Genomic DNA, 68,345 nt, shown 5'->3' with positions numbered 1-68,345 from the left:
TCTCTCTCTCTCTTAGTGAGTCTAGCCAGGGATTTGTCAATTTTATTAACCTTTTCAAAGAACCAGTTTTTTGTTGCATTTATTTTTTCTATAGTTTTTTTTGTTGTTGTTTTCAATTTCATTTATTTCTGCTCTGATTTTGATGATTTCTTTCCTTCTGCTGACTTTAGGTTTCATTTGTTCTTCCTTTTTTAGTTTTTTAAGATGAAGCATTCAGTTGTTTATTTGGGCTTGTTCTTGTTTTTGAAAGTAGGCCTGTAATGATATGAACTTTCCTCTTATGACTGCTTTTGCTGTGTCTCAAAAGTTTTGATATGTTGTACTATCATTATCATTTGTTTCTATGTATCTCTTGATCTCTTTTTTTATTTCTTCTATGACCCAGTTATTCTTCAGTAGCATGTTGTTTAATCTCTATGTATTTGTGGTTCTTCCTGCTTTCTTTTTGCTGTTGATCTTTAGTTTCAAAGCATTATGATCAGAGAATATGGTTGGTATGATTTCAACCCTCTTATATTTGTTGAGGCTATCTCCATGTCCCAGTATGTGGTCAATCCTTGAGAATGTTCCATGTGCACTAGAGAAGAATGTATAAGCAGCTGTTTTGGGATGAAAGGCTCTGTAAATGTCAATTATGTCCAGTTGGTCTAATGTGTCATTTAAGGATGTTATTTCCTTATTGATTTTCCATTTGGATGATCTGTCCATATCTGACTGTGGGGTATTTAGGTCCCCTACTATGATAATGTTTTGGTATGTTTCTCCCTTTAGTTCTGTTTGTAATTGCTTTACATATTTCGGAGCTCCTTGATTGGGAGCATAAATATTAATAAGTGTAATGTCTTCTTGGTGCATCATTCCCCTTATCATTATGAAGTGTCCCTCAGTATCTTTCTTTACCTTTGTTAGTTTGAAGTCTATTTCATCCGATATTAGTACCACTACTCCTGCTTTTCTCTGAATCCTATTTGCTTGAAACATCATTTTCCACCCTTTCACTTTGAGTCTATATTTGTCTTTGGAACTGAGATGTGTCTCCTGAAGGCAGCATCTGGTTGGGTTTTGTTTTTTGATTCAATTTGCAACTTCATGCCTTTTTGTTGGTGAGTTCAGTCCATTTACATTTATCATGATTATTGAAATATGAGGTCTTCTTATAGCCATTTTATCTTTTGCTTTCTAGTAGCTTGGTGTTTCCATTGCTCCTTGTCCTTGTGTTTATGTTTTCTTTATTTTGGTTGGCTTTTGTGGATTTGCCTCTGGTCCTTCTTATTTTATGTTATATACTTCGGTTCTAAATGTTTGGCCTGTGGTTACTATTACGAATATGAAAAGGATGTTGTATATATAGTTTTCCCATTTCTTCTGCCTGTGCCTTATCTCCATTCTCCTTTGTGAATTTGGATCTTTGAATCCTCCTTTTTTCAGTCATCGTTGTCTCATTTCATCCCTATATATGCTGAACGTTCATTACTATCTTGCTATAGCAAATCTCTTATTTTAAGCTTGTAATGCCCTGTTCATAGTAAGGGTCGCACTCCTCTGCTTTTATCAGCCTGCTAGTCACCTTACAACTAAATATGCATTTTTTTTTGTCATTTTGTTTTAGGTGAGCTGACACCTTTCAATATTTTCTGTAGTGCAGGCCTTTTAGTGGAGAATTCCCTCAATTTTTGTATGTCTGAAAAGGTCTTAATTTCTCCTTCATATCTAAAGGAGAGCTAGCTGGGTACATTATTCTGGGCTGATAGTTCTTTTCATTTAATAATTTGAATATTTAATTCCACTCCTTTCTGGCTTGTAAGGTTTGTGCTGAGAAATCTGATGATAATCTAATGGGTTTCCCTTTATATGTTACAGCCTTCTTTTCTCTGGCTGCCCTGAGAATTCTGTATTTGCCATTGATTTTTGATAATTTTAATACGATGTGTCTTGGTGAAGGCCTTTTTGGGTTGAGATAATTGGGTGTTCTGTTGACTTCTTGAATTCCAAGCTCCAGCTCATTCCTTAGATTTGGAAAATTCTCATCAACAGTTTGTCTGAAAATATTTTCTAATCCCTGCTCCTTTTCCTCCCCTTCAAGAATTCCCATTATTCTTATGTTTCCTCTCCTCATGGTATCAGCTAGTTCTTGCATTTCTCTTTCATTATTTTTTTATTCTTCAGCTTCTCTCTTCTTCCTTCTGATTTATTTCTAGATTTCTGTCTTTGATATCACTGATCCTTTCCTTCACTTGGTCATCTCTATTTCCCAAGCTTGTTATTTCATTTGTCAACTCTTGCAGTGTGTTCTTCATCTTCAGGTTTATTCAGTTCTTTTTGAGGGTTTCAATCCCCTTGCTAAAGAACTCATTCTGTCATCTAGTTGTTTTTCATTTCTTGAAATTGTTGATATGATTTGTTTTGGATCTCACTGAGTTGTTTCAGAAGTACCATCCTGAATTCTCTGTCATTCAAGTTGTATATTTCTATGTCTGTAAGCTTATCTTTTGGAGATTTTTCTCTTCTTTCTGAGTTGTCTTGTCACCTTGGTTGTTCATGGTGTTTAATGGACTATTTCTCCACCTGGGCATTAATGGAAGTGTGTTCTGTTTTTGTTGTTGTTGTTATTGTTGTTGCTTTCTATAAGGAAGATTTATTATATAATAGTCCCTAGCCTATTCCAAATAAGGTATTTTTCTTTTGGTTTCCAGGAGGTGGCATCTAAGTCTCTTGGATCTCTGCTTTATATAAAGTTTTAATAATGTCTTTTTTTCCTTATAGATGTTTAATCATGCTCGCTACCCTCAGTATCAGTTCCTGTCAGTGTTAGTGACAGTTTTGGTAGCGTTTACTCAGATTCCCCTGGGGCTCCGTGGCATTCCTTCTTAGTGGGTATGGGGGTAGTGGCCCTCTGGGTCGGGGGTTGGAGGCTGCAGCTCAGCCTTAGTTTTGCAACCGTGGCTGGTAAAAATCAACTGTTGTTTCTCTGCCATTCCCACTTTTCTGCTGTTTCTGTTTCTCTGCCTTCTGCCCTGATGATTGGGCACTGCCACCAACCAAGTGGAGCTCACAGCACTCTCAGGCAGGGCTGTTCATGGAACTTACTGCTCCTTCTCCCCTCCCACCCCCTACAGGGAGTTCTGGGGCTGCGAGAAGCAGCTTCTTTATTTCTCCCAGTCCCGCCTGACACTACGGGTTCTGACCTGGGGTATCTCATGTGCAGATCTCATGCTCAGATGTGTTGGTGTGCAGTTTAGGTGTTTTTCGTTGAGTTTTAGGTGTTCAGCTTATTGTTGTTTCAAGGGGAGAAATCTGGGAATGTCTCTCCCACCACCATGTTTAATCCAATCTCCTCATCAACTATTTTTAAAACTGGCTTTAGCTTCTTTTTTTTTCAGCCTGGATCTTCAGAATTGATCATTTGATATTTTCTTTTAATCACTAGCATTCTCACATTTCTCATACTACTGTTTTGTTAATAAACTCACCCAGTATAATTTGTATCCTGGATCAATTCCACTACTTGTCTTACACAGGAGCTACAGATTATGGTTAGACTGGAAAGTCCATGACAGACATAGCTATCCTTATATCGCCAATAATTAGCATAAAATTGGACACATTATGGATGTTCAGCAAATATCTGTTGAGTGATTAAGACAATTTTACAACTGTAAACAAAAACCCACATAAAAACATGGCCTCCATGTCAGCCAGTGCCTCACATATGTACCATACTTTTTTATTTGCTTTATTTATATATTTATTCTCTTGTTTCTCTTAGTAATTTTAGACTTTCAGCTTTACTTTGTCTTACATACCAATCACTCATTCCTAAGAATCTTATTCATTCATTATTTTATTTATTAATTTGACATACCAGGGGCCAGGAACTATGTTTGGTATTAGACATTTAATTGTGAACCATAGCTGACATGGATCAAACCTTCATGGGGCCTATAGTTCAATGGAGAGATAAATTTCAATCAAATAATCAGGTGGAAATTGCAATTATAAGTGCACTGAAAGAAAGAGACACAATGCTATAAAACCAATAATCAAGCAAGTTGACTTAGGTAGGAACATTCCAAAAGGCTTCCTTAAAAATGTCACTTGAATTGTACTCCAACAGGAATGTTGGAATTAACCAGAAGGAACCAGGGGAGTAACAGACAGAATTCTGCCTAAATGGCACTTTCAAATTCTTCATGACTTTCTTCTATGTCTTATGCCCACAGAGATTAAAATACACAGCCAGAGGATTTCAGTTCTCTGTCCTCTCCAGCATCTCAATTTCTCATTTTTCTGGTCTATCCATTAGTTTTTCATGACCTTGTTGACAGGAGTCTCTCCTGAGAGATGAAATTCTTCTATAAGCCTTACCTGGTCCCCTCTGACTTCACCATGACTTTTTTTCTAAATGTCTAGATTAACTAAATGCATTTGACTTTATACCTCTATAGGCCTCAGTTTTCCTACTTAGCATAAACGGTTTAGACTAAGGGAATCCTGTGGTTATTCTCAGTCTCAGCAACCTCTGAAAGGAGCTCCCTTCACTAGCTAGAAGGTAGCATTATGCACACAACAGCTTGCAGAGAAGGTGAGTGTCAGTGTCTCAATGCAGGGCTGCTGTTAAAGATCCTTGCCCTGTGTCTGTGGGTCTGCTCTGCGTCTACGTTTCCAAAGCTCCTGGCAACACTTCTTTCTTTTCAAGAAGTACAAGAGAATCAAATGTCAACAGACATTTGGACAGTGGGACATGAAGGAAGACCCCTGGGTAAAACTTACTAAACTGAGGGACAGACTGGAGCCAAGGAGAAGGAGTTAAGCAAGAGAAGAGTAAAGAACCCCTCTCTCTGGGGCCAAGGAAAGCACATTTGGGGCTGGCTTGTCTCTCAGTTTCCAGAGTTTTTGCCATCAATTCCCCCACCCCATTAAAATACCACAGTACATATTAAGACAAACAGTGATGTTACCAGGTATCATTAGTCTGAAGCAAAAGCAAAGCAAACCTTGCTGTTAATTGATTCCAGGAATCAAACATTGCATAATACTATCTTAAGGGTTTAGAGCTGAGGTCACAAGCAACTGGAAAAATACTTTTTCTTTTTTTGGCACAATAAGTTTTCACCAGAGGAAATGCTTCTAATTCCAGAGTATTCAAAGCCCTTCTCTCCCAGGTCCTTTTTTATATCATCACCTCCCTCCGCTCCCTCATGGGCATCATGTCCTAGTCTCCGCTGGTGCCCACTTTCCTTCTCCATACTGATTCATGCTCTTTACCTTTGCTCCTGTTCTATTTCTGATTCTCTCCCTCTTCCTACTGCTCAGTGTCCTATACCTTATACCTCTCTCCCTAATCTGACCCATGCTTATTACAACTTCTTAGTCCTCATCTCTGTGAATCATCCCTTCCTCACTTTCATTCCAGTTTTCATTTTGTTCATTATGTAAGGATAAGGCCCAACATTTTATGTAGTGGTTCACAATTTACTCATCTGTTTCCCCCACCAGACTTTGAACTTGCCAAGGGCAGGAATCACACCATGTCTTTTTCCCCAGCATACAGTGCCGGACCCAGAACATAGAGGTCATTGATGAATACTTGCTGAATTGGATCATTCTAATTCAACTCTTCAGCCTGGGAAATGGTTCATGAGCAGCTTCTCCCTTAGTATATAGACAGAATTTTGGAAAGATCAGCCAACAGACTGTTCATCTACATCTGGCAGTAGGTTTTATCTATCTATCTATCTATCTATCTATCTATCTATCTATCTATCTATCTATTTACTTATTTATTCATTCATTCACTTATTTATTTATTATTTATTTATTTATTTTATGTCCTGCCCCAACTGTGGATACAGAGCCTGCAACTCTCAGCCCAACCCTAGCTCAAGATGCAACTCAATTCTTTGCAAAAGTCTTCTCTGAAGTTCCCAGGCTCCTTCTTGCAACCTATCTTCTTAAAGAGCATTTCAATACTGTTTCACATTGAATGACACAAAATGTAACTTTGAAGATGGAGCAGCCAACACAGGAAGTAAAGAGGATCTTGCCTCCAGAAAAACCAGAAGCAATTGTTCTCCCAAAGTCTAGAAAAACCCTGGCTAAAGCAAAAAGCCTAAATTCAGTTCCTGTTCAGGCACCAAGAGATTAGGGGGGAGGCGGGATATGGAGGGAGATAGGGGATAAATCAGTTTATGTTAAAATCTAGAGAGGTTGTGTAGAGGGGGCTTGTAGGCAAGTTGTTGGACTCACCTGGACTCCTGGTTCATCATTTGCAAATAAACAGCCTTGCAATCTGAAATTCTAAGATTTTAATCCAGACAATTGTATTTGCAAATGTGAAACTGAAATAACTTTTATCTTGATCCACTTATCATAAGATGACTTTTTAAAAATGGACCAGATGGCAAATCAAAACAAATTCATTCGTGTGCCAGTAGCCTGTGGTAGCAAAGGCAGGTAGGGGAGGGGTCTCTCTTCCAGGTGTGAAAACCAAATTGTGTCTAGGGCAAGGGTTTTCAGTTCTGTTAAAATCCTTAGGGCTTAGGCCTATTTATTTGTATTTGTTTATATTTTAAAAATGGAAAATTTCTGTTCATTTGAGGGTTTAACTCATGCATCTTGGATTTCTGCTGGGCTCACACACAAAAAAACAGTGGAATAACTTTATTAAAAAGAGCACCTAAGCTCACAGAATCAATTATCTTATAAGCATGTATACCTGGGCTTAAACCTGAAGGTAGGCAGAGTAGAAAGAAAAGTGTAGTTATAACCCATCTAAGTAAAATTTTTAAGACACATTTTTGAAACATTTTTTTAATGCATGTAATAAATATACTGGCTGTGATGTGTTCTTTTCTCGTGTTTTTTTCTGAAAACAAAAGGGTTAGAGATCTTGTTCTCTACTCCAACCTCAAATGTTATGTAAACTTTCAATATAAACATTTACCAAGCACTTTCCCTGAATGAGGTCTTCTGCCAGACTCTGGAAATGTAGAAATACTTTGAAAATTTATAAAATTAAGAGAACTAAGCAAGGTTTGAGAGGAAGGTTGAGACTGTTACCCTGGAAGTTCATGGGGTGGGAGGGTGGGGTTGTGCAAGGCTTCCAAAAAGAACTCACGACGGCTTTCAAAGGACAAGGGCTAAGGAGTAGCAGTTTGCCACACAGAGAATGAGAACGGCATCTGGGAGAGAAAACAGACCAAATAAGACACAGAAATGTGAAATCGCAAGTATCTTCAGAGAAGTTTGAACAGGTGGAGGCCAATGGATGACAAGATGAGTGAGAAGAGAGACAAACACACCACTGAAAAATCATATTTGGAAGTAATGAAAATTCCAGTCTAAGGCATAAAGAACTGGTCCTCTGGGCACTGGAAAGACAAACCAGGTTTTTAAACAGATGATGTGTTCAGACTTGACTATAGAGAAAGGTCTCTCTACAGCAGTGCAAACGATGAATGGGAAGGTAAGGTATTAGTCACAGAAGACTAGGTAAGAAACAGTTGCAATCGTGTATGTTGGAGACAGTGAATGGACTAGGGAGAACGAGATGAATTAAAGAAACATTTAGCAGTCAAGAAGCCTGACCTTAGAAGGATGGAGGAATTGGGTAGACTTGACAATATCGAATAAGGTTTCATTTGGATGATGGTATTTATGACAATGATGATATCATGATGATGGCCAACACTCATAACATTTATTGTGTGCCAAGCACAATTTTAAGCACTTCATACTTGTGAACTCATTCAAGCTTCCCTAACTCTATAAGTAGATACTGTGTTTATCTCATTATACAAATGAGAAAATTGAGGCACAGAGAGATTAAGTAACTTGCCCAAGATTGCCTAGTAAGTGGTGGTCCCAGGATTCAAAGCCATATAGTCTGGCTCCAGAAACTGCGTCTTAGCCTTGCCCTAGACATTGGATAAAAGATGTATATTACAAGAGGAGACACGAGCTGAAAAGAAGAATATGAGTTCAGCTTTGGACAGTGGAGTCAAGGTGACTTTTCACCCAAGAAGACATGTTCAAGGGCTACTGGGAATATTTCAGAGCCTCTATGTTTTCAATTCCCCCACTGAAGCACAACAATGCAGCCATGCCAGTCCAATTCCCACCCAGGCTCAGCCAGTTATTAGCTGGATCAAATCACTTCATCTTCTTAGACTAGTCTCCTCATTTATGAAATGACCATAATAATACTACTTTGTGACACTGTGTGGATTAAATAAGACAACTCATCTATAACTCCAGTTGCAGGCCTTTCTACATTGATGTGGCTTGACAACTATCTAAATTCTGTCCTGAAGATGTAGTATTTCACAGGAGGCAATCTACTAATGTGACTTCTTTGTGGTTAAGAGATGCATGGTCTGAACTATCTCTTCAAAGTCAGGAGAAAAATAGAAAATGGTTTAGGAATAACTCAAATCCTGTACTTCCTGTTACACAGAAGTCCTGCTCTGTGACTGACCAATTTCCTGAGGCCCACAGGTTGCCTCCTGTCTGCCTGGCATCACCACTGGGCTCTAGGAACATTAAGATAACCCTAAGGAGGGAGAGGTCATTTCCACCAAGGGAGGGGGAAGGACAGAAACTATCCCAGGAGGAGGTGCCTCAGAAACAGCTATTACCAAATATGTGTCGAGCAACTCACAGTTAATGCCCTCCTTGCCGATGTGGGCCATGAAGAAGGGAAGACCAAGCCGACTTCTGTTAGCACAATGGGTACTTTTAAAATGAAGATAGCAGAACAGTGCAAAGAAATGCTATGTCTTGAAACACTACAGACGTTGTTTTCAGAAATATTTTCAGTTCTTACAGCCTAGGGGTCACACATAAAAAAATTTAGAGGATTGAAATTGAATGGAGGAAATGGCATTCAAAAATCTAGATGGAATGTCAAGCTCAAAGGGCTGGACACTTAATTAAAAATAGCAACATTTTTGGTTGTTAAAATGGAAGTTAAAGGAAAGTTGCGCAGAGTGGTCCACCATCTTGGCAAGAGTCATTCTAAATAACAGCAGAGAAGCTGGAACTTGGCCCCTGTTCTCTGACTCAGGCTCTAAATAAACTCTACCTAAACCAGCAATACACACCTTGCCTGTGGTCTCTGGAACACAATGTGAGTATTTCAGGGAGAAATCAGACCAGGGTGCCCCGCTTATGCCTCATCCTGGCTGGGAGACAGCTCTAGAAGAAGGTATGATTTTCCTCCTTGGCTGAGAATTGCCTTTCTAAGGTGATGAGGAACACCTACTTCTTTCTGCTCTAATCCTCTGGGAGGCACTTTGGAGAGATCTTTATTTTCACTCCTAGAAAGCGACATTATATGTCCTTTTGAATACACATGGGAGAATTAAATTATTATTTTAATTAAGTCGATTATTAATAATTACATGGTTAGAGCAATTATAATAGACAACTGTATTATTTTGCCAAAGCTATTTTAGCTTTGTTATTATAATACATATTTGTTTTCTTTAAATGATGCTTCTTTTCATAAGATTTTGTTATTCTTATCCTGGTAATATTTGAATTATCTGTTAAGGCCTAGGTACACCCTCACCATTTCTGGGAAATCTCCACAAGGTTGTTATCCAGGACTGGTTGCCATCTCCTCTCTGCTTCATAGCTCTTTGTTTACACCACTGCATAGGATGGATATCTGTAATGACTATTGGTTTATATGACTTTTCTTATAGGAAACTATGCCATGAGCCCACTGGGCATGAGCAGACTACCTTTAATCATTATAGCTTCAGGGTTGCCATAGTAATGGGCCCTGATGATGTCCTTATTGCACTAGAACTGACCACATAGTGATGTCCTGTAACTGGGTGTACTGCTGATGTTATAATAATAACCACCATGCTCAAACCTTGTCCTCAATCTCAGAAGCTGGTTATAAAAAAACACAAATTTAATAAAATTTGAAGCACTGACATCATCAAATGCTGGTGAGGTCTTCCATTTGTAGGAAAATTTTCAAAATTCCAGCTTAAGCAAATGAGTGCAGAGTTCAGTGATCAAGAAATAGTTAAGATTAACAGTCTTGCAAGACATACCAAGTGCAACTTTTGGAATGTGCTCCTGCTTCTAAAAGAGAAAATCTAAGCATGCATGGGTGGTCCTCTCAACATGTAATAGCTTCAACTTTAAGCTATCCAGCAACATTGGGAGTCTTCTTTTAAAAGAGCTGTAAAACAAATGCCTAGCCCATACACTTCATGAGACACTTGGACAAGAACTAATTGTCAGCTATAAAAGTGCCCTGTTATTCCAGTGCATTGTGAGGGTCAACTGTTCCCCTAAGAACCACTCCAATCCTTAGCTAATGGCTTCCTTTCAAACAGGTGGTGAGGAGAGAATTCTTTAGGAAGCTCCATCTTTCTAATTCTCAAGAAGACTATTGTTCAGGAAGTCATTGCTTACCTCTGAAAAGTTTACTGTGAAATGCAATTATGTTCAGCTTATGTGGCAGTAAATTTGATTTTGGCAAGACAAGAGGTGTTTCCATGGAGTTTCACTACTAGTATTAGTGCTATTACTAATACAACACCTAAAATAATAACAAAAATTACCATTATTGGAGTGCATACTGTGTGTTAGGTCCTATGTGTTTTACCACTAGAAAGAGAAAGATATCCTTATCATCTGTGGTTCAGAGATAGGAAAATTGAAATTTAGAAAACTTAAACACCTTAGCAGGAGTCAGACAGCTAGCAAGAATTGGGGCTAATGTTTGGATCAAAGCTATTTACTGTAAATGTTACATTCCTGCCTGTTATCCTTCCAGATGTGATGGTCTCAGACACAGCCTGAGGGGTCCAGTACTGCAAAGGTGTGAATTTTAAGCATCAGGCACTAAAACATCACATTCTTCCTTATAATCCTTGCCCATGCTATCTGCCACTAGCTAAATATATGATACTGTTGGTCATAAAAGAAACCAGACAAGAAAGTACTCATCAACCACACTGCTGGAAAAACAATCTTTCTGACAGTATGGGAGAATGTCATTTCTGTAAACAAAGACTTAAATCATTTGAAAGATAAAACAGTAATTTATTACATTTTTATGGCTTTACAGTTTATTAAACACATTCAGATTTGTAGGTAATATGGTTATGTGAACCCTGATATTAAAATCCACCATTTCCAGATTTTCATAGAAAGGATTAGCAGAATATAAAAAACAGACAATGGAATAGAGTACCAACTATGCAGAGAAATTTCTGCTAGAAATAGAGCAGATGTGTCTGGCTTGAGAAAGACAATGGACCGACTCCAATTTCCCTCCTCTAAAAGAAGACATTAGGAAGAACTCGTAATACTTTTATCTCAGAGGAGCAAGGGTTGGCTTGAATGAAGAGAGACAAAAATTCTATTCTGTGAAGATTCCTTCCAGAACAAATGGCACATCTAAATAGAAATCCAGAAAGCAAAGCCACCTTCTTTCCAACAACAGGTTTGGAAGATACGAACTCAATATATACTTCATGGTTACTTGTGACTCTTTATCAAGACTTAGACTTAGTAGAATAGCCAGAAATTATATCATAAGCACAAAGAGAAGAGATCTCAATATATGATGCATGGTGCTGGAGAGTAAAGAGACGTGGATATCTCACATCTTTCCCTGAAGACTATGGGAGGCAGATGAGTTTCAGGGATGCATCAGGTGTAGTATTGCCAAAATCAGTGGAAGGGAGCTATAAAAATTTAGATAAGTTTGAGAAAGCCCTAGAATAATAGAATATTGAGCCACCTCCCTGGGTATAACATAATTAAAAACTTTATTTGGCTGGACTCATGGCCAATATGGTGTCAAAGAGATGGCGCAGCACCAGCAGAGGAAGATGCCTGGGTAAGTAGCCAGTGGTGATGTTGCTGGCTTCCCATAACTGTCTTGAAGCAAGATGGGTCCAGAAACATTTATAATTACTGGGGAGGGCTGTTTTGAATGAATAGAACTTGAGGACTGACAGAGTCCTGGGATTAAAGAGAGAGGGATTCCAAAGGTTGGAATATCATTAAAAAGAGGTAGCAACATGATTTGTGATCAGTAACATTGGGAGTCATTACAAGTATGAAGGCCAGGTGGCACTGGTTGCAAAACCAGGGATTTGGCAAAATAGAGACTAATGTAGAGACATCATTCAGACTCTATGTGCAGACATGAGACTCTACTCCTCCCCAGGGCCACATGGACACATTGCCACATGCTCATAAAGACCTAAACACCACATTGTGGAGAGTAGTGGGGATGGGAGGAAATAAGAAAAATCCAAAACTTGTCCTAAATACACTATCTTGAAAAAGAAGAGATTGAGATGATGCTAAGTGGCAGGTATAATCAAATTTCTCCAATATCCTTAATACTTACCAAGGTAGGGAGTTATGAGAAATATTAGATTAGATCAGTTATTTAAAATAATATAAAGTTTATTTGAAAAGAAACTGTGTGTAAATTAATTTGGGTAAATTTTAAGAGAAAAATCACTGAGACTATGAAAGATGCCTGAGATCAAAATATGCACCTCTCCTGAAGAAAAAGTTGCCTCTCCAATTAGGAGAAAAGAAATACAATTCTGAGTCATATTCTCACCAAGATCTGACGAGAAGTCAGAGTTTTGAGAGTAATGACACAGTTTTCTCTTGTGAGGCAGCCCACTGCTGTGGATGGTATGGATCCACCATTAACCATACCTTTCTTTCCAGTTATTATTTCTGGAGTGATTGTGTGATTCAAGGTGACCTGACTAGAGAGATTAGGATTTCTGTTCAGTGATTGTTGGAAGAGGTTCACCTGGATGTGAATGAGGAGACTATAACCCTGAATGGTCCTGGAAGTCATCTTGATACCATGCAAGAAGTTCACCTGGAGATGAAGACAACACAAGGAGGGCTCTACAGCCAAAGGAATTAACAGAAACACTGTCAGTGACTCTTTTCATTCCTTGACAAAATTATGAGCTCCCTTTATATTTTCAGAAACATAACCAATATATTTCATTTACTATTTAAACTACTTTAAGTCAGACCTTCTGTTACATTCAACTAATACAGAGATAGAAGAAAAATTAAGACCATTGAATATATATTTAACAGGAAACTCGTGAAGAGATCATAGAATACATGCAGGTAATGTGGTAATTTAAGAAACAAAGACAAGTTATCTGAATTAAAAAAACCTTAGTCAGAAAAAAGTTCACTAAGTAGTAGCAAAATTAATTAAAATAATTCTGTGCCTGAGAATTTACTTAGAATTTTTTTAATTTCAAGAATAAAGAATCCCAGAAGCATCTAAGAAAGAAAAAAAAGGCAGAAGGAGAAGGAAAAGGGGAGAGAAGGGAAATGGAAAAAGGACGGGGAAAAGAAGGAGGAAAGAAAGGGAGAAGGAAAAAAAATAAAATTCTAATGGAACAAAAAGTTAATCTGACTTCAAACTTCTTGCAATTCTGACAAAAGATATTTGAAAAGAGGCTAGTTTTAAAGGGAAAAAATCATGTTAAAAGAATTAGAAGAATCTATGCCTAGATAAATTATTTACTTATGCAAGAAACTTACATTTTCATTTATGAAAACCCCCCAAAAATCATGAAAATAAAGCAGGATATAGCAGCTGAGATGAATCCATGTACAGAAGTTTTCAAAGGAACTTCACGATAAACATTGGTGGAAAAGATTAAAACTTATTTAACTAGAGCTCAGTGTAAATAACTATCTCTGGAAAGTTTATTAAATAATCATTATGTAAAATAATAACACTTAAATAATAATCACGATTTGAATATTACATTCCAACATAGAAAATATTGAAAAGAAGAAGAGTTCTGAAACAAGTAACATAGATCTTTCATACAGTGTTTCAGAGCATAGAACCATAAACGGGGGCATGGGGACGTCATGGTAAATTATGACTAATAACAAAATCTTATAAAGGTATTACAGAGAAAAAATGACTAGCCAACTATTTTTTCGAATCACTATTTAATGAATGCTCTAATTGGAATAGTAGAAATAGAATCTAGCAGATAATTCAAAGAATACAACATATGACAAAATTTGCACAAGAGACCATGTTGTATGTTTACCAAAACCCCATTATCTTTCCACCTGTGCACACAGCTATTCTTCTTTTCCCAGCCCCTTTTGTATCTTAGGTGGTATCATATGACTAGTTCTCACCAATGGAATGGGAGTATAGTAAGAAGTCACTGGCTACTGGTGTCCTGTCCTCCATGTTCTCTTTCTTCTCTACCTACTACTGCCAGAAAAAAAAAAAAAAAAAAAACGCTGGGCTCCTGACTAATAAAAAACATTTATTCCATTTTAAGAAAGACAATATAGGGGAAAAATTTTTGCAATACATCACAAAAGGAAATACAAGAGGAAGAGAAGACCATATAATTTTTTGGTAGATGTGAAGAGAGCATTTGATAAAATTTAACATATTTTCTTGACCAACAACATCTATTATTGATTTAAAACTATTTTTAAAAATTTAGAGAAACTATGAATGAGCCTTTAAAGTGGTAGCAAATACTAATTTGAAAGTAATATTTGAAGCAATCGTACAACAAAATAGTATGCTTTTAGAGATATTTCAATTAAAGACAAAATTAATGACTTTAAAATCTTTACCCATTACATACGATGAGAAGCTTAAAGTTGTAATTAGTAAAAAGAAGAAGACAAATACATCATTCACATGTGTTGAAAACCTATAATAATTAACTGATATATTTGAGTTACTATAAAATTCAGCTTTGTAGCTAGATACAAAACAAATATACAAAATTCCTGAATTTTCTTTACATCATAAATGATAAATGATAAAAATTCTATAATGAAATTTCACCTTAAAATAGAAAAGGAAAAGAATGAAGAAGAAGAGAGAAGGGATTGGGCTGAATACAGAGACAAATACAGGATCAATATTAGAAAATTTTAAAACACTGAGTGATGCAGAATAAAAACAGAATATATTGAGAAACATGACATACTAAATTCTACTTAAGAAAATGCAATAGTATATAGTTTTCAAATCTCCTCAAAGAATATATATTATATTGTATTCTGCAATTTTTCTTTGAATATTTGAATTATAGCTGATTCTTTTAATGCTTTTATATTTTTTCATTTTTTTCTTTAATGAAGATATATTTTTTATCAAGAAAAGTATATTAAATAATAAAGAAGAGTTTAGCAGGATAACTAATTCTAAGTAAATATAAAAGCTTTGGGGAAAATACTATTTCTGATCTGACCTACTTAAGTCTACTGGTCTCATTTTACTCCTTCTGTTTAAACAACAGTGCTCCAACATCCTCAGAAACATCTCCCAGGAGTGAGAGCAGTTCCCTTCATGGCTCTGGCCTTTTGACTCTGCTATTGCTATGAAGCCTTTCTGGTTTTTTTTTTTTTTAATTACCTTTTTCTGGTCAAAGGGGGTTCACTGTTCTGTCCTCTAAGAGCTCTTTGAATTCTGATATGTTTTTAATTTTATGTGCATGAGCCTGTCATACCCAATATTACTGCATCAGGCCACACACTGTCTGCCATTCCAAGAAAGTATTTGCATTTCACTAGGAATAGAGAAGTAAAAAGAGGTGAATAAAGGAAAAACCATGGAACTGGAAGTCTCTGCTCCTGCCCAGATTTCAGAACAGTTCATTATTTGGTGGACAAAATAGGCTTTTACTCCTAACTCTCTAAATATCTTTCAGTGGAGAGTATCAAGATGGATTGTTCTGATTTCTGGAAAAAATCCTCCATGACATCTAAACACACCTACCTTGCCATCAACATCAGTATGTGTTGTCTTCATCCTGGCTTCAGAAGCATCTCAAAATAAGCAATGATTCTATTGTGAGTTGAAAGAAATGGCTTCAGCGTATAGATTCTCAGCTACATTTCACCATGTGAATTGCCTGGATTACTTTAATGCTCTGCTGAGACTTGGTGACCAAAAAGCAACTGGATTGTTTATTCAGAATAAACTCTATGATGACTTAGTATTATATTTTAATTAAATTTACTTGAATATATGTTTTTGGCATGCTAATATACTTGAACAGTTCTTTTAATAAAATTAAAGATTCATTTTAGGGATGGACAGGGAATATAATTTTTGGCCAATCCTCCTCATTATCCAAATGAATTGATAGTGGCTTGAAGAGGTTAAGTGACTTTCGTAGGGTCACATAATGAGTGAAAAACCCACCTCTATGACATCAAGGGTATGTTCCACTTGTGAGGCGAGGGCTTTGTAAATCATGGACAACAGGAACATCACGGTTCCTAGTAATGAGGTTACCATAGACCCCGCCCTGAAGCAGCTTGCATATCTTTGCTTGGTTTAAATGTAGCTCTTGCCCTTTTGCTCCCGCTTTCCCATGGAGATGACCTTTCCAGAATCATGTGATTTCCCTGGCATGTTACTGGTGTCTTGTATCTCTGGTCTTAGTTCTCCTTCTCTCTCTTAGTATGGTGTTTGCTTTAGTCTCTAATCTCTGTAAGCCAACCATTCAGCATGGCTTGGACCCCTTCTCTCCTGAGGCCTGGGCTGCAGATTATTGCTAAATTTTTGTGCTGAGATTAGACCTTAGGCCTCCTAATTCTTAGAGCATTGTTATCTGCTCACCCCATACTCTTATCTTCAAAAAAACTAGTTATAGACTTGAACCTCTGGAATGAGGCTATCCAAAGACTGGTGCTTTATAAATTAGAAATAATTTTTTAAAAATCTTCCCTGATTGTTAATTCTGGATTTTCTTTCCTTTGGTATCTGAAATTAGAATTGAGGTACATTACAAATAATTAGGTCAGGTTGCCTTGAATTTACAAAGAGGAAGACTGATAATTCTTAGCAAAGAAGCTTTAGGGAAAAGTGCAATACCTGTATTCCCAGCTCCAGGGTTGGTAGCTGGGTATGGAGTCATGCTCAGTTACCCTGCAATCATATAAAGAGTGGGTGGGCCCATGACAACAACATCATCATGCTAAATGTCAGGAGCCCAATCAGGGCAAGTCTCTGGATGGTGGAGTTGAGAGGTGCTCTAAGGAGCCCCTGCTACCCTACATAGGAATCGAGAGCTATTAGTAAAGACTTGGGAGGATCACGAAGCAAGGATCACTCAGCTGAGCAGAATTAGAAGGGCAGTTAGGACCATTTAGGCCATCATGACTCGTCTCCTGAGCTTGAAATATTCGCCCTCTGCTCACAGACACATTTCGGCACCTTGTTGGGACTTGGAACTTTGCATAAGTCCTCTTGGCTCTGCTCCTAACCTCCTGGGCAATACACCTAACTCAATATTCTTGTTAGTCTCAGTGCTTTGCAATTCTTGTACTGCTGCCCGAAATAACATTAGGGCCTCCAGAGCCCTTTATTAAAATGCAAACACCACAGGAAATGTTATAATTTATAAAGACTTTGGCTGGAATCTTACCTTAGAGCTAGTTAAGAGCATAAGCATGGTATAAAATGTACGGTGTGGAGAAAGAGTGCTGATGGAAATCGCAGAAGATAAACCCAGCAACTTCTTTGTGTCTTTGAAGAGAATGTTGACACCAAGGTGATCACATTTTCAGGCATGTTATAAAGTAGAGAGAGGAAGAGAATGCAGTGGACAACAGAATAGGCTGCAAAATGATGTTTGAGGCCCAAATAGAGAAACTGAATATAAGATGATGAAATTTTCCAAGGTAGAGGGAATACCTAAACTAGAGATGGGTCTTAAGTGTTATGGATGTGGACTATTCTGAGAAAAAGGAAAATAAAACAACTACTTTTTACCTGCACTTGTCATACCTAGACTGAGAATGATGTTGATAAAAACACTAACAAAATAAACTGCAAAATTCACAAAGGGGTCATGAACAAATCATGATGTTTAATTTTAAAAATAACTCAGAAAACATGAGAATAGGGAGAGATTGTGATCAGCCATTGGTTTGTTTGCTGCCCTCCCCTAGCCCTATTGCCAAATGGTGGCTAAGGGATCCCATTTCTATTTGTCAAGGAGCCACAAGATAGCCTCTTCACCTTCATCACCACATTCTAGGTAGCTACTGCCAAATCAATAGAAACAGAGATGCAGCTTATCTGCCATTCCAACTCAAATGATCTTTGAGAAAAGCAGGGAAGAGCTAGGGTCAAAGGAAAGATTCTGTTGGAGACAGATATTGCTCAATACAAAGAAACTCTTTGTAAAAAGAGATGAATTAAAATTGTCCAACAATGAAATAAGTTTAGTTTGTGAAGTAAAGAGTCTTCTAACAATTTACATTTTCAGGGGGAGGCTGTTCAATCATTTGTCAGAGGGAATCCTGTGTAATTGGGACTATGGCTCTTTCCAGACCATGAAATCTGTGGTTAAATAGAGGAAAATACAATCTACTGTAAACCCACCATTCAGAGGTTTAAGCCTCTGGACTCCAAACTGTAAGAACCTCCAGACCCATGGGGCTTGCTGAGACCTGGTGATATCCTCATCCAAAAGGATGGCACAGTTGAAAAGAGACCCCTGGTGGATCCTATACACCTTAAAGAAGAGAAAGTCAAATTATAGAAAGGGAAGATCAGTCAGTACATTCTGGATTCTTCTGAGCAGTAAGCAGAACAAAACCATTTTAACACAAAAGGCCACTTGATTAAAATCAGCTGACGTTTATTGACTGCTTTTTCATTTGTCATCATGGGGCTAGGCACTTAATCTTCAAGAGAAGCCTGAAGGCAGATAGATACTAGTGATGCCATAATTTATAGTTGAAGAAACTAAAGCAACACAGTCAGCTGTTGGACATAGGTCCAGTTGATGCTAAGCACCTTCTGGTGGTACTGAATATAATTTCTAGAAGGAACTGAATATAATATACAGTTGACTCAATAGTCTCCAGATTTGGAAGAGTGGATTTGAAAGGTTGCCACAGCCAACTCTTTCTGTCCCATGAACTTCACCATTTGTTCAATCACAGTGACCTGTAAGAATTCGTGGAGTTCACATCTCTGTTCTCAGCATGTACCACAGGTTCCAGCCCATAAGAAGATCTACAGCAAGTGTGAGAAGTCAAAAAACAAATGTGTGTCTCTGGCCTGGCGATTGTCCACACTGGTTGCGTATGAACTTCACTGGGCCTCACCTACAGAGTGGTGCCTCAGAATGGGTAATTTTTATAGCTTGACAGAGACTTCTAAAGCACAGAATCATCATAGACAAGTCTAGCTGAACCTTGGAGAGTTTACTCCTGAGTTCCAGTGCTGTTTTTCTCACCTAAGCCAGAGTGAGTTTCTAACTTTGTACTAAAAAGGGAGAGAAAGAATGTACCAATTAGACAGATGAAAGAAAGAAAGCAGTATGATTTTAGCATATATTTCAAACATTACCTATTATATCTTGTAATCCAGGAAGATCCCATGCTTTACCATTGGAGCCATTGTTCATTCACATTCCTCTTATTAACAGAGTCTCTCTGGTTTGGAACCCTGAACTGGTCAGAAAAATTTAATTTCCTGGTAGTAAGATAAAAATGTTTATTAAAAAGAAATGACATTTAGTATTCTCTTTAATAATCTCACTGGATCCTTCAGGCCTCTGAATATCAAATGCCTGTTGCAAATTGATATGCTTATCATTTTGGAGGAACAAAAGTTCTCCTGAAGGAATAGACTTTTGGCAGCTTTGACTTCATTATATTTTTCCACAAAATAAAAATTAAGATGAATATGAGTGGTGACACCTAAATCAAGTCACAGATCTAGCCTCTGAATTCCTGGGCCTATGTTCTGGTCATTTTCCTATTGCTCATTTTCTCTGTGAACTTGCCCAAACCTCAGGATGCCTTGGGACTCTGGTATCTTCTATGAAATGAGAGGCAAGTGGGAGATGCTGTGGGGCCTTCCAGTTTTGATATTACAAGATCATGAATCACTACTGATGAGGAAATCATAATAGTTTATAGACATGTTACACAGTGTGGGAAGATCTAACTAGATGTGGAGTCAGCATGACATATTTCTGGTCATGGCTAGATGATCTAGAGCAAACATTTGGGCCTATTTTATGCATCAGTTCAACCATGTACACAAGGGTATGTGAGGTGAGAAAATGACTATAAGATCTTTTGAAAGTTTAATGAGTAGAGACTGGAAGTGCTTTAAAGAAGCTGAGGTATTTACTGCTTCCAAAATGCCCATGTGGGAGTTGTTTTTTTGTTTGGGGAAGTCCTTGGTTTGGGGTAAACATAGACTCATTATTCACCTGAGTGCGGATGTTGAAACGGGTTCCTGTTCAGGCAGAGTACACCAAATGCTGCATTTCCAAAGAACTTTCACTTAAGGGAAATAAGTAAGTAAATAAATAAATAAATAAACACCTTTTTTTTCCCCCTGTGGATCTCTATCATTCCAGATTATTGCTTATCTTTCTGAGAGGAGGCAACTGTGTGTCTGTGTGTGTGTTTGAGTGATTACATGTTTATGTTCATGTAAAAGAGAAAACCTGGGAAAATGTATTGCACCATAAATGTGCAGGCCTAGGCAACTGTGTTTGTTCTACCTAAAAGTCAGACTGCAAACAAATGTACCAGCTTGCTTTTCTACACTTTAGACTGGATTGATATCAGTCTCCAGGCAAAGGTATTTAAAACTGAGTAGTTTCAAATACACTGGTTTTAGATTATTGTATATGTTCTTAGTAAAATGAGTACAAGAGTACATTCCTGCCATCAAAGACGAAAGTTTCTCTTCCAAAGCACAGATATTCCCAGTACCAGTCACTGTAGCCAATCTGTGCTCCTCTGTCAAGGGCAAGAGAGTCACTTACTTGCTGGAAGACACTTTAGACTGTGATACTGAGGGCACAGGAGGAAGGTGCTTGAGAAAGGGCAGGAGCACTACAAAAGCCATCTGGTGCAAAGGCAATCTGCCAGATGTTGATATATGGCAATGCCTTATATCAACTTCAGAGGATTATATTAACAGATAAACATACTGCTAGGTAAACCAATAAACAATTTGTTTCCTCCTAACTTTTGTATGTCCATATGAAACAAATAAACCCGAGTAGTAGCAGGCTCTTATTTGTTGGCCCTGGATGACCCAGCCTTTGGCTGATTTTTGAATCATTAGAGCAACAGTGAGAACTTACTCAAAGGATTTTATTTTAGCATGCCTTTCTTTGAACTGTCCATGGCCAAATCTCCTCATTTTCCCCATATGAAAGGAAACGCCACCCTTCAGGAGATTTCTGCACAAAGAGTGAGACCTGTAACTAATTATTCTATATTAGAAGATGGACAGGCTGCACTTGGGTTCCCAGAGGTTACTGGATTGGGGGCCCTGGGGATTATGGAATCATCTTTTGAAGCCAGTTCTCTTCCAAAGTACATTGGGAAACAGCATAACTGGAAAAATGTGATCATTTTGAAACCTAGTTGGATTATCTAAACTTTAATATAAAGATGATTTGTAAAACATCTGTGCCTCATATGGCTAAAGCCAGGGAAAATATTCAGCTAGAATTACATTTATTTCACATCTGCAACTAAAAAAATGTTCTATTATTATTCTCTCTCTTGGGAAGAATCCATCCACATGGCCACATGGTAAAATATAGTGTACCTCTTTTCTTATTACACACTTTATTTTCATTAGAGCTCCATATACCTCATTCTCATGATTTATTAATGACCTCTGTATTTCTCAAAAGCAGACAGCACTATGTTGTATTTAGTCTCTCCATTAGATAGATAAGGAAACCAAGACATGCAGACTAACATTACCTCTGTCAATACAATTCAAGTGATCTGAGGTAAAGTCTACAGTTTCTCCTACTCTCAGGATAGTTGCTACATCCTCTTCAATGTCAAACACAATTGCATTGCATGGAATCAAAAGGTAGAGAACATGAATACATACTATTTAATAAATGTCTAAGTTTTCTAGCAAGGCACTGGTAGGCAGCTATGAACATGTTCTCAAATTAGTTCATGCAAAATTAGTTTTATTGTATGTATCAACCCTTGCTGTAAGTCTACACAAAACAAGTATTTTCTTCAGAACAATCACAAAGTACAGGATTCAATTGCTTGAAGACATCCCAGTTCTATTATAATGCCAGGATAACATAGTTCTGAAATAGATCCTTCAAATTTTCACAATCAACTGCCTATAATCTACAGAACATATTGGGTAACATTTCCACAGAATTCTTTTACTTTTCTCTCATAGGCAACTCAAAAAAAGAAACTTTGTAAATAGTCAAACTAGTAATTAATATTAGGATGGCAGTTGATATTTATTGAGTATTCCCTGTGGGCTGAACACTGTGCTCAACACTCTATATAAATAACTGCATTTTTTCTCTTAACAACTATAAGAGGTTTGGGGGAGAGTAATGTTGTACTCAGGAGGTAATTTACATGAGATATTCGAGGTAGAAGAGTTAGGATTTGAATCTAAATCTAATTTACCTTAAACTTTAGACCTGTACTCCCTGATACAATAGCTACTAGCCCCATGTAGCTATTTACATTTAAATATAACTAAGAAATTCCATTCCTCAGTCATACTAGCCACATTTAAAGTGCTCAAAAGCCACACTTCAAGTGTTCAAAAGCCACACATAACTAATGACAACTGTTTTTACAGCACAGGTATAAACCTCTCGACTCTCACAGGCAGTTCTTTCAGAGAGCCCTGAACTAGAGTACTGTATACTCCCTTTCCTATAGGCTATCTACCACAAGTTAAAGAGAGTCACCAACTGTCTCCAAACTTCCTCACTTATGTGGCAAGGAGGGGATGAAGAGGAGGCCGTACAATGTAAATTCTGGAAATAAATACATTGGCAAATTTCAATCATCCCTGTCCTCTAAAGAAAAATACAACTCAACTGTTGTATCTTCTATGATAGTTTTCTAAATTCTCTCCACTTCAACCAGAGGAGAGGAGAGGAGAGATGGGAAATGGTAACTAATGTGTATTGAGTTCCATTATGGGCACACATAATCTCCTTTAATCTCTTCAATGGTAAATATGAGAGTATATTATTATGCCCAGTTTCCCATGAGGAAAATAATGCAAATTACTTATACAAATCTCCAAATATAGCCCAATCCTTAGAGAATATAAAACATTAGCATTGAAAAGTCAAGAGCGCACAAGTACAACATACTAGACCTCCCAGGAGTATGCTCAAGGTTGTTACTCAGAACTATGGGGAATAACTTCATGCTTTGTTTACCATTCAAAAAATATATTGAAACATCTATGTAGCAAATAGTATTACCATCAGGCCAGCTATTCTAATATATTAAAAAGTTAAATTATTTTTAAATTCTGTTATATTTTCTATATGGTATAGACTAGGAGACAAAAACTTAAATACCAAGAGGGATTGTGTAGAAAAGGTAAATGAATGAAATCGAAGGCTGTAAGCCATCAATTATAAGGATCAGCAGCATCTTCATTCCCTGGGATCCTGTTAGAAATGCAAATTCTCAGCAGCATCTGCATCACCTGAACCATGTTAGAAATGCAAATTCTTTATTCTTTGATTTAATGAATCAAAACTCTGGGGCAAGATCCTGCAATTTATGTTTTAACAAGACCTACAGATATTTCTGATTCAAGCCAAAGTTTGAGCATGCCTAATTTAAGCAGTGGGAGTGTTGAAGAGTGTGATGAATGGAGAATGCACACCCCATCTGAAGGTGCAGCCTCTACCCAATTCCAACAACTTATTGTCATATTGGAATGAAGAGCTAGTGTAGCCAGATCTTCCTGTGACTAAAATATCATTAATAGGGCAGAACAGGACATGGCTATATGAATTAAGATGCATATTATAACCAAGAGGTGAATGATAATGTACTATTCTATTTCTATACAATATATTTAGTAAACTAAATAGTATGCAGATTAAATGCTACTTATTATCTCATTATCTCTAATATTTTGAAACATACTGTCTCAATAGTATTACAGCAATATTTTGTCTCCTTTAAAATATTTTATTACACATAGATACTGTTTGTAAGTTACTTATTTTTAGCACATTGTTTTAGGACTCCAATAGTTAATGAAGATATAAATAATATTGTTAGGAGATATAAAAATAAGTTATATTCTAACAACACTGAATATTTAATAGAAAACACCAATATCACTAAAATTTATCACCAAAGTTCTGGGAGGTGATGTCCTGAAAGAGGATGTTGGGAATTTCTGTTTATCAGTTAAAGTAGTGCTGTTATGAAACAATAAAATAAATATAGTTCACCATGTGTTTGGCAACTGCTAGGTTAGAAATTATTTAATTTTTGAATTTTTTTAAAACTTTTAAATTCTCAATATTTTCAATTTTTTCCATAAACTGAAACTTTATTAAATTTCTTTTTAAATCTCTGTTTCAAATTGACCTAATTTTATTGGACTCCATGAAAGAGTTTATCTTTTATAAAAATTTTATAAAGTGTTTCAGGTCTACAAAAAGTATAAAAATAATGTAATAATTGTTTATGCATTAACTATTCCAATTAATAAATAAAACTTTGCAAATATTGTTGAAGTCTTTGGTATACCCATCTTCATTCTCATTCCTTCCCTTCTCCCAGAGATAACTACTTTTCTGAATATGTTATTTGTCATTTTATTATTTTAAGTTATACTACGCATGTGTGTCTATCTCCAAGATAAGATATGTTGTTAGGCATATTTTTAAACGTTTTATAAGTGGAATCATCTTGTACATATATTTCCGGCTTTTTTACTCACATTATGTTAATGAGATCTATGTTTGTTAAAAATTACAGATCTAATTCATTTGTTTTCATTGCTAGAAATGTTACATTAAAAATAGTCCATCAAAATTCAGTTATAATGTCCTTCGTCGATGGGCCTTCAAGCTGTCTTCAATTTTGTACTCTTAGAAGTGCTGATGTTTCTATTGAGTATGTGTACGGGTGCTTTTCTAGAAGAGGAATTGTTGGATCATAAGAGCTGTTAGTGGGTCTTTTCATTAGTTTAATGTTGCCATGTTATTTTTCAAGTGGTTATAACGATTTACCTTCCTACAGTAGGGTGTGAGTACTCCCATTTTAATATTTACTTGCCATTACTTGGCAGTGTTAGTCTTTAAAATATTTTTGTCAATCTTGTAGGTTTTAAATGATGTGTTTTTTTTTAAAGAATAAATTTAATCTTTATTATTTATATTCAAGTGAAACTTCCGGACACTAAACACAAATTCAATTATAACATACTTTGTAATAAAGCTAGTTCACTGCCTTTCTACATAACATGATGGAGAAAAATCTTTATCTTTAAAAACGTGAAGTTTCTAGTTAGAACAATTATTTGCACACTAACTCAAAAACTTCTACACAAAAAATAAATGTTATCTATTTTATATTGAGTAACAGAACTTATGTATATATATTTTAATTTTTTCTCTGAATATTTTCTTCTCTCTGGGTGATTTAAGAGCTTAGAAAGGCAAATATTGTAGTAAAACAGCAAAGCTACACTCATATTAGAAAAGAACAGTTTCCTCTCTCTTTACACAGCCCTTGCCTTTTAGAATGATAGCTTCTTCTGTTCATTTCCTTTTCTTACAGCACCAGGAAAGGAAATACAATGGAAAACACCCCAAAAAATCCACACCAAGCAAAAGAAAGGGAATAGAAGTGTCCAGATAATCATTTTTAAAAGATTCCACAGAACATATCTTTAGTATAAAGATACATTCCAGATTGTGTTTCATGAGAAAGCACTCAAAAATCTCACATAATTTTACTAGTGAATTCTAGAAAATATTCAAGGAAGAAATTATGCCAATTTCTATAGTCTCTTTCAGAGGATGGAAGCAGAGGGAATACTTCCTAACTCATTTTGTGAGATCACATTGCCCTAGTACTAAAATCAGGCAGACTTTACAAGAAAACTTCAGACCTATATCACTCATGAACATAGATTTAAAAATCCTTAACAAAGTATTAGTAAATCAAATCCAGCAATATATAAAATATAAACATAATGACCAAGTGGGGTTTATCCCAGACATGCAAGGCTGATTTGACATTGAAAAATCAATTTATGTGATCTACCATATCAACAAGCTAAAACAAATCACTTATTCATACAGATAGATGTAGAAAAAGCATTTGACAAAATCCAATACTCGTTTATGATGAAATCTCTCAGTAAACTCAAAATAGAGTGGAACACTCTCAATTTCTGAAAGAATATCTACAAAACAAACTATAGCTAATATCATACTTAATGGTGAAAAAGTAGATGCTTTGACACTAAGATGAAGAACAAGGCAAGGATATTTCCTCTCACCAATTCTTTTTAACACCATGATGAAGTACTAGTAATGCAATAATACATGAAAAGGAAATAAAAGACATACAGACTGGGAAGGAAGAAGCAAAATCATCTTTTTTCAGAGATACCATGATTTTCTATGTGCAAACTTCAAAAGAATCAACAACAAACTTGTAGAACTAATAAGAGATTATAGCAAGGTTGTAGGCTACAAGGTTAGTATACCAAAGTCAGTTGCTTTCCTGTATACAAACAATGAACAAATAGAATTTGAAATTAAAAACACAATGCCATTTATATAAGCAACCCTGAAAATGAAATATTTAGGTATAACTCTAACGAACAATGTACAATATCAATATAAGAAAAAAAAACTATAAATTAAAATCCCAGCAAGTTATTTTATGGATATCAACACAATAATTCTTAAGTTTATATAAAGAGGCAAAATACCCAGAATAGCCAACACAATACTGAAGAAGAAGAATAAAATTGGAATACTGACACTACCTGACTTCAAGATTTACTTACTATGAAACTACAGTAACCAAGACAGTATGGTACTGGCAAAAGAATAGACAAACATATCTATGGAACTGAATAGAAAACACAGAAATAAACTCATAAATATGCCGATTGATCTTTGACAAAGGAGCAAATGCAATAAAATGGAACAAATTTAGTCTTTTCAACAAATGGTTCTGGAACAATTAGACATCCACATGAAAAAAATAATAATCTAGACCCAAATATTGCACTCTTCACAAAAATTAACTCACAATGGATCACAAACCTAATGTAAAATAGAAACTATAAAACTCCTAAAAGATAATTTAGGAGAAAACTTAAATGACCTTAGGTATGGCAATGACTTTTTAGCTAAAATAGCAAAGATGATATTTAAAAAAATTGATAAACAGTACCTTATTAATATTAAAAACTCTGCTTTGTGAAAGACAATGCCAAAAGAATGGGAAGACAAGTCACAGACTGAAAGAAAATATTTGAAAACCCACATCTGATCAAGAATCATTATCCAAAACATATCCAGAACTCTTAAAACTCAGCAATAAGAAAACAACTTGATTTTTAAAATGGGCTAAGGATCTTAAAAAATACTTCACCAAAGAAGATATTCTGTTTATGAAAGATGTTTTTCATCACATGACACCAGAGAATTGCAAATTAAAACAACAATATGATACCATTACGCATATATTAGAATAGCCAAAATTTGAAGCGCTGACATCGTCAAATGCTGGTGAGAATGTGGAGCAACAGGAATTCGTATTCATCACTGGTAGAAATGCAGTCTTACAGCAACTTTGGAAGACAGTTTGGTAGCATCTTATAAAACTTAACATATTCTTATCATATGATCCAGTAATTGCACTCCTCACTATTTGCCCAAGAGAGTTGAAAATGTATGTTCACACAAAAAACTGCACGTATGTATAGCGACTTTGTTCACAATTGACAAAACTTGGAAGCAACCAATATGTCCTTCCAGTAGGTGAATGAATAAATAAACTATGTTGTATCCAGACAATGGAATATTATTTAGCACCAAAAATAAATGAGCTATTGAGTCATAAAAAGACATGAGGAAATTTAAATATTACTAAGTAAAAGAAACCAATCTGAAAAGGCTATATACTGTATGATCCCAATTATATGACTTTCTGGGAAAGGCAAAATCATGGAGATAGTAAAAAGATTAGTGGTTTCCAGGCTTGGGGAGGGAGAAGGAAAGAAAAGATGGAACACAGCAAATTTTTAAGACTGTGAAATTCTTTATTATACCATAATTATGAATATATATTATTATACATTTGTTCAAAGCCATAAAATGTACAACACCAAAAGTGGAGCATAATATAAACTATGAACTTTGGGTGATTATGATGTGTCAATGTAGGTTCATCAGTTTTTAACAAATATATGATTTTAGTGAGGAATGTTGATTATGGGAAAGGCTATGCATATGTGGAACAGCAAGTGTATGGGAAATTTGTGCACTTTTCTTTCATTTTTTTGTGAATCTAAAACTGCTTTAAAAGTTAATTAAATTAAATTTAAAAACTATAAAGGCAGAGTGAGGCAAAAACAATGTAAATGTGGTCAGTGGCTGTATTGTTGCAGATTCAGGGGTCCCAGGTAGGGGGTATGTGACTCAGGCAGTTGGAAAAAAATGCCAGAAGCCTTAGGCAACTGCAACATAGGTCTTTATTTAGGGTAGGAGCCTTAGGCAACTGCAACATAGCTCTTTATTTGTTATCCAGCAAGGAGACGGCACCCCCTCGCATGGCAGCAGCTGTGCCTTTTGTACACCAGTTAAACAATAGTGCATACTGCCAAGTTAGAAGCCCGTGCATGCACACCCAGCACACAGTTACATAAAGAGAGAAGTGCTGAGTTTCTTCCTCTCTGAAGTTAGCTGCTAAGGGTGTCGGGTGGGAGCCTGACTGTGGTTATCTTTCTTTCTCCACACAGTGTCAAATAATATGTATCATGTGATTTAATAAAAAGGAAGAATAAACAAATAAGGCATTGATTAAAAAAATACAATAATTTTTTAAATTTCAAAAACAAAAGCAGAGAATTTGAAGGCATTGCACCAGAAGGCATCTGGAAATCACTGGCCATGACTGGTAGGTGGCCACTAATATAGGACAAGAGAGAGCAACATTTTTCTGCGTGTTTAGAAGAGTCTTAAATGTGCCCGGATGGAGTGCTTCATGTTGTCCCACAAGTATCTGAGTCTCTGTCCATTTTTTCTCAATATTTTTCTTTTTATTTTTCACATCAGATAATTTCTAAAAATCAATCAAATTCACTGATTATTATTTTTCAAATATTATTTTGAAATCATTTAATAATTTTTGTCAGCTATTAAAATCTACATTTGCTTCTTTTATTATAATTGATATTCTTTATACAGATATCTTATTTGTAGAATTAGTGTTATTATATTTTCTTTTAATTTTTAAACACCATTTCCTTTTATCTTTTAATGTGCAACAGCTGAAAGTCTTTGTGTGCCCAAAGCAATATCTGGGACCACTTGGAGTCAATTTCTATTGACTGCTTTTTCCCTCTGCTGAGTATGGGTCCCACTTTCCTGTTTCTTTGCATGTCATAATTTTCTGTTATTAAAAATAAATGAAGCTATGAGATAATGTATTCTGGATTCTGAAACTTTTGTCTTGAGGGAGTTTTGTTTGTTTATTAACTTGCCTAGGGCTTATCTGTAGACTCTTCTTCCCTGTCAAGTGTGGCCACTGAAGGTTTCCTATGAAATGCCCCAGTGTCTGAATAGCTTAGTGATCAGCTAACAATGGAGGAAAGTTTGTGCTCAAATGTAAGTCAAAATGTAAGACTTCCACTTTATGTGATGCATCTGAGTGTGGGAAAGGGGGCACAATCAAAGTTCAGGTAGTTCTCAGGTCTAACCCTGGCTTTTACTTTCCCTTGGCCCTCATAGGTCTTCCTTGTGCATGCAGAGTCTTCCAAGGGTATGTCTTCCAAGGGTATGTGTAGAGTTTATCTAACCCTCCCAGGGCTCACTAATTTGCAAGGTATTCCCCTTAAGTTTCTGCTTGGTCTGCCACTCATTACAACCAAGACTAACAACCTTAGGCTAGCAGAGCTATGGGGCCTCAGACCCCCATGGTTTTTACCCAAAGTTTCAGCAGCTATTTATTAATAAATATATATATATATATATATATATATATATATATATATATATATATATATATATATATATTTTAGGCGAGGCAACCTTTGGTTGACCTCACAGATTGCAAGGACCTTATAAGGTTACAATCCCTTATTTTTAATTCTTTACACCTACATCACCTGGTCTTCCTAGGTGGTCTCCCATCCAAGTACTAACCAGGCCCGACCCTGCTTAGCTTCCGAGATCAGACAGGATCGGGCTTGTTCAAGGTGGCATGGCTGTAGACTAAATAAACACCTCTTAACTTGTTGTTTACCTTTAGTCCTTCTACAGAAGCCCAAAAAACCAGTTTTTGATAATTTTGCTTAGTTTTAAACTTGGTTTTCTGAGGGAGAAGTTTTGTAATCTTCTTTACCATAGCCAGAAATGCCACTTGTTTTTAATTATAATATGGGTAAATTTACTAAGTTTTCCTTTAAAGTTTGTATTTTTTTTAAAGAAATTCTTCCCTCCCAACCTTAGGTATTAAATATAATCTCCTATATTTCTTTTAGATTTACACTACTTTTCTATACTTATTTAAGTTTTAGTTCACTTGGAATTGACTATTGTGCACAACATGGTATAGATTCCAATTTTATTTTTTTCCTTGGATAATTTATTGTATGTTTGCATATTACTGAACCATAACAGCATGGGCTCTATTTTGCTAAAATCTTTAGCAGTTTTAATATGTAATAGAGTACATTTTCTACCTTCTTCTTTCCTATTTGGCTATTTTTGGCTCTATGCTCTTACATATAAAATTTAGAAGCAGTTTATCTAGTCTGTAATAAATCCTGTTGGACTTTCTTTTGTAATTATATTATATAGAGATTAATCTTGGGAAAATTTATATTTTCATAATAAATATGTTGATTTAAATTTCGATATCAATGTTATAGAATTCTGTAGTTGGTGCCTGTATATGAAGATGTCAGTAATGATGGTCATCCACTCTTAGTAATGTTCTTATGCGGGATTTTGTCTGACAAATTTATTCAAAATATGTTTTTGTACTTTTAAGATTTTTTATATTTTTATAATTAGTATGCATTAATTTCTTTAAAAAATAGGTAAATTATAATATGTTAAGGAGAAAACAACTTAAGAAGTAGACTAAATATGCATCAGTGACTCTTATGATGGAAATAAAATATACACACTTGGTCAAGTCTCATGCAATCTGGTCATGTTCCTAGGCCAATAGGGTAGTCAGTTTTGTAGTCCTGATAAATCAGAATTTTTCTTATTAAAAAGACTTAGGTTAATATACAAAATTTATAAAGAACTCATACAACTCAATCCCCCCCCCAAAAAAAATCTAATAAAAAAAAAGGCAAAGGATCTGAATAGGCATTTCTCCAAAGAGGACATACACATGACCAAAAAATGTTCAATGTCACTAATCATCAGACAAATGCAAATTAAAATCATAAGGAGATATCACTTCATACCCATCAGAATGACTATCATCAATAAATCAAAAAAGGATGTGGAGAGAATGGAATCCTCATGCACTGTAAGTGGGATAACAAATTGCAGCCAGTATGGAAAATAGTTTGGAGTTTTCTTTAAAAATTAAAAATAAAACTACCTTATGACACAGCAATTGTACTTCTGGGTATTTACCCAGGAAAAAACAAAACAGTAGTTCAAAAAGATATATGCAATCCTATGTTCACTGCACCACTATTTACAATAGCTAAGATATGGAAGCAACCTAAGTGCCTATCACAGATGACTGAATAAAGAAGTTGTGGTACATATATATAATGTAATATTACTCAACCTTAAAAAATGAAATCTTACCATTTATAAAAACATGGATAGATCTAGAGGGTATTATGCTAAGTGAAAGAAGTCAGACAGAGAAAGAAAAGTACCATATTTCACTTATATGTGGAATCTAAATACCAAAATAAACTAATAATAACAACAACAAAAATGGAAGCAGACTCATAGACACAGAGAACAAGTTGGTGATTGCCAGATGGGAGGAAGATTGGGGGGCTGGGTGAAAAAAGTGAAGGCATTAAGAAGTACAAGTTGGTAGTTACAAAATAGTAATGGGGATATAAAATACAGCATAGGGAATATAGTCAATAATATTATATGTTTAGTACCAGGTGGGTACTAGACTAATCAAGGGGCATCACTTCGTAAATTATATAATTTTTTAACCACTATACTGTACACCTGAAACTAATATAAAATAATATTTAATGTGAACTCTAATTGAAAAATTAAAATAAAAAATAAAATTTATGTGGGAGATGTTATTTTTATTTAAGACCATCAGAAAAAGAGGATAACCAAGAAAATGATGTCCCAGAAACAAAGTGAAGAATGTATTTTAAAAAGGAGAAAATAATCAACTGTGTTATATGCAGAAAACAGATCCAATAAAGTGAAAATTGAGAAATGATCATTGGATTTGACAACATGAAAATCACTGGTGACTGACAGCGAAGCTTTGGTGTATTGAAGGAGTTGGAAGCCTGATCAGAGTGGGCTCAAGAGAATATAAGAGAAGTGAAGACAATAAGTACAAAACAGCTACTGAGGTCTTTTGTTAAAATATCAACAGAGAAATGGTACAGTAGTCAGAGGGAAATGTGTGATGAAGAGAGAGAAACATTATTGTGTATTTGTATGATGAGAGAATTGATCTATTGCTGAGGGGAAAATTGGTTATATATGAGGAAGAGGAGAACAAGCCAGGAAGCAATATTCTAGAGTAAAAAGTCAAGAATGGGATCACAGGCACAGGGAAAGAGTTTGGCCTTACATAAGTAAAGAGTTCATTTGTTGTGACACAGGGAAGATTCAGAATAATGGTAGAGATACAGAAGATTGAAGACTTTGGTGGGAAGATATGAAGATTCCCTTTTGAAAGTTTCCATTTTGTCAATAGAATAAAAAACATATCATAGAGGAATGAGAGGTACAATGTTGTACCTCTATCTGAGGTCATGCTATGTTATTTCCTGCTTCATGTAACCATCTTCATAAATTTCTATCACCTTTGCCATTAAAGAAAGTTGATAGCCTCTAATAAAAAAAGTAATTGGATTTAAATGCTCATTCTCCTACTTAGTGATTTTTCCTTTATTCTTTTGAACTTTGATTTTCTAATAACATGGGACCAATAGTTTGTAACCTTAGTATTTTTGTAGTTTTAATAAAATCAAGTAAAGCCATGTCCTTTTGGTTTTACTTGTCTCTAATTCCATGCCCTTGGAAGTTGTATCTCTCACCACAATTTCTGCTAATGCCTTAAACTTAAACTTGTATACTTCTCCTGTGTTAAATTTCTACTATGTTATCTATATTTTGTCCCTACATTGACCTAGACACAAAATTTCATTATATATGAATTTCCATGCAATTGAATCATAATTAATTTTATAAAAATTAAGGATGTTCTCAGAGCGCACTGTCATCTGCAATTTTTATTAATTATATACTCGCTAAACTCTGCTTCAAACTCTAAAACTAAAACACTCAACCACATTTTTGCTAAACAAACTAAACCAAACCACACAAAACAAAAAAAGCAAAAGCAAAAAACAAATAAAATGTTAATCACTTTAGAAAGTGATTGATATTATAAAACAGTGTATATATGTTATATGTGTGCGTGTGAAATCTGGTATAATGAATGTCTAGATACTAGCTCAGTGAATGTTCACTTTCTTTTTTCCTTGTTGATTTCTTTTAGCAGTATGAGAATCAATTTTAAGAGCCGATCCCCATGTAGATGCCTCTTAGATAAGTTTCAAGAGTCTTGCCCTCCTCCACCCATTTTCTTTTCATACATCTCATTTTCATCCTGTTGGGGGCAACTAGTGGCAATATTTCAGTGTCACAGGAGTATAAACCCCTTTTTTGGTCATGCTCCATTTCCTGCTAGCCATCTTCCTCAGTATCAACTAGTACTTACAGGGACTAAAAAGTGAGAACAAGTTTCAGAGTTTACAGAATGTAACTACGTTTTTGGAGGCAGCATTTTGTGGTCTTTTTTTTTTGCCAACACATCTGTTCACTATTAGCCCCCATTCAAATGAAGTCATCATGTTTTGTTCATAATTAACCACTGCATGTGAAACAAAGTTTTTAGGATTTCATCATTCTAATGTGTTTGTTCACCATGGAGAATATCCCTCAGCATGTGTCAATGTTAACAGCCCACAGGTTCACTTAGAATCCCTTTCTGTAGGCTGACAGAGATCTAAGATCCTGCATGCATCCACAGGCTTCTCTTTTTAACTACATTTAATGGCTGAGCTCTTCAGTCATCTGACAAATAAAATCAGAAAACAATTCTTGCTCATGGCTTCAAGTTGCAAAGCAACTACTCCCTGTGAGTGTCTACTGTGTGTGTCCCCACCACTATGAAATTATTGTGTACAATCTTTACAACAGATTTGTGAGATTAGTCTTGTTAGAATCTATTTAAAAGTTGAGAAAATAAAACCTTTGAGATCTTTAAAAAATTGCTTTAAAGTTCACAGCTAATAAGTGATTGATCTAAGATTTAATCCCACTAAAACTTGCTGTCTTTCTGCTCACCATGTTACCTACTGGGATATACTGTGAACAAGTGAGCACTTTGCCTTTTATTTCTAATGGAAGACTGAGGAAAGGTTATGAAGGCTCATGCTCACCGAGCAAATCAGAGGGCATGCTGGGTTCCAAGCCCTCAGGCTTACAATGGTTACCTGTTTTCTATATTAGTTAAGGAGGTTAAGAATGTGTTTGAATTTGGGTCCAAATCTCAGCATTTACAAGCTGTTTAATTTGAAGCAAGTCATTTTTTCTGAGTATCAGAATTCTCACTTATAAAACAAGAATGAAAATGAGAATTCTACATACTACGTGACCATTGTCAGAATCCAATTCCTTCCCTGTTAAGATGACAGATACAAATTTTCAAGGATGCCAACTACATTTGAGATCAAATTAGACAATACATGTTACATATCTTGGTCAAACCATGTGAATGGTCTTATGGTTTCATCTTGTAAACCACAAGAATTCCTCCCTGACACTTAAGCACAATAAATATAATTTTCCTATAATTTTCCATGTAAAATTAAATCTGGGAGGACATTTAGTCATTTGATTAATTGGAATGTTCTCCCCTCCTTGGCATTATTTGAAGATGGACCTCTAGTTTCCAGTCTATCATTCACAGATATGCCCTCTGATATAAAGATGCCCATTTTCCAAGGCTCCCACTTATGTCCCTTTTCACTGACTACCAGTCAGGCCAAATGCAACCACCTCCTTCTTCACTACAGCTCCCAAGGCTGTGGACCTCAGCATGTAGACCTCTAAGTTTCTAGTCCTGCTATTTTGAACTCACAGTTCCTTTGTCTTTCATTGTTGGAATCCAACTTCCTTCCAGGGCTTGCCATGCCTATCTTTTATCCTTGGAGTATAAAAGCTTCCATTGTTCATCCTCTGAGCACATTCATACATGTTCTTCTGAATAAGCAACCACTGAGCAAAATGCTGACACAGACCAAGCTGAAAATCACTGGTTTGGAGCAATATGGAGCATCTGATGAGGAGGCATCCAACTCTTGGCAGCAGCTGATTGTTTTCTTGAGTGAATATGTTTCTATGTTCCCAGAACTTCCAAATGCAAATACTGCTGACATTGGCTGAGGAAAAAGATCCCAGAACCTGGAACACAAAACCTCACTAAATATCCTATGGGAAGAGGAGAAATATTAGCTTTCACTGTTTCGTGAATTAAGTCTATTGCATCCAGATTTCTGGTTAAGATGGCAGAAAAGGTAAACTTTGAGATTACCTCCTTTCATGATTACATCAAAATTACAACCAACTTATAGAACAACCTTCATGAGATCCACTTGAAGACCAGCTGGACAGAATTCCTATAACTAGCAATATAAGAAGAAGCCACATTGAGACTAGTAGGAGAGGTGGAGATGCAGACCAGTCCCACACCATTGATGTGGCCATTAATAATGGGAGGAATATCTTGGCTGCAGAGATAACCCCTGAGGAGCAAGGGGCCCAGCCCTACATTGGATTCATCAGGCTGGGGTAATAGTTCCAGGAAAAGGAATCCTCATAATATCTGTCTGTGAAAAACAGTGAGAATTTCATCCAATGAAGACAAAGGGCTTCTAGACACTAATGTGTTGCTCTTGAAGGGTCTGCACACAGACTTCCTCACTCACAAACTCACTCTAAGATCCAGGACAGAAGCAACATCTCAAAAAATGCCAGGGATGTAAAGGTAGGAACTAAATTGACTAACTTCAGGTAGAATGCTAGAGGGGCAGGGGTCAGGAAAATTGTCTCTGAGGATGAAAGTGCTGACAGGTGCCATTGTTCCCTTGTTGATCCCTCCTCCACCGAGCCTCTCTGGTGCAGACAGACACCAAATCTGTGCTTTCCATTAACATGCCTAATATTGCTCACCACACCCAGATAATTCTCTGAGGCCTTGCTCATCCAGCCTGAGGCTCTTCTTGTAGCTCCTTCATAGGAATGATCTGTGGAGACACATGCTGCAGACTCAATCAAAAGGTTATAAACCCCAAACAAGTGGTGGCTGTCTTAGACATTAACTGCATATTTTCTTAATGGTCTTCAAACCCCGTAAATGTGGTGGCCACCCTCAGCTTGTGCTACAAACTTTCCCAAATGTTCACTAACCCCACAAAGCAGCAGCAAGCCTTGGCATGTATTGCAGCTCCTGCCAAGTAGCCCAAAGTCCAATATAAGCATAACCAGTCTCTTTTTGTATTGTAACTCCCATTATGTGGTCCCAAACCTGGCATAAGTAGCAGCCAGTCTTGGCCTATAATGTAGCTTCAACAAAGTTCCCATGAGCTCAACATAGTGGTGACTGCCTTCAGTTCTCATTGTAGTGCCAAAGTATTCCAAGATGTAGACAACTTCAGTTCACAATATAGCCTCTCCAAAACTCCTCAAAGCCCAGAACGAGTGGCAACGAATCGCAGATCCCTTTGTAGCCCCTACCAATCAGCCCAAAGCCTGGCACAAGCAACTGCTGTTCTTGCCATGCACCAGAGCCTCTTCCAAGAGGGTCCAGTCCCAACACCCAACACACAGACCACACCAGAGCACCACCCAATCAGATTCACAACTGACAAATCCAAAAAGACATGTCTGGCACCGGAGACTGCTAAAGTGACTCCTGCTCTGTGGGGACAGCCACCACACAGTAGCTCCTCCACTGTAGGCATGGCCAGCTCTCACATACTCTAAGGAGCCACCACACAGTAGCTCCTCCACTGTAGACATGGCCAGCCCTCACATACTCTAAGGGCTGACATGCCAGCAGCAACTGAAGCCAAATATAAGACAGCACACAAAACTTACGGAGGGGACATTCCTGGAGTACCCAGCTCAGGTGACCAGGGAGACTGTGCCACTGATCCCCGCAGTACACATTTTATATAAGGCCACTCTGTAAAGACTGGGAGGTGTAGCAGATCTACTTAATATATAAAATAAACATGGAGTGAGGGCAGAAAAATGAAAAGACAAAGAAACAAGTCCCAAATGAAAGAACAAGAAAAAATAACTCCAGAAAAGAAACCTAAATGAAATGAAACAAGCAATCTACAAGATATAGAGTTCAACACACTGGTTATAAGGATGCTCGATAAAGTTGGAAGTAGAAAGAACTTAGTGAGAACACCATAAATAAGATAGAAAACATTATAAAGGATATAGAAAAAAAAACATAAAAAAACACACCGACCAATCAAAACTGGAGAATACAATAACTGAAATGAAGAATACGTTACAGAGAATCACTGATAGATAAGATGAAGCAAAGCAATGATCCAATGTTCTGTAAGACAAGATAGCAGACAACACTCAATTGGAACAGCAAAAAGAAAAAAAGAATTTTAAAAAATGAGGGTAGTTTAAGGGACCTCTTGGAAAATATCAAGCATATCAATATCCACATCTTATGGGTACCAGTAGAAGATGAAAGAAACCAGGGGTCATAATTTCATTTGAAGCAATAATGACTGAAAACTTTTCAATTCTAGTGAAGAAAATAGACATACAAGTTCAGAAAGCACAGAGTCCCAAACAAGATGAACCCAAAGTGGCCAACACCAAGGCACACTATAGTTAAAATGCCAAAAGTTAAAGACAAATAGATAATCTTAAAAGTAGCAAGAGAAAAGTTTAGTGCCCACCTGGCACTAAACATATTATAATATTATGGACTATATTCCTTACACCGTATTTTACATCCTCATTACTATTTTGTAACTACCAACATGTACTTCTTAATGCCTTCACCTTTTTCACCCAGCCCCCCAATCCTTCTCCCATCTGTCAGATGACTTTTCAATAGAAACTTTGCAGGATAGAATAAAATGGCATGAAATATTCAAAGTTAGGGAAGGTAAAAAAAACTACAACCCAGATTACTCTACCCAGCAAGGCTTTCGTTTATAATTAAAGGAAAGATAGACTTCACCAAACAAGCAGAAGTTAAGGAGTTTATCACCACTAAGCCAGTATTACAAGAAATGTTAAAGGAATTTCTTTAAATAGATTTTTAAAAATTGAAAATATAAATAAGAAAATTTGGGAAAGAAACTATTTCTCATTGACAAAGACAAACACTTAGTAAAAGCAATGGATTAACCAATTATAAAACTGGTACAAAGGTTAAAGACAAAAATAGGAAGATCATAAGTAATTACAAATATAAATTAAGGGCTACACACAAGCGCACACAAAAGAAGTAAAAATTAATGACAAAAAAACATAAACATGAAGGAAGTGAGTAAAAATGATAATGATTTTTGAATTTGTTCAAATTTAAGTGACCATCACTTAAAAATAGACTGCTAGAAACATAGCTTAGTATACAGGAAGCACATGGTACCTACAAATCAATAATCTAAAGAAAACATACAAGAAATAAAGAGAAAGGAATCTAAACATAAGACTACAGAAAGTCATTAACATACAAGAGAATAGAATAAGATAATATAGAACAGAGAACTACAAAACAAGTAGAAAACAATTAATAAAATAGCAATAACTACATATCTTTCAATAATTACTCTCAACATTAGTGGACTAAGTGCTCTAATCAAAATACATATAGGGTGTCTGAAAGGATAAAAAAAACAAGGCTTGTACATGTGCTGCCTATAAGAGACCAACTTTGGATCAAAAGACACGCAAACTGAAAGTAAAGAAATGGAAAAGGATATTTCATGCAAAAGGAAATTTAAAAAAGCTGGAGTAGCAATACTTATATCAGACAAAATAGATTTAAAACAAAGTATGTAACAAGAGACAAAGGGCATTTCTTAATGATAAAGGGATCAATCATATAAGAGGATAGAGCTCATAAACATCTGCACACCCAACAGAAGTAAACATATGTATAAGGCAAATATTGACAGATATAAAAAGAGAAACTGATAGTCACACAATAATAGTAAGGAACTGTAACAACCAAATGACATCAATGGCTGTATCATCCAGACAGAAAATCAACAAGAAAATAATGGCCTTAAATGACATATTAGATTAGATGAACTTAATAGATATTTTAGAACATTTCACCCAAAGCAGTAGAATATATTCTTTTCAAGGGAACATTAAACATTTCCCACAATAGACCAAAAATTAGGTCATAAAACAAGTCTCAATAAATTTAAGAAGATTGAAATGATATGAAGCATCTTCTCTGATCACAATGGTATGAAACTAGAAATCAATTACAAGAAGAAAACTGGCACACAAGCACGTGGAGGCTAAAATAATGAATGGATTAATGATGAGATCAAGGATAAATCAAAAGATTCCTTGAAACAAATGACCCCAAATCTGAGACACAGCCAAAAAAATTCTAAGAAATTCAAAGCATTACAGGCCCACAACAAGAAGCCAAAAAAAAAAAAAAAACTCAAAGAAAAAAATTGAACCTTACACCTAAAGGAACTAGGAAAATAACAAAGTAGAAGAAAATAATAAAAATCAGAGTAGAAATAGAGACTAAAAAAAAAATAGAAATGATCGATGAACCCAAAAGATTATTCTTTGAAAAGGTAAACAAAATTGATAAATCTTTAGCCACATTCATCAAGAGAAAAAGAGAGGTGTGAATAAATAAAATCAGAAATAAAAAATGAGAAATGGCAACCAGAACCAGAAATACAAAGGATTATGAGAAAAGACTATGATGATATATGCCAATATATCAACCTCAAAAAAATGGATGATTTCCTAGAAACATAGAATCTACCAATAATATATTAAAAAGAAACAGAAAATCTGAACAGACCTGTAAGTACTAATGAATTTAAATTAAAAAAAAAAAAACTCTCAATAAACAAAAGTTCTGGACCAGATAGCTTCAAAGGTGAATTTTACCAAACCTTCAGAAAATTAATAACTATCTTTCTCAAACTATTCTAAAAAATTAAAGAGGAAGAAAGGCTCCCAAATTAATTTTATGAGCCAAACTTATCCTGATACAAAAACCAGACAAAGACACTACAAAAAAAGAAAATTATAGGCCAATATCCCTGATGAACATACATGCAAAAATTCTCAACAAAATATTAGGAGGAAGCCAAATCCAGCAATGTATTAGAAAGATCATACACCATGACCAAGCGAGATTTATTCCTGGGATGTAAGTTTCTTTTAATTACCACAAATTAATTAACACAAAACACAATACAATACATAAAAGATAAAAATCATATATAATTGTATCAATAGATGCAGAAAAAGCATTTGACACAATCCAACATCCATTTATGATAAAAACTCTTAGCAAAGTGGTGACAGAGGAAATTTACCTCAACATAACAAAGGCCATGTAGGACGAACCCACAGCTAACCTACTTAGGAGTAAAAATCTAAAAGTTTTCTTTAATATCAAGAACAATTTGATGTCCACTTTCACTACTTTTATTGAACATAGTATTGGAAGTCTTAACCATAACAATCAGACAAAAGCAAGGAGTAAAAAACATCAAATTCTGAAAGGAAGAAGGAAAACTGTCATTTTATACCTATGGCTTGATGTTATGTATAAAGAACCCTAAAGATTCCACCAAAAAACTAGTAGAACTGTTAGATGAAATCCATAAAGTATCAAAATACTAAGTAAATACTCAGAAATAGGTTTCATTTTAACTAATACAAAACTATCAGAGATAAATTTAAAAAACAATCCCATTTACAATTGCATGAAAAAGAATCAAATACTTATGAATAACTTTAACCAAGGAGGTAAAGAAAGTGTATTCGGAAAGAAATTAATGAAGATACAAATAAATTAAGTATATGCCATATCATGGATAGGAAGACTTAATATCGTTAAAATGTCCATACTACACAAAGCAATCTATAGATTTAACACAAACCCTATCAAAATACCAATGACATTTTTCACAAAACTACAACAAATAATCCTAAAATTTATATGGAACCACAAAAGACCCCAAATAGCTAAAACAACCTTGGGGAAAAAAGATAAAGTTGGAGATATCACACTACCTGATATCAAACTATAATGCAAGGTTATAGTAATCAAAACAGCATGGTACTGCATAAAAACAAATGCATAAGTCAATGGAACAAAATAGAGAATCCAGAAATAAACCCTCATCGATTAATCTATGGCAAAAGATGTAAGATCCACGATGGGGTAAAGACAGTCTATTCAATAATTGATTTGGGGAAAACTGGACAAATAACATGCATGAAAGGAAACTAAAACACTTCTTATACAATATGCAAAATAAAAGATTTAAAGACTTAAATGTAAGACCCTAAGCCATAAAATTCCTAGAAGAAAACAAAAACGGTAAACTCTCTGACATTGTCCTTAGCAATATAGTTCTGGATATGTCTTTCAGGTAAAGGTAACAAAAGAAAAAAATGGGATTACATCAAACTAAAAAGTTTTTGCACAGCAAAGAAAAATCATTAACACAGTGAAAAATCAACCCAGTGAATAGGAGAATATAATCACCAACGATACATCCAATAACAGGTTAATAACCTAAATATGTAAATATTCATACAATTTAATACCCCCAAAAAATCCGACTAAAAATGGGCAAGGGACCTGAACAGACATTTTTCCAAAGAGGACATATGGATGTTCAATAGACATATGAAAAGATGTTCACCCTCACTAATCAACAGAAAACTGCAAATTAAAGCCACAATGAAATATCACCTCACACGTGTCACAATGGCTATCATCAATTAATCAACAAACAGGTATTGGTAAGGACGTGGAGAAAAGGGAACCTTCGTGCACTTTTGGTGGGATTATAAATTGTTGCAGACACAATGGAATACAGTATGAAGATTTTTCAAAAAATTAGAAATAAAACTACCATATGATCTAGCAATCCCACCACTGGGTATTTATTTTTCTGAAGAAATACAAAACACTAATTCCAAAAGATATAAGCACCCCATGTTTATTGCAGCATTATTTACAATAGCCACAATATGGAAGCAACTTAAGCATCCATCATTAGATGATTAGATAAAGAAGAAATAACATATATACAGTATAATATTACCCAACTAGAAAATAGAATGACATCTTATCATTTGCAGTATGTAGGTGAACCTAGAGGGTATTATACTAAGTGAAATAAGTCAGAGAAAGAGAAATATCAGATATTTTTAATTACATGTGGAATCTAAAAAACAAAATAAAGAGACAAATGAAACAGAAACTCTTAGGCACAGTTCACAGATAGTTAGTTGCCAGATAGAAGGAGATAGGGAGATGGGTGAAAAAGGTGAAATGAATTAAGAAGTATAAATTGCCAGTTACAAAAATAGTCATGAGGATGTAAACTGCAGCATAGAAAATACAGCCAATAATAATGTAATAACTATGTACATTTTCAGGTGGGTTCTAGACTTACATGGGTGATCATTTCTTAAGGTATATAAATGTCTAAATCGCGATGTTGTACACCTGGAACTAACATAATGTTATGTATTAACTGTAATCAAAAAATAATTTTTATTACATTTATTGGGGCGATATTGGTTAATAAAAATTATATAGGTTTCGAGTGTACGATTTAATAATATGTCATATGTATATTGCATTGTGTGTTCAATGCCCAAAGTTGAATTTCTTTCGTCATTGTATATGCGATTCCCTTTACTCTTATCTCCTCCCCTTTTCCCCTTCCCTTTGGTAACCATTAAACTATTGTTCATGTTCACGAGTCTCTGTTTGTGTGTCTCGTGTGTTGCTTTCAGTTTTATAACCTACATATAAGTGAAATCATGTGATTCTAAACTTCTGTCTGATCTATGGCCATGCCACTCTGAACTTGCCTGTTCTTGTCTGATTGTGGAAGCTAAGTAAGGTCAGGCCTGGTTAGTACTAGGATGAGAAACCTTACTTACAACAAGTACTTACAACTCCTTGGAATACCAGGAGTTGTAAGTGTTCAAAAATAATAATAATAATAATAATAATAATAATAATAATAAATAACAATAAACTTCTATTTGACTTATTTTGCTTAGCATGATAATCTCAAGATTTATCCATGTGCTTGCAAATGGCAGTATTTCATCTTTTCTTATGGCTGAATAATATTCCCTTATATATGTGCACCACTTCTCCTTAATACAATAATCTATCGAAGGGCACTTCACTTGTTTCCATGCCTTGCCACTGTAAATAATGCTTCAGTGAACATCAGAATATGTATATCTTTACAAATGTTTCAAATTTGGGGGGTCGAGACCCAGAAGAGGGATGCTGAGTCATATGGTAATTCTATTCTTAATTTTTTTGAGGAAACTCCATACTGTTTTTCATAGTGGCTATACCAATTGACATCCCCACCAGCAGTGTAGGAGAGTTCCTTTATCCTTCCAACCTCTTCAAAATTGTTATTACCTGTCTTGTTGATGATAATCATTCTAAAAGGTATGAGGTGGCATCTCATTGTGGTTTTGATTTGCATTTCCATAATAGCTAGTGAAGTTGAGGATCTTTTCATATGTCCGTTGGCCATTTGTATGTCTTCTTGGGAGAAGTACCTGTTCAGGTTCTCTGCCCATTTTTAATCAGATTTTTTTTTTATTGTTAAGTTGTATGAATTCTTTATATATTTTCCATATTAGCCCCTCATCAGAGGTGTAGTTTGCAAATATCTTCTCCCATTCAGTTGATTGCCTCTTTGTCTTGTTGATGGTTTCTGTTGCTGTGTAGAAGCTTTTTAGTTTGATATAGCTCAACTCATTTATTTTTGCTTTTACTTCCCTTGTCTTCGAGATCAAATTCATAAAATCATTTCTAAATCTAAGGTCCGTGAGTTTAGTATCTATGTTTTCTTCTATGCAATTTACTGTTTCTGGTCACATATTCAGATCTTTGTCCCATTTTGAGTTAATTTTGTTGTATGGTGACAGATAGGAATCTAGTCTCATTCTTTTGCATGTGGCTTTCCAATTTTCTCAAACCCGTTTATTGAAGAGACTTTCTATTCTCCATTGTATACTTTCTGCTCCTTTGTCAAAAATTATTTGCCCATACATACGGTGTTTATTTTTGAACTCTCAGTCTTTTCCCCTTGGTCCATGTCTGTTTTCCTGCCATACTGTGCTATTTTGATTATTATCACTTTGTAGTATAATTAGAAGTCAGGCAGAGTGATACCTCCAGACTTATTCCTTTTTTCTCAAGATTGTTTTGGCTATTCAGAGTCTTTTGAGATTCCATACAAATCTGATGATTTTTTGTTCTATTTCTTTAAAAATGTCATTGGGATTTTGATAGCAATTGCATTGAATCTGTACATTGCTTTGGGTAATAAGGTTATTTTAACTATATTGATTCTCCCAATCCATGAACATGAAATATCTTTCCATTTCTTTGTATTTTCTTAAATTTCTTTAAATAATGTCTTTCAGTGTATAGGTTATTCACATGTTTCATTAAGATGCTTCCTAACTCTTTTATTCTTTTTATTGCAATTGCAAAAGGAATTGTTTTATTTTTCATTTCTTTTTCTGAAAATTAATTGTTGGTGTATAGGAACTCTATGGATTTTTGTACATTGATGTTGCATCCTGAAACTTTACTGTATTTATTTATTGTTTCTAATAGTTTTTTAATGGATTCTTCAGGGTTTTCCACATATAGAATCATGTCATCTGCAAAAGGTTACAATTTGACTTCTTTATTCCCAGTTTGGATGTCTTTTTATTTCTTTCTTTTGCTTGATTGTTCTAGCTAGGACTACCAACACTATATAAAAAAAAAGCGTGGTGATAACAGATAGCCTTATCTTGTTCCTGATCTTAAATGGAAGAATTTTTTGTGTGTTTTCACTATTAAATATAATATAATATGATATTAGCTGAGGGCTTGTCATATACGGCCTTTATTATGTTGAGGTATTTTCCTTCTAGACCATTTTATTAAGTGTTTTAATTACAAATGGATGCTGTATCTTGTCAAATGCTTTTTCTGCATCTGTTACTGTGATAATATAAACTTGATCCTTTATTATGTTCATATGGTGTATCACATTAATCAATTTGTGTGTGTTAAAACATCCCTGTGTCCCTGAGATGAAGCCTATTTGATCATGATGTGTAATCTTTTTAATGTATTGTTGTATCCGATTTGCTAGTATATTGTTTAAGATTTTTGCATATATATTTATCAAAGGTCTTGTTTTATAGTTTTCTTTTTTTTGTGTTATCTTTACCAGGTTTTGGTGTCAGAGTAATGTTGCCCTCATAAAATGAGTTAAGAAGTATTGCCTCTTCTTTAAATTTTTGGAAAAATCTGAGAAGAACAGGTATTAAATCATGTTTGAACGTTCGGTAGAATTCACTGGTGAAGCTATCTGGTCCTGGACTTTTACTTTTTGGAAGGTTTTGATTAATGTTTCAATTTACTTATTGTGGATCAGTCTATTTAGATTTTCCTGTTCTTCTTGATTCAGTCTAGGAATGTTGTATATTCCTAAGAACTTGTTCATTTCTTCTAGATTATTGAATTTGGTGGCACATAATTTTTCATAGTATTCTTGTATGATACTTCATATTTCAGTGGTATCCATTGTAACTTCTCTCTTTTATTCCTGATATATTTACTTGTATCCTTGTGTTTCTGTCTGTTATTTTAATGTGGTGTCATTTTATAGTTTTTCCCAGTACTCCCTTTTGTTTTGTTATTTGTCTCAGTTCTAGATTTTTTTGTGTGTGATTACCATTAAGTTTATGTAAAAGAAAGTTTTATATATACAGTAGTCCTTTATCTCCTCCGTATGTCTTACTTCCACTCCCCTTTGCAGATTCAGACCTTTACTCCCTCCTGTTCTGTTTTTTTTTTTGTCTCAAATTATTCCTATTTATGCTGTGAGTTCATTTTAAAAATAAATTTTAAAATAATGTTTTTAAATAAAGAATGAGAGAAATAATGACACCTCCCTCCAAAAAAGTGCAAAGGTAACATAGACCCAATGGTGGTATTGCGCATTCTGAGGAATTGAGAGATCTTTGTTATAATTTCAAATCAAATCTCTAATAAAGATAGACACTTTGAAGTGAAAAAGAAAGACTACTGCATCCCAAAAGAAAAAAATGAAAAGAAAAAAAAAATGTGAACTAGCAAATGAAGCATATAATTTATTATTTGTACAATTCACTTTATTACAAGAAGTGTTTGGGGTAGAAAGAAAATTAATTTTCTTGACTTTCACTAGTTTGTATATCTAATAATTGTGTTAGTGGGGAGTTCCAGGGTCTTCAGTTTCACTGTCACTGCCAATTACTTCTGCTGAGAAAGAGGTATCTGTAGGAACAGGGTGCAAATGGGCACTGCTTGGCAGTGGGCCACCCTCATTGAACTACATGTGCAGGTGGAGGTGTCTTCACCAGTGGCCTTCAGCTAGACTGTACCTCTATATCCTCAGAATGGAACTTTCTAGTATATGAGTGATCCAGATCTGGGGTGAGGCTTTGACTTTCATTTCATTTGTTTTTGTTTGTTTGTTTAAAGCCACTTTGGTTATTCTAATGAGTAACCTCCACAGAACTGCTGTTTTATGCTAAGTTCTATCTGACTCAACATGTATCTTCTATAGGCTCTGCCTCAGGCTTTGGACTAACACTTCATCTTTCAATCTGCAGGAACACTGGAAGGAGCGCAAAGTTAGGGGCTAGTACAGCTGAGCTTTGTACTTGTTTCATTACTAACTAGCTGTGTGATTTTAAAAGATTTCCTTAGCTTTCTGAACCTCAGTTTCTTCCCCTATAAAATGGGACTATTCACCCCTATTCTGTCTCCTTATGGCTAAGGGCTATTGAGATAATCCAATGGGGTAATGGGTATATAAAACAAGGAGAGGGGTGAAGCAGAAAGCCTCTAATTCAGAAGATAGGAAGTTATTGAGAATCCTTTCACTGTCCTGCACTATCTCATAGGTTTGGGCAGGTTGTCCCCTCCCCAGGTCTCTGTCTGCTTGAACAATGAAGTTGTTGTTTGAGAAGAACCCTAAATAACTTCTTCTAGATCATAAATTACATGACTCTGAGATTCCAAGACCAATTTCCAGAGCTTCCCAGGAAAAGCTGGTCTGAAAAGGATAGGGGGAATGGGTCAGGAGGATGTGGTGGTGGTGATCCAGGACGGGACAGGAGGAAACAGAAAGACATTCTGAGTGCCCTCATGAAAGGGATGCTTCATATGTATTCACTCATTTTTATCCCCAGACAGAACAGGGAGGTGAGTGGCATCATTCTTACTCAGCTAAGTTGCAGACTAAGGTTCAGGGATGTGCCGCTGGTAAGGGATGTTGAGGAACTTGAACCCAGGTTGGCCTGAATCTAAAGTCCCCATTTGTCCAAATTTGGGAGGCAATCTGGCCCCCAGAGAACATTCGTTAATGTCTGGAGACATTTTTATTTTTCACAAATGGGGAGAATGTGTGCTTCTGGAAAGCATGGGTAAAAGCATAGATGCTGCTCAACACCCTACAATGCATAGGACAGCTCTCCTGCAACAAAGAAATATCCATCCTGAAATATAGTGCTGAGGTTGAGAAACCTGGTCTAAAGGAAGGTTTTAGATGGCTGAGCTGCCCAATTGTGCTCAGTGTCTGAGGAGATTTTGTGCTGCTCTTCTTCCCCATCCTGGGATAGTTTGCATCAGTCGGCTATAGAAAAGGTGAACTTTCCCAGTGATATCCTAGGATACATCCTGACTTGAGAAAAACCAATAGACACATCTGTGTAGAATTAAAGGTAGGAGGAGCTCCATGTGTGTCCTTGAGGAGCCAAGGTCTTTTGCAGAGCCAACCTAAGTACAGGAGGCAGGAGGGACTGTTGGAAGGAGATGGACTATCTGGCATCCACAGAGCTAGCTGAGCTTTCTACAGACTCATCCCCATAGTCCTGTTTCTGCTTCTCTCCTCCCACTACTTCTCAGAGGACAGTCCCCTGCACAAGCTAGGAACACATGCATTTGCCCTGAGGGAGACCATCTTTTGTTCTCATTTGATATGTTTGCTTTCTTAGCATGAGAACTGCTGCCATCCTTGTACTGAGCCCCTAAAAGGTTACTTTTGTTGGGCAAGAACATCTTAGTCTTGTGGTACACCTCTAAGCAGGCCTCAGAGGAAGATTCTCAGCAAGTCTCAGCTCATTCACTGAATGAAATCCCTATACCACTGGGTTGGAAAGCACACATGCCACCTTCCAAGAGGTTGAGGAGGTAGGGAGATAAGTCAGACACACACATGCATAATAGAAATAAAAGATGACCTAGAAACTGGAGAGGGAAGGGAACTTAAAACTGCTCATGATTTCTAAAACACAGGTTCTTTGGCATAGAGAGTACTGTTTTCCTACTCCATGACATAGGAAGCAATAGCAGATAGATCCAGTCTACAAAGCAATGCTACTACTTTTGAATCACAGACATTACAGTCTCAGGACCCCTGAGACTGATGAGCTCAGATGGGTGGGATGGGACATGGAGTGGGCAGTGGGATAAAAAGCTCAGCTAGGGCAGAGTGGCGGTGAGGCTTTAATGACACACACATTGGGTAGGTTGGCACTAAGCATAGATTTGTCTGTTAGAAATGGGCAGAAATATTGTAACTCAGAGTAGGGGTGACGGCTGATGGGAGCATGGCCAGATTGTCAGCATTAGGTAAGTCTCATGAGAAGAAGCTTCCCCGCAAAGACAGACAGACTCTGAAAAACTGTCTGTTGTTAGCATTGAGGATGGTCTGGGATTTAGGAGACTGGAACAATCCTCTGGGAGAATAGGCAAGAACAAGGCAAGATACCAGTCTTAGGTTTTTAAGGAGAGACTTAGGCATGATAAAAGGTTCCTGTGAGCAGAGCTCGACTCAAGGACGCCAGTAACCACAATAAGCCCAAGTCTGACTTACGTGGTAGTGTTGGCATTTCTAAATCAGAATTTGGTAAGTATCGTGAGTTTAAAGGTGAGATTCAGTCTATTTCATCCAGGTTATTCAATATGCTGGCATACAATTTTTCTTAGTATTTTCTTACAAACCTTTTTATTTCTATAAGGTCAGTAGTAATGCCCTTCATTCAGTCCTAATTTAGTAATTTTAGAAATTTTATTTTTTCTTCATCAGTTTAGCTTAAATTTTGTCAATTTTATTGATTTTTTTTCCAAAAAATCAACTTTGATCCTGTTTATTTTCTCTTTTATTTTTCTATTCCCAATTTATTTATGCTCTAATTTTTATTAGTCTCTTTCTTCTGCTTGCTTTAGGATTAACTTGTTTCTATTTTTTATTATCTTAAGATAGAAAGTTAAGTTATTGATTAGAGATCTTTCTTTTTTCTTAATGTACATATTTGCAGCTATAAATTTCCCATTGTATTCCAAAAGTTTAGGTACATTATGTTTTCACTTTCATTCATCTTAAAGTATTTTCTAATTTCTCTTTTGATTTCTTTGATCTGCTGGTTATTCAGGAGTACGTTAATTTCATGTTTGAAAATTTCCCAATTTCCTTCTTGCATTGATTTCTAGTTTTATTCTGTTGTGGTCTAAGAAGAAGATATTTCGCATGATTTCAGTTTTTTAAATTTCTTGAGACTGGCGTTTTGGCCTTGAATATAGTTATATAGGGGAGAATGGTCCATGCACACTTGAGAAGAAACTATATTCTACTCTCAATGGCTGGAGTGTTGCTATATAGTTGTTTAAGTCATCTATATTTTTATTTATCATTTGACTAGTTCTATCCATTATTCAAAGTGGAGTATTAAAGTCTCCATTTATTATGGTTGAATTGTCCATTTCCCCTTAAAATCTGTCAGATTCATTTCATGTATTTTGTTTCTGTTTTGTTGGTGCATATGTTTATGTTTATCATATTTTCCTGAAGTTTGCTCCTTTTATCAGTATAAATGCCCCTCTTTATCTCTAGTAATTTTTTTTTAAATTAAAGGTCTATTGTGTTTGATATTATTATAGCCACTTTGGCTCTTTTATGGTTGTTTGCATGATATATATTTTTCCATCCTTTTGCTTTCAACTTATTTGTATTACTAAAGCTAAAGCATGTCTTTTATAAACAGTATATAGTTGGATCTTTTTTTTAATCCAGCCTGCTAATCTCTTCCCTTTGATTGGATTGTTTAATTCATTCACATTTAATATTATATTAATGATATGGATGAATTTACCTCAGCTATTTTGCTTTTTACTTTATATAAGTTATATGACTTTTTAGTTCATCTGTTCTCATTTATTACCTTCTTCTGTGTCATCTAGTATAACTATTAGATTCTTGGTTGACAGTTTTTTTTCTTTCTACGCTTTGAGTAGGTCATCTCATGGTGATTTGCTTTTCATTATTTCTGATGAGAAATGAGCTATTATTATTATTATTATTATTATTTGTGTATCATTGTATATCATGAGTCATTCTTCTCTTGCTGTCCTTAAGGTTTTCCTTTTATCTTTGGCTTCCAAAATTTCAGCTATGATATGTCTAGTTATGTCTGTGTTCATCCAACTTACATTTGTTGAGCTTCTTAGGTGTGTTGATTAATATTTTTTTATCAAATATAAAAAAGTTTTCAGTCATTATTTTGTGTGTGTGTGTGTGTGTGTGTGTGTGTGTGTGTATTCTTTCTTCCTTTTATTTCTCCTAATAATCCAGTTACACATATATGGTATCCTTAATGATATCATATGTGAAAAATATTTTTCTTCATTTTGTTCCTTGTTCCTCAGATTACATAATCTCCATTGTTCTACCATGAATTCACTTATTCCTGATTGTACCAGCTCAAATATATTGGTGAACTACGCTAGTGAATTTTCCATTTTAGTTATACTTTCTTTGTTTATTTCAATATGACATTGAGTTCTTTGAACATATTATATTAGGTGTTTTGATGTCTTTGTTTGCTAAATCCAACATTTGTGTCCCCTCAAAGATAATCTCTCCTGCCTAGTTTTTCTGCTGTATGTGAGCCACATGTTCCTGTTTCTCTGCATATCTTATTTTTTCCACCTGGACATTTTAGGTAATATTTATAGAAAATCCAACTGATTCTTCTTCCACCTAACACACCCCCAAGCCTTGTTTTGTATTTCTTAGTCATTTGTTTATTTTTTAGTGTTTTGTCTGAATTAAATGTGTAATGTCTATTATTCTGTCAGCTTCATGGTGTGTAGCTTCTCGTCTCTCTTTCATTTTTTCCCTGGCTTATAATCATTTAGCCTAGTCATGTGGATCATCTCTGCATCAGCATAATCCACTTATTGGTCAAAAGTTGTGTTTAAGCTCCTTTAGCTATTGTATTTTCACCATTTGCCATGTGTGTATGCTTAGCTTGGATACTGCTTTCATAGTCCAGAAAAATTACAATATTGCTCCAAAGGCTAGCAGGGACTAGTGAAGTGTTCCTTTTAATTACTACTGAGAGGACATAATCTTGGACATGCACACAGTCTTCTAGACTATGAGAGATAAATGTGACTTTGGTTTCAAGATTGGAGTCTTTCCAGGAGTCTCCCCTGGATTTACATCACTTATTGTTAACTCAATGTTTAATCAGCAGTTGTGCTTAAGTCTCTTGTGCCAGTGAGGCTTCTGTCCTTTACTTGGGATTTGTAGCCTGACTTTAAGACTCAGACATATCTCCTGATGCCCAGCAACCTGAAGTGATAGGTGAACAGAAGCTTGTTTGATGGAGGCAAAGAAATATCCTCGAACTATAATAGAAATCGTGTCAATTGTGAAGGTGCAACATGGATGTCTTAACAAAAGTCATTTTCTGTGAGGAAAAACAACCCTGGAAGATAATTTGTGCTAACCTTGCCTCAGGAGCAGGTCAACTGTTTCTCCTCAAGCAGAGGAGAAAGGTGGCATTACATAAAACAAAGTGTCTATCACTAAAGTTTCATAGCCCAACACTCATCACCCTTGTACACTGACATCTCACAAATTCACCTCTTTTGTAAAGACAGTCACAAATTGATGATTTCTGGAAGAGCCTTAACATTCCTGAGAGAAACATTATACCCATAGTGCAGGAGCGGGGGCACTATAGTAACCCAAGAGAAAATATAAGTTGTGACAGTGTCTGAGAAAATGTTAAACTCTGAAGAATAATAATTCTCTCCCCAGGCAGAAGATGTTTGTCACCAGGAATGATGATGGCGGAGAACAGAGAATTTAGGAAGAGCAGCAACCATACCTAGAGAGAGATAACTTGCTTATGAACTTATTGAAAACATTTTCTAGAAACTCTCAGAAATACTGTTGAGAGACAGTAAACAAGACTGGCAACCCGCATCAGTGGTTTGGATGATGAGTCTTGTGAACTGTTTGTGTTAATGGGGCCTCATTGGGACATTTAAGTTGGGGGCCTTTTAGAAATTCTGTTGATACATCAGGTTTCCTAAAACAAGATAGACCTGTATCCATAGTATAAAGTGAAGATTTTGCAAACTATGCCACTCACACAAATACAATTCAAACTGTCCCCCTGTTTCCAAGACTAAATGGAAAACACAAGTTCTTATTCCTTTATTACCTCAGATTCATTCTTCTTGGCCATGGCACAAATCATATTGCTATGAATGTAGCTTACATTGGACCTTGCTAGCATGGCAGAAATTAAACACTTTGTCATTGTTTATGTAGATTCTTTTCAACTTTCTTGGATTTTTTTTTTTCTTGGACACTAGTGAATAAGAGAACACTAAATGCCACATTAATGGTGATTCTGGGACTAATAAATTGGGAATAGTTAAAGAAGACCTGCATGATAAAGAAGTTTTATCTTGTTTTCCAACTATATTCAGCTGCCAGTGGATAACTATTGAGGACTCCTAAGACCTGGGCAGGGTTCAGTAAGAAAGAAATGCAATAACACATTAATGACAACAACCTCGTATATGAGAGGGGTAAAAGTGGTGCCTGTCCCACTTATATACTCTACAATATAATCATCTTCTTATGTTTTCACCTGGAGATTAGGAAGGTTGGATGATATACCCAAGATCACACTACTAGTAGGTGGCAGACCCAAGAATACTTGACTCTTAGATTTGTATCTTTCAGAGATGCCCACAGAATATTTGTCAGGAAAGTCTGGACCTCTCAGGGTGTGGACAGATTCAACTCCAAACATACATTGAGAGGTGGAGCCCAGAGAGCCATGCAGACCATGGATGAATGCACTATGTCAATGCAAGTAGCATTCAAAATGGGACTCCTGTACCCTACCTCTCACCTTCACTAACACTTTCCAGAGAAATTTTAAAATTCTCAGATTACTAGAATTAGGTTGTTCAAAAGAGATAATTTTTGCAGCCACTTTAGGCTTCACTGTTTACTTCTTTGCATAGGCCATACTAAGAGAAAAGGGTTATTATCTGGGACTTCACCTCAAAATTTTTTTTTATACTTTCCAGCTGGACAAGTCTCCCTTCTGAGTCTCTACCTGCTAAAAGCTACCATTTTCAACTTTCACTCCATTATTTACTTAACTACATTATGCAGGATATCAGCAACTCCTTTAGCTTTAATATTTGAGTCAGTTTGGATATTTTAAGAGCACACTGGAGAAAAGAAATAAGAATGGAGGAAGAATGGGAAAGATGGGAAGGAAGAGAAGGAAAGAAAGAGGTGGAGGAAGGTATAATGATGATGATGAGAACGATGATGGCGATGCTGGTGATGATGATGTTGGCTGCTTTTCATCGTACCCAGTCATTGACATGATTAGTTTTCTCATTTGCAAAATGATTAAAGTAATAGTATGTACCCCGATAGGGATGTTATAAGGACTAAATAAAATAATTCATATAAAGCACAAGCCCTGTGACTGGCATTTGATAAGCTTTCAAAAGTAATAGCTATCATATCTTCATAGATACTATTATCAATATGTTGTACAAGATCATTTCTATTACACTGTCATTATGTTCTGATTTCACTTTTTGACATATTTATGTCTATGCTGTACCTGGTCACCCTATCTATGGGGCTGAAGAAATTGATCACAGCCCAATCCTGCTATATGGAGGGTGGGGCAACAATATGAACTCAGACTGTTTTGTCCATTTTGTTGATAAGGAACCTGAGGCACTGACTGGTGAGATAAAGGAACTTTGAAACAACAGAGAATGGTTCTTTGTGCACAGGAGGAGCCATTGTTGCTATGATCATGGTGGAAGAAAATTTGCATCATTTTTGGCCCTAGTTGTGAGGGAGCCTGGATCCAGCTGAGTCTCTTCTCACTGCATCCCTACAGGGCTGCATGCTGTTGAAAGAATAATGAAGCTCTAAGCACTCACCCCTCTGCTCCTCTAAATTCAATCCCTATGTGGAAACCACTTTACTGCTAATTTCTGGCCAGATTCTTACTCCTGCTTCTAAATTCTGCTTTCTGGTCACAATCTCAGATGAGTTGCATGACTGGGAAACCACTGCCTCTAGGACAGAGTAGGAAGGCATGAAGGGTGTGAGGAAAGACTCATGAGAAGGAAGGGCCTGGATGAACCACCAAGGCCCAGAGAAATGGACAGTGCCCAGGAACAAGGGCCTCCAATCCACAAGTGAGCCCTCAAGGCAACAGTGCCTCTGTCATTTTATCTTCTAAGGTTCCTGATGTAGTAGCTTGACCTATAGAGAGGACAGAAATCAATGGGGTTAGAAGTGAAGATTGATGATCTCCCATGTTAGTAATGATAGCAGAGTGAAGCTTGAAAGGTTAGGATACTTTGTCCCTTCCCCAGGCCTGTTTAATAGTAAAACACTTAAAAATGAAAGTGTCTATGGGAGTATTTTCAGAAAATAATAAAAAGATACCTCAGAACCCTATATTCTCTTCACACATTGACACACACATATTAGCAGCTCCTCCCATCCAGACATGTTTAAACTTTTGACTTCATAAACCAGTCTCTGTAACTAAGAAAAAGGCTTTGATTCAAAGGGCCAAGGAGAAAGCAAGGAAAACTACTCAGGATGAAAGAAGTTACCTATTACCTCTTTCCTATCTTGTCTCTGTGTATGTTACCATGCTTCTGTTTTGCTTTGGTGCCAACCAATATTGTGACAACAGCTGTTCTGACATCCCAGGGTGACACAGCTGACAAATGACACAACCAGGACTGAGACAGGATCTTGAGGAGTCTTTTCCACTGGGACTGTAGTTTGCTGGAGTGTTTGCTGGGTTGAATCTCAGAGCACCCTACATACCAGGTTGTGTGCAGGTCCATGCAAGGTGATGAAATCATCAATGGAGCGAGAGAATCACTTTGAGCCTAAATGGTACTGTTAGAGCCCCAAAGTGCCTCTTTGTTCTCTGACAAGGATTGACAAACAAATATGGCTGGGTTGTGCTGTGCCTCATAAAAAGGTATAGGCAGGGACATCTTATTTCAGGTGTACACCTGGGGAAGTCAAGCCTCTTCAGGTTTATATCAGGTAAGTCTTCCTCTGTCAGGGAATCCAAGCCACCACACTGCTCTGACTATCCTCAATTGTCCCATATCGGTAATATACGATGACCATGTAGAAAATAACACTTTTAAAGAAGACAGAGCAGAAGAAAAAATAGAAGTAAAAGAAAAACCAAGAAATTTGTGGGTCTTTCTACAGGGTAAAAGAGGGCAGAAGTCTTCTCTGGAGAGAAAGAGAGAATGTTGACTTTCATTGGGAAGTTATTATGTGCCTGATATTTTCTATTAGTTAATCTTTTGATGTCTAAGGAGTCAGAGTGGTCAACTGTGGGAGAGGAGGCATTCCAAAGGAAGGGAAAGCCTACATGTAGACCTTGAGGGAGGAAAACTCTAAGGCACAAATAGGGACTTGTGAATCATCACAATTGGCTGAAATCAGTGAAGATGGGACTAGACACAGTTTTTAATCAGGAAAAGAGATAATTTCCCATGACACCATCAACATCCCTCCACTAGACTACCTGCCTTCCTTAGGCTGTCCATTTCTCTCCATTGTGTATGCTGGGTGGCTCCAATCATAAGGGAGCACCTGGACTAAGGTGTGGGCTCTCTGAGAATTTTCATTTGAGGTTATCTTTCCAATCCTCAGTCCAACCACTAAACTCTGACAGGCATGAGCACAAGGCATGTTTGAGAAGTGTTCATCCTGGGACTGGAGGCTGTATTCTCATTGTAGCTCTCACTTCTCTACCATGTCTGAGAGATTGTGCTTTTATAGCCTGGCAGGTATTTATGGCACCTCTGTAAATCAATTAGTCTCAGCTGGTTCTATTTTACTTTTTAAAACATACATGGAGCCTTTTGTGTGATTTTTTAAAAATCCTTCAACTAAGAGACAAAGCAAACTGGAGAAGAAAAAAAAAATGTGGTCTGGAAAAAAATCAAAGGACGTTTTCCAGTGCTATGAAATGCCTTTCCTTGCTTTTCTGATTCAGTGTGCCCTGGGGGATGTCTCTTTATGGTGCCTCAATTCCAAAGAGTGAGCAAGTGTCTATAGGAGGAAAGAGGAATGAAAGACTTGACTCAAACCCAGGCCCATAAAAAGGCTGAAGGAAATAATAGCTTACATTAGAAACATATAGATCTTGTTGCTCTGATTCTGTGCTAGAGAGCTTGGAAATTTTCTACAACATGTCTGCTTTGAGGCTTGATTTTTTTAGGGGGATAGGCAGGTAGTGGTCTGACCTAGGAAAACTCACCTCTCCAAAAATGATTGCTGTAGAAATGATGTAGAGGACATTTGGAGGATTATCAAGACAAATAATAATGATGATAGTGATGATGATGATGACGTAGTGGTAATGGCAGCAATAATTGTATTACTTACTCTGTGTCTGGCACTCTTATAAGCCCTTTACTCATGACCTTATTCAGCGGTCCCCACACTTTTTGGTACCACGGACCAGTGCTCCTATGAGAGTCTAATGCCTGATGATCTGAGGTGGAGCTGAGGCAGTGATGCTAGCGCTGGGGAACGGCTGCAAATACAGATGAAACTTTACTCTCTTACTCGTTCCTCACCTCCTGCTGTGCAGCCCGGTTAGGGTTTGGGGACCCCTGTCTTATGTGAGCCTCCAAACAATACTATGATGTAGGTTAACTTTACATTTATTGTATAAGCAAGAAAACCGAGAATCAGAAATTAAGTAGCTTGCTCAAGATAGTCTTTTTTTGTAACTATCAAAGCCAGACCTGGAAGCCAAGGTATATAATTTCAAAGTGAGAGGCCTCAAGCACCATTCTGTAGTGCTGCTAATATTAATCAAAACCACTAATCAGTGAGATATGCAAAGCCTGTTGTAACATTTAATGAGCTCACTAGGCCAGAATTTTGGTGCTGGTGCTGTGAGGTCTGTTGATATCTGCTTGCCAGCTGCACGCTGATATCCTCTGACTATGCCCAGCCTATGGCTAAACACTATGAAGAGCTACTGTCTCCTTCTGCCCTCTGGAACTGTTTCAAGCCCTGTTTCTCACTCTTCCCTTTGAACTCACTCTCCTCAGCCTCCATCCTGCCTCATCTGAAGCCAATATCTCTGTATTTGGCCTTATGATGGGTGACCATACTTGGCTCTGCCTGGAGCATGGCCACCTCTGCTCTGAGCTACAGCCCACCTCCTGCTCATGGCTCTGGCATTACCAGCCTCATTTCAAGCCATAGTTCCCAGGGACCTCCTCTGTGTCCCTAATTGCATCACAGTCACTTGGTCTGTGTCTTGAGTATGGCCTCTTCTCCACCTGAAACACTCTCCCTAGAACAGGCTACCTGCTCTTGACTTAATTTCAATGGTTTTTGGCCTCAGCTTTTGAATCCATTAGTGAGGTTGTTGTTCTTGCATGGGGTCCCACAGTGCTCTGCATTCACCTCTACCATCTACCTCTCAGGCTCCATCATGTCACAATATGACAAAAAGAACAATTTAGAGTCACACCCCCTGCAGGCAGGATCCAGTTTTTAGTGTCTTAGCACAGGCCTGACACAATGAGTACTCACTTGATGATTGTTTAATAAATGAACACATTATAGAAACATGAATGAATTCTGTACTCCACATCAAGCCTAAGACCCAAGAGTCCCTACTTAACTGGGTTGTCAGTCAGCCAAGATCCACAATCCCTTCTTTATCTGGAGTCCTCACCAGAGGATAAGGGAACACTCAAAAACAGGGCAGCCTTTTGCTCATAGGCAGACTGCTGCAGTCTGTAAAAGAAGCAGTCCAAGCGCATGGTCTGCAACTAGAGGCTTTTTCTTTAACTTTCTATTTTGAAATAATTATAGAATCATAGGAAGTTGAAAAGAATGTATAGGAAAGTTCCATGTGCCCTTTATCCAGTTTCCCCCAATAGTAAAATCTTGCATAACTAAATACAATATCGAATTGACATTGGAGAGGCCACAAACCTTATTCAGATTTCATCGGTTTTGCATAAATTTATTTGAATGTGTACACGTGTGTTCTACACAATTTTACCACATATGTAGATTTGTGTAACCACCACGATAATATTCAGAACTGTTTCATCACCACAAGAACTTTCTCGATGTCTTCTCTCCACAGCAACATTCACCTCTGTCCACATTCCTAACTCCTGGCAACAACTAATTTATTCTCCGTTTCTAATTTTATTTCAAGAATGTTATATAAATGGAATCATACAATATGTAAGCTTTTGAGATTGACTTTTATCGCTCAGCATCATTCCCTTGAGATCATCCAAGTGGTTGTATATATCAATAGTTTGTTCCTTTTTATTGCTGAGCAGTATTCCATGGTGTTGATGGAGTATAGTTTGCTTAACTGTTCCCCCACAAAGGACATCTTGTATTGTTTCACTTTGGTTAGTACAAATACTGCTGCTATAAACACTAACTCACAGTTCTTGCATGACCATAAGACTTCATTTCTCTGTAATGAATATCCAGGAGGACAATTGCTAGATTTTATGATAGTTGAAAGTTTACTGTTTTAAGACATTCTCAAATCATTTTCCAAGGTGATTGAATCATTTTACATCCCCAACAGCATCCCTAGTATTCACGATACAGTATCTCCACTTCCTTACCAAGATTTAGCATTGTCACTATTTTTTATCTCAAATACTTTAATAGGTGTGTAGTGATATCTCACTATGGTTTTAATTTGCATTTTTCTAATGGCTAATCATGTTGAATATAATTTCACGTACTTATTTGTCATCTGTATATCCTCTTCAGTGAAATGTCTATCCATGTATTTTGCCCATTTACTAACTAAATTATATTTTTACTGTTGAATTTTGACATTTCTTTATATATTCTAGAAACTAGTCTTTTGTCAGATGTGTTGTTTGTAAATATTTTCCCCCGTCTGAAACTCATCTTTTCATTATCTTCACAGTATCTTTCATTGAGCAAACCTTAAAATTTTTGATGCTGTACAGTTTATCATATTTTCCTTATATGGGTTGTACTTTTAGTGTCAAATCTAAAAATTCTTCACTTGGCTTTATGTCCAGAAAATTTTCTCCTAAACTTTTTTCCCTAAAATTTTTACTAGATTTAGCTTTCACATTTAAGTCTACAATCTCTTTCAAGTTAATTTTTGTAAAAGGTGTGAGGTTTAAGTTGAGAGTAATTTTTATTGTTGTTGCTGATCTATATTCAATTGCACCAGCACCAATTATGGAAAAGGTTATCTTTTCTCCACTGAATTACATTTGTACCTTTGTTAAAAATCAGGTAGGATTATTAGTGTGGTTATTTCTGGATTTGTTATTCTGTCTCATAGAGCTCTCTGTCTATTCCTCCACCAACCACAGTCTCTTGATTACTGAGTTATTCTTCCACTACAGGGTTTATTTCCCTAGAGTTTTTTTTCACTACAGTTTTTTTTTTCTCATTATAGGGTCTCTGCTTTCCTATAAATATTTTAAAATAAGATTCTCTGTGTCTACAAAATAAATCGTTGAGCTTTTGTTAGGGAATACATTAAACTTATATTTCAGTTTGGGGTAGGATTTATTTTGCTGTATTTCCTTTCAGTTTCTGTCATCCATTCTTCAGAGTCTTGGTGCTGTGACACAGTGTGCTCAGAAGAGCAAAGCTTCTTTTCCCTCTTGAGGATGCTCTGCTACTTCTTCAATCTGTGCTGGAAGTGGGCTGGCCAAGGTAAATCTAGGTGCTGAAAGCAGTAACAACACTTCCCTATAACCTGCCACAGCTACAGTCTGCCTGTGAGTGAACTGTATGTGGAGTGGGATTATCTTGGTTCTGCCTTGTCACTCACAATCTTAGGCTGAGGTGGGATCTAAGCCTTCTTTTGTCCCATGCTCCTGTTAGCAGGAGCAAAACTTCTGACTATTAAACATCATATAGAATCAACAAAGGCACCTGCTTTAAATGGGTCACTAGAGCTTGGGCAATGAGCAAATTTGTGACCGCCATAACAGAGTGACACTGAAAGGGCCCTTCTCTTATTTTCTTGTCATAGTGTAAGTCTTTCCCATTTCTGTGTGAACCTAGAGAACAAAATTAGTCAGGTAATATTGGGCTACGTGATGATAACAAGTTAACTCCTAAATGTCCCTAGCTTAACTCACTGAAGATTTCTTTTCACTTGCACAAAATTGGATGTGGATCTGGTGGACAGCTTCTATATGGAGTGATACCACCTGGAGAACGTGATTTGAAGCTTACTGAACAGGGAAGAGAGAGTTGGGGAGTGGAACCAAGACCTTATACTGCCTCAGTTCATGGTGCATGTCACTTGCTTGTGGTTCATTTGCCAGACACAATCACATGGCCCAATCTAACTTCAAGAGTCAGGGAAATGAAATCATTGTGAACACTACATGTCTCTGCCAATAACATTAAAAACTGAAATTCCTTCCACCGAGAAGTAAAATTGAATTTGATTTAAAGGAAGTAAAATAATCCAAAAATTCTTATACATACATTTTTAGGGTGATTTCATACTTGTGCCGTATAGTGTAGACTGGGCTACTTTAAGCTAAGACATGTGAACGATGTAGCATGAGTCTGTTTAATGCATATACCAACACAACACTCACTTCTATGAGTTATTCTAACACTATTGTTTTGTCTTCTCTAAAATACTCAGAGGGAGCAATCGCCAAACCGAAGATTAGCAGTACATAAAAGTCAGTATTCAGATGCTGATTATTCTCCAGGAGGTGTAAATATGATATTCCAAGACTTCCAGACTGCTCTCTGCTCTATTTCATTACAGTTGATATCAGTGAACCGGAATTTGAACTGTTATGCGGTAATCTCAGTCACTGGATTATGACACATATATTAGTATTTCTGCAAAAGCCTTAATGTATTCATTTAAGGGTATGCCTGTCCCTTGAAGAGCTGGATATAGTCACAGCAATCTCAGGAAATTATTTAGGGAACAATGTTTTTTCCATTACTGTCAAGGTTGCCTTTACCTAATCTCCATGGGAATGGTTATTTGGGCAAATAGGGAAAGACAGAAGAGAGAAATTAAACATATACATGAAGCCTGTCTCAGCCAGAATGCAGAAGATGATTTTCTGCCTGTACAACTTTATGCCCATTGTCTGGGCTGATAGTAGGAATTCCAGTCCAGAAAACAGAGATTGGCAAGCTGTACAGACTCTAAGTCATTTCCAAATATCATTTTCAGTTTTTCCCAAATATCATTTGTTGGAATATATGTTTTTTTCCCCTTTTTCTTGAACTTGTTTTTTAGTATTATTATTCCTCAGTATCCAACATAAATTTTCTAACTTTGGAACTTGTCATTTTGACAACTGAGGCCAGAAGGAAACAGGGAGTACCCTGTTGGCACTCTACTACTCTCCCCATGACACCCTCTCCTCAGATATGTTTACTGTCAGGGACAGCATTTGAGTAGTCATATATTGCAAGTCTGAAATAAAAATGTATTTAATAACGAAGCATGGCTGAGCTTATTTGAGGGTCAGTTCTACACCAGATATGAGAGGAATTGGGCTTTGCCTCTTCCACTCAAACCTCCAGGGACCTGGGCCAGCAAGGGGCAATGTCCTCTGCTCAGGAATAATTTTTCTCTCTGGGCACATTCTTAACTCAATGTGACAAATGTCACCACCATAGGCCAGCTCTAAGGCTGCTGGATCTTCAGGGCCCAACTCTCAAAGCCAACCAGTCACACCACAGGAACTGGAGTTAGTGAACTTTTCATCCAGGTTTCAATATGCCTCAGCCATTGCCAGTATGCCTATAGAGATTCTGAAATAGGTGGAGTATATCTGTGTGTGTGCATACAAATATTCACATGCATGTGCGTATGTATAAACATATGTTTATACATATGTGTATATAACTGTGTGCATGTGCACACATGTATATGTGTATGTACATATAAATACATGTATGTATCTGTATATATAATATGCGTGTGTATTTAACAGATATCAAATGCTCTTTTGGTGTTTTTATTTGTTTCCTTTCTATTTTAAGACTGGAAAGAGCGTGTTTCTAATCATGTGTATAGAAATACTCTGTGGAGCTCATGAACATATAATTGAGGCAGGTGAATAAAATTGAGAAAGCATATTGGCCTCTTGTGATTAGTTTGTTTTGACCCCTGAAGGCACCACATTCCACAAGTGAAATATGAACTCCATGGAGCTCAGCCACATTCCTGGAGACAATGCCCACTTTTCCAGTGCGGCCGTAACAGGAATACCTTTTTTGGAGATCTGGAAAGCGTTACCAAGCTCACATTGATTCAGATGGAAAACCATGTAAGTAAATCTACAGAAAATCGGGAAATCTCTTTTGAGCTTAAGATTTACCTAGGTTCCTTGGGTAGGATTTGAATATTTACACCCAACTGTAGGATGAGGTAGCCCTGGAGGTCACTGGGTACTCTGGGGCTGTGCGGGTAAGGGCTCAGGCAAGTCTCACAGCATACTTGCAATCCTAGGTTTCCAGAGACAAATAAACCATTTTCTTTGAATTACTTTGGCTCATTTGGTCTTTGCAATTGCAAGAGTTCAGGAACTACTATTTGTGCAATTGGCCTGGAAATAAAGATCTCAGTATATCTAGGGTCGGCTGTGTGTGACTTCCACTCTGCATACCTCATTTCTTACTGGTCTTCATAAATTCTACTGCTGTCAGCTCAGATTTTATTTGTGGAAGCTAACACAAGCAGTGGCCAGGAAGAAGCAGAGCAAGCCAAATTGTCCATCCGAAACTATTTAGCATCTAACAGTGAGAAATAAAGAAACTGAGAAAGAGGGGAAAGGAAGATGAGATGCTCTGGTGGAAACCTGGTAAACATTGAGAGCACTTGGCAGGAGAACCTCAGATAAATCACCAGTGATCTGAACCTCACAAGGAGATGCTTTGGTCCCTGGAAACCTCAGTTGGGGGTGAGACACAGGATAAAGAAGCCAGTCAGTTCTCAGGAATGTGGTGAAAGCACAGGCATCTCCAGCATCCTTACACAAAACTCTATTTTCTGCATAACTCAAGTTAGCAATCTACAAATCTCTCATCTGTAAACTTGTCCCCACATTGCAAAGTTAGAGGGGATTACATCAAGTAACATCACTGGGTTCCATGGACTCAGGCAGATGCTTCATAATCTTACTGTTACCTCTCCTGCTTTCAGGACCAGCCAGTTGTAGAACCACTCCCCCTGAGCACAACACACACCACTGAATCCAGAAACACGTCAGCTTTATGAGTAGGTTAGATGATTTCCACTACTACTGAAGCACAGAGAATTATATACCTTTGCACTTAATACAGAGATAGTAACAGTAATAATATTAGCTAATATTTATGAAATGTTATATGCTCATCCCTGTGTGATTAAATATAAGTTGCTTTATTAAATACCTATAAAAAACTGTGTGATTTTCTAGAACCTCTCCTTGAGGTTCGAAACATATTGGGAGATCTTTATCTCCAGTGTGCAGCACATAGTTGATCTTGCATTCGAGTTGTTTAATGAGGAAGTGAACACTAGACCAGTCTTTTCCAATAAAAACAGAAGGTAAGCACATATGTAGTTCTAAATTTACTAGTAGCCATATTAAAAAAGTAAAAATAAATGAGTAAAACTAATTTTAATAGTATATTTTTATTTAGTCCAATATCTAAAATATCATTTCAATGTATATTTACTATAGAATTATCAACAGATACTTTACATTCTTTTCTCTGTACTGTAGTTTATACTTATACTCATCTCAGTTTAGGTTAGGCACATTGCAAGAGCTGGATGAGAACATTTGGCTGCTGGCTACTATATGTCTCCGGTTAAGCTTCTCTGAGCCCTATATCCACAGCAAACTCCTAACTCTCTAGAATTTACAAGTACCAGAATGAAAATCTGAAAGAATTTATACAAAAAGTTTTTTTTTAATTTTCATTAGTGATGACAATAACAGTAACAACAACAACAACAAAAAACAGTTTTAGAGTATATATTATTATAGGTATTCTGATAAGAGCTTTACATGAAGGATCTCAATGCTTCTCCACCAAAACTTGGGAGACAGCCACTATTATCATACCCTTTAGAGCTGAACAAGTTGAGGCTTGGAGTAGTTCCATGTACGACTCAAGGTTATACTGCTAGTATATGGCAAAGCCGGCTCTGAGTCTAGGCCAACTGATTTCAACCCCCTAAAAAAAGGGACAAAGGAAGATAGGCTCAAGAGTTATTCCTCAAGTCTTCAGGATGTTATGTTGGATTTCAGAAAGCACAGCGACAAAGGAATGAGGAGCTCACCTTAAGCATTTACCGCAGAGATGAGAACCTGTTGACCTGTAAAACTAGGGAAAAAAATCTATGTTTACATAATTAAGATAAGGAGAACTAACGAGAAAAGGGGCATTTATTATGAACCTTTTTTTTTTTTAACAGAATATGGAGGCGAGATGGAAATTTGACAAGGTTTGAAGTCAAAAGACATGGTTATAAAACCTCATTTAAGGCACATGACCATTATAAAATCGTGAATAACATATTTTGTCTATTTGAATCTCAGTTTCCATACTTGAAATTTAGGGATAGAAAATTCTTATAAGAAAGAGTTGTTTTGAGCATCAAATGAGACAGGATATACAGGAATATTGTTTCTATTAACAGCAGTAAACATAGCAAATAGTAAAATTATAGAAGCTATTTCTCCACTTGGCAATACTGGCTGAAATTATGAACAAGTTCAAAAGAAAATATATATAATTCACAACTGACCGAGTCAAAAGTTTTTTTTAAGAATATATAGATTACTTAGAGCAAGTCCTATTCGAGGATGACATTGGAAAAAATAGCCATTCACACAAAGAAATTTGAATCTGCTGTAATGATTTCTATCCCTATATGTTTGGCAACTGCACTTCCGCACACCCTCACCTTCATTCTCCAAAACTGTGTATGCACTTTTTAATTAAATTAATGCTGTAAATATTATGTTTTAATAAAACAATGCTAAAACCTTAGTCATCGTTGTACTATCTTCATGTTTTCTGCTTTCCTTACTCACCTATGTATCATAGATTTAATATTTTTCTAACTGATTTGACAATTTTTGCATTTTATGAGTTTTAATCACTTACATCTAATTTCAGTACACTAAAATTAATTATAAGAAATATTATTATTATAGGTATGATTATATTAAATCTGCTACTTATTTCTTGTTTTATTTTTCCTTTATTCCTTTTTTTCTCTTTTCTTGCTTTCTTCTGGATTATTTTTCAATTTTATCTCCATTATTGGCTTATTAACTATACCACTCTAATTTTTTTCAAAAGTTGCTCTAGGCTTTATAATATGCATCTTTAACTTGTTTCAGATTCCTTTCAAGAAATACATCTCTTCACATATGTAACGCAGGAGACCCAGGCCTGAAACTTGCACTTGGGTTTGGATGTTCCTGAAAAATCACCAGGAGGACCAGAGGGGTAAGAAATGCTGTTTATTACTAACGAGGCAGGGAAGCTTCAGCAGTAGCTGGTCTCAGCTGCAGGAAAATGCTGCTGCTGACCAAGAGCAAGCAGAATTTTTTTTTTAGCTTACACAAGTAGAGGGAGGAGTTATCCCATTGGGAGAGCAGCCACCTTCTCAGATGGATGGGAGCAAGATGTGCTGCTTGGTTACAGGAGCAGATAATGTCCATGGGAGCAGCAGGAAACATCCTTGGGAGTAGGCACTGCTGAAAGCTCTTTGTGTACTGCCCTCCTTGGCTGCTGGCCAGGCAGCTATCAGTCTTCTGAGCATGTGGAAAGGCTGCGTTCTGAGCTAACCCTATAATGTACAATGTAAGAATCTTATAGCAGTGTACTTCTATTTGCTCGATGTTTTGTGCTGTTTTGTTCTTATGCTGTTTGTTTCCGCATGTATTACAAACCCCACAATACATTTTATGTTATCTTTTTTTGCTTTAAACAGTAAATTTTTCACACAAGAAAACCTAACAATAGTAAAAATGGCTTTTATATTTACCCACATATTTATTATTCCTGCTGTTCTTTATTTCTTTGTTTCCATCTGGTGTAATTTCCCTTTGCCTAATTTACTTTCTTTTACATTTATGAAGTGCTGGTTCTGGTACAGATTAGCTACTGTTTATATGAAAATCTTTTCATTGCACCTTGGCACTTTACAAATATATTTACACTGGGTATAGTATTCTAGATTGAAAGCTTTAGTTTCTTTCACTATACAAAAAATGTTGTTTCACTGTATTTTGTTTTGTATAGCTTCTGACAAGAAATCTGCTATTATTTATGTTGTTGGTACTATGTATGTAGTCCTTCCACCCCTGCTTGCTTTTAGGAACTTCTCTTTATATCTGGCTATCTGAAATTTGATTATCATGTGCCTTGATGTCATTGTCTTTGTGTTTCTCCTATTTAGTGCTCACTGATTTTTTTGGACCTCTGGGTTTATAGTTTTCATTAAATATGTGCAATGTTCTGTCATTTATGTTTTAAAATGTGTTTCTATTCCTTTCTCTAAATTCTGAAATTCAAATTACTTATGTTAGACCATTTGATATTATACCATGGCTCACTAAATCTCTTTTATTTATCAGTCTTTATATCCTCTGTATGCTTGTTTGTATTTTTCATGTTGTTTTGTCTTCAAATATACTAACCTTTTATTCCGCTGTCTATTATGCAGCTATATTCACCCAGTGAAATTTTTATTTCCCATATTGCATTTTTCATTCCTAGAATTTCATGTTGGTTATTTTTTATATCTCACATATCTCACATCATAATCACATTTCCTTTAAAATCCAGCAGTTCCCAACCTTTTTGGCACCAGAGACCAGTGCTCCTATGAGAATCTAATGCTTGATGATCTGAGGTGGAGCCGAGGTGGTGATACTAGCTCTGGAGAGTGGCTACAAATACAGATGAAGCTTCACTCACTCTCTAGCCGCTCACCTCCCACTGTGCGGCCCAGTTCCTAACAGGCCACAGACCAGTACTGGTCCATGTCCTAGGGCTTGGGGACCCCTGCTTTAAACCTTTTATACTATTGAGCATATTTATACTTGTTTCTAAATGATGACATATATTGATAAATTTTTCTGCTAAATAGGAGTCGTACTTTTTGTTTCTATATAGGTCTAGTAATTTTTTATTGATGTCAGACATTTTAGATTTTGTTTTCTAATTCTCTGGTATTTGTTGTATTTCTTCAATGAATGTCAACTCTTTCTGTAAGGCAGTTAAATTTCTT

General features: G+C 36.3%; 1 pseudogene; it reads right to left on the bottom strand.

The window, feature by feature from the left end:
- Window positions 1–30,193: 30,193 nt before the first annotated feature.
- Window positions 30,194–30,312, bottom strand: LOC120589996 (uncharacterized; annotated as a pseudogene).
- Window positions 30,313–68,345: the final 38,033 nt, after the last annotated feature.

Source organism: Pteropus medius, unplaced genomic scaffold, assembly GCF_902729225.1.
Source record: "Pteropus medius unplaced genomic scaffold, Ma_sr-lr_union100, whole genome shotgun sequence".
Classification (NCBI taxonomy): domain Eukaryota; kingdom Metazoa; phylum Chordata; class Mammalia; order Chiroptera; family Pteropodidae; genus Pteropus; species Pteropus medius.
The sequence above is the reverse complement of the archived record's forward strand: the minus strand, read 5'-3'. Positions and strand labels throughout refer to the sequence as shown.